General features: G+C 33.2%; 6 protein-coding genes across 9 annotated transcripts; 5 read left to right on the top strand and 1 right to left on the bottom strand.

The window, feature by feature from the left end:
* Window positions 1-12801: 12801 nt before the first annotated feature.
* Window positions 12802-15995, top strand: LOC110899203. Its single transcript, XM_022146074.2, has 3 exons — window positions 12802-12863; window positions 13842-14633; window positions 14729-15995. Exons 1-3 carry the CDS (start codon window positions 12848-12850, stop codon window positions 15820-15822), a joined length of 1902 nt encoding a protein of 633 aa, XP_022001766.1. The 5' UTR covers window positions 12802-12847; the 3' UTR covers window positions 15823-15995.
* Window positions 15996-25572: 9577 nt separating this feature from the next.
* Window positions 25573-28514, top strand: LOC118485842. The gene is made up of 9 exons (XM_035982332.1): window positions 25573-25960; window positions 26595-26651; window positions 26745-26801; window positions 26879-26935; window positions 27025-27072; window positions 27158-27214; window positions 27302-27343; window positions 27592-27648; window positions 27730-28514. The coding sequence occupies exons 2-9, from the start codon at window positions 26642-26644 to the stop codon at window positions 28512-28514; spliced, it is 1113 nt and encodes a 370-aa protein (XP_035838225.1). The 5' UTR covers window positions 25573-25960; window positions 26595-26641.
* Window positions 28515-28527: 13 nt separating this feature from the next.
* Window positions 28528-32581, top strand: LOC110901613. The gene is made up of 15 exons (XM_022148425.2): window positions 28528-28790; window positions 28877-29135; window positions 29232-29279; window positions 29699-29773; window positions 29848-29910; window positions 29990-30052; window positions 30132-30194; window positions 30312-30452; window positions 30571-30651; window positions 30743-30781; window positions 30880-31063; window positions 31227-31289; window positions 31385-31565; window positions 31729-31995; window positions 32088-32581. The coding sequence occupies exons 2-15, from the start codon at window positions 28913-28915 to the stop codon at window positions 32397-32399; spliced, it is 1803 nt and encodes a 600-aa protein (XP_022004117.2). The 5' UTR covers window positions 28528-28790; window positions 28877-28912; the 3' UTR covers window positions 32400-32581.
* A 4527-nt stretch (window positions 32582-37108) lies between these two features.
* LOC110899204 (protein FAR1-RELATED SEQUENCE 5-like) lies at window positions 37109-40709 on the bottom strand. The gene is made up of 6 exons (XM_022146075.2): window positions 40511-40709; window positions 40263-40343; window positions 38869-39670; window positions 38532-38790; window positions 37877-38446; window positions 37109-37777 (listed from the first exon to the last, which is right to left on the bottom strand). Exons 1-6 carry the CDS (start codon window positions 40707-40709, stop codon window positions 37109-37111), a joined length of 2580 nt encoding a protein of 859 aa, XP_022001767.2.
* A 4956-nt stretch (window positions 40710-45665) lies between these two features.
* LOC110899205 (mediator of RNA polymerase II transcription subunit 14) lies at window positions 45666-53061 on the top strand. Of its 4 annotated transcripts, none has more exons than XR_004875784.1 (4): window positions 45666-49556; window positions 50568-51072; window positions 51462-52387; window positions 52704-53061. XR_004875784.1 is itself a non-coding variant. In XM_022146076.2 (4 exons), the coding sequence occupies exon 3, from the start codon at window positions 51645-51647 to the stop codon at window positions 52308-52310; it is 666 nt and encodes a 221-aa protein (XP_022001768.1). In that variant the 5' UTR covers window positions 45670-45892; window positions 50568-51072; window positions 51462-51644; the 3' UTR covers window positions 52311-52387; window positions 52704-53061. The 4 variants fall into 4 exon arrangements, 3 of the variants coding, with proteins under 3 accessions (XP_022001768.1, XP_022001770.1, XP_035837327.1); XM_022146076.2 differs by having other exon boundaries at window positions 45670-45892; XM_022146078.2 differs by lacking the exon at window positions 50568-51072 and having other exon boundaries at window positions 45670-45892.
* Window positions 53062-55850: 2789 nt separating this feature from the next.
* On the top strand, window positions 55851-59342 carry LOC110899207. The gene is made up of 3 exons (XM_035982333.1): window positions 55851-55917; window positions 57206-57367; window positions 58118-59342. Exons 1-3 carry the CDS (start codon window positions 55851-55853, stop codon window positions 59251-59253), a joined length of 1365 nt encoding a protein of 454 aa, XP_035838226.1. The 3' UTR covers window positions 59254-59342.
* The last annotated feature ends 1122 nt before the right edge of the window (window positions 59343-60464 follow it).

Genomic DNA, 60464 nt, shown 5'->3' on the forward strand with positions numbered 1-60464 from the left:
AAGTGGCATGCTGCGAAAAAAGGAGGAGTGGGACGAGGCGTGAATGAGTGACATTATTAGACATGAAGCACACACTTTTTATTATTATTTTATATCTAAAAATTATATAAATCTATTAAATTTAATTAAACAAAAACATAAATACTGATTAAAGAAATTACATTAATAAAAAAATTACATAATATAAAAATAAAAATATTACATAAGTTAAAAAAAAACCACACGAAATAAACTAAAAAAACATTACACGTGCATGTAGTTGATGAGGGCGACTTGTATGATGTCGTCTTCCGTCATCATTTTGCACAACATTATGCACTCTCTCAAATTTTTGACAATCCAAACGAATAGTCCTAAACGCGAAGAAAGTGCATCCCCGGTTAGGGTGGTGTCGCCCTATGAATACAAAATTGTTGGAAAATAAGTCCTCAAAATGCACCCGAGGGATTAAGAAGCGTGTAGTGAGTAAGCGCTTCAACGCAAGATTCACACAATATGACGTCCTCTTCTTCAGTTCATAAAATAAGTGCCAATTTTTTTAATTTTTTTCTAAATCTTGCCACCACGCTGGTATTACCCTGGCTCCAACCCCACGCCGTTGGCGGCCTGGTGTACACGACATGTAGAGACCACCACACCATAATCCTACGCTCACTCTCTGTGGTTAAGGATGATATGTGAGAAATCCCTGTTTGTCTCAAATACAAAAACTATATTTTGTTAATAGTGTAAAATTGGGTAAATGTAAAAAAGGGATATTCACTAAAATACGATTTGTATTACTTATATATCATATGGATTGTTATTTCACACGTGTTCAAACTTTATTAAATACGTTTCTTATTTTGATAATAATTAAGATATAGTGAATCTTGGATATAGCTGCAAAATATAGTTATATGTGTTTTCATATTAGTCATTCTTAAATCAATACTAGCTTAAAACCCTGTGTTTTACACGTGTTGCATAAATTTAATTTTATATAATAAACAATACAATTATTTCTTTAAAACACCTCGTATATTGCACGATTTAAATAAATATAATATAATCGATTAACGCATACGATTGTGAAGACATGTATTTAAATGATAAATTTGATGCACTATTTACTTATTACAATTTTAATTTGTTATTTTTATTTAATATTAGGTTAGAAACATATGTATTACACGTGGTAGAACCAATGAAATATTAGATGATTATTAATAAGCAAAAAAATAAAGAAATAATAAATAAATAAGAGAGTTCTATAAAGTTTGTGATTTAATATAATTTTCTTATTTTTGTATCCCATTATATATTAAATAATAATAGTATTAAAAAATAGAATTCAACTAAATCTAATTTAATTGAGAATAAAAAATTATATGTTTATGTGGTTCTAAAAAGGAAAAAAAAAACCTCTTCTATCTCTTACGAAGAAGGAGAAAATACAAATTATATATTATTATTAATTCAAAGTTTGATAGAAAGTTTTTATTTTTGTCTAAATTATAATTAGTTAAACTAAATGTTTAATAGAAAAAAGAAATTGAAAAATAAGATAATGAGATTACTGATTCAAAATTTGATAAAAAGAAGTTATTATAGTTATCTAAATTATATTAAGTTAAAGTATTATTTAATAGGGAAAATAAACTGAAAAATAAGACAAGAAGCAATCAGATATTGACACGTATTAAAAAAAAGATTTTTATTTATTAGTATAGAAAGATTATAAAGAACATTCAAATTATCTAACAAGTAAAGAAAAAGCAAGAATAAGTAGACAAATAAGTAAAGAAAATAAAGAATAATTAGACACAAGGCAAGAAAATCAAGATTAGAAAAAATATCAAATTATCAAACAAGTAAAGAATAAGAATATTTATTAGGCAAACACGTAAATAAAAAAAAGAGAATAATTTGACAAAAAGCAAAAATTAGTATTAGAAGAATATAAAGTTATCAACCAAGTAAATAAAAGAAAAGTAGAATTAGGCAAAGAAGTAAAGAATAAAAAAAGAACAATTAGAAAAAGGCAAGAAAAAAAAAGTATAAGAAAGAATATCTAATTATCAAACAAGTAAAGAATAAAAAAAACAAGAATAATCAAAACACTCAGTACAGTACTAGAATGAATATCAAATTATCAAACACGAATAATGAGACAAAAGACACATTCAAACCTGAGTTGACATGTTTAACGGATTCTATCATTCTCCACTTTCCAAAGAGCAAATGTGTTTGAGCAAAAATTGCAAATGAGTAATACCAAATAGAAGTGAAGATGGGTCGTCACACCTATAGCGTTATAATATTCAACCGAACGGCTTGTATAGAGTTAATAAATGCACACATTTATGCAAACCAACAAGTTTTATACAAATACAAGTAGTGATCACCTAAGCTATAAAGTAATGAATTGTATAGACGGTTAGGAAAAATCTTAGTGCAACATATGTATCATCTCAAAAATAAAGGTAAAAGGACTATGTACCCATCTTAATTAGCACGTGATGTCGAAAGGAAACTCCAAACAATTAACCCTAAATATTTAAATAATGCTATTTTAATAATTATTGAATTTCAAGATCGAATGAGAGATTAGGTTTTCTTGTTCTAGTTTGGGAATATTAGAGTTCATAATTAGTTTCGATAATTTAAAGTCTTAATAGTTTCTATAATTTAAAGTCTAAATAATTATAAGACATATATATGATATGATTAGTGTTTATACGTGGGAAAACCAAACATGTTTGATTAATTTTGAATTGAATTATATTAATTTAATAATCATTGTATTTAATAATAATATAATATATGTTATCGATAATAAACGGATAGTTAAGATAAATATATGAATAAAATTACTCTGATTTTTATTTAATCTATATTTATATTTATGAGAAAGTGTAATGTACAAAACCTCTAATCATACTTGACGTACGCGACAAGGAGATTTAGACGTGTGGCTCAGATTAAGTTTTCTCATTAAGGGCAAATTAGACATTTATCATTAACATGCGTAATTTTTTATAACATGCGGGATTATTTTTTAACATGCGGGATTATTTTTAACATGCGGGATTTTCTTAACATGCGGGATTTTTCTTAAACATGCGGGATTTTTCCTTTAACATGCGGGATTACTTCCTGCATCCTCTATCATGTTCATGCATCTTTGTTCTATGGTCTGTCGTCATTTTGATGAAATTTTTCAAAATCAAAGATGAAGTGTGGGATTTTTCCTCTGTCAAAAAACGACGAACTGATTACCTCCAAATTCCGTAATCGTCATTTGCGTTTGGTGAGTCGACTATGAAACTGCTGCGAGATTTTGGGATAAATTGTGGGTTTTTTGATTTTTTGGAAAGAAGAATGAAGCAGGGAACTTGAGATTGTAATGGACGATTTTAACATTTGGCAGATAATAATTACGATCTTGCCACCGTGTCGCATCAATTTTAATAACGCACTAATCTGACGGCTTGGGTCAGTTGCGTACGTAATGTACGGTTAGTGTAATTGTATGTTAACCGCTCTCTATATTTATACTATATAATAAAGTAAACTAATGAGGGACACGTGACGCATCTAATTTTTAGTTTTCCCGCCTTTCAATCCTATTTAATATAGATAATTATTTTTTTAATTAATAAATCTTATACTTCATAAATCATTTATCTACATCTATATCTATATACTCGTATTTATCTTCTAATATATATATAATCTTTATCTTTATTTTAGCTTATTCTTATCTCTTATTTATTTAATATTTTTTTCTTAACTATATCTTTTATTTTTCGCTTATTAATCAAAACTATTTAATCTTTTATTGATCCGGCCACGTGTAACACACACGTTTCTAACCTTTTAATATATAAATAAATAATAAAGTAAAATGTTATTATATATAAATATTTTATCAAAGTTCAATTTTCACAAAAAAACATATCTTGACCAGTGTGTGTTAAATGAGTAATGAAGGACACTATCATTCATCGTAGCTATCTATTATAGATAATTATTTTTTAATTATTAAATCTAAAAATTCATAAATTATTTATCTATATCTATATCTATATCTATATTTGTATACTTATATTTATCTTTTAATATATATATATATATATATAATCTTTATTTTATCTTATTCTTATGTCTTATATATTTAATATTTTTTTCTTAACTATTTCTGTTATTTTTCTCTTATTAATAATAATTAATAATACTTTATTGATCCAACCACGTATAACATGCACGTTTCTGACCTTTCATAAATAAATGAAAAAAAAAGTAAAATGTATTCTATTTAAATAGTACATCAAAGGTCATGTTTCTCAAAAATGTATATTGACGACTCTGTGTGTTAACTAATTACATTATATTTATTCAAGCCGGGTAATACATGTGTTTATTCAACTCGTGCAATACACGGGTTTTTAAAGATGTAACTTTTTTATTACTTAGTATATAAAAGTATATACGCAGGGTTCTAACCTAGTAATAATAATTTAAAAAGAAAAACTAAACGGAACTTTGTAAAAATATTATAAGGTTCTATAGAAATTCTAATTATCAGTTTTGTAAATTTGTTACAGTTTAAGTATAATAGTTTTTATAACTTAATTGAGAGAATTAGTTAAGTATTTTAATCTACATAAATTGTTTTATTTGAAACCATCAAGATAGATAAGTTAAGTAAAAACGGTTACAACCTATAAAGTGAGTCGTATGACTTCCTTATAAAAATTGATTTAGATTTCTTTGTTTGATTTTTGTATATAAAAACAACTAGGTTAGAACCCATTTATTACACGGGTTGATTAAATATATTTTTATATATACTAAGTATAGAAAAGTTATATTTTAAAAACCAGTATTTTGGACGAGTTGAATAAATACATATATTACACGGCTTGAATAAATATAATGTAATTAGTAAACACACCCGGTCGTCAAGATGGAAAAAATGAATTTCAATGTACTATTTACATATTATAACATTTTACTTTGTTTTTTCTAACTTATAATTATGTTAATACTATTAGATTATAAACTTGTGTATTACATAAGTTATAACAATGTACATTGTGTTTTTATTTATTAAAAAGGCTAGAAACATGTGTGTTACTAGTGGTGGCAAAGTGGGCAAGTTGGAGGGGTTTGGGTAATGGGTCAAGATAGGTTTGGGTTAGAATGGGTATAGGTCAGGATGGGTATTTAAAAAAGGGGTTGGATGGGTAATGGATCAAGATGAGTTTGGGTTAGGATGGGTATAGGTCAGGATGGGTATTTTTAAAAAATGAGTTAAATGCCATTTTAGACCCTGTGGTTTGGGCTATTTTAACAGTTTAGTCCAAAGTTTTCATTATTCACATGTGGGTCCAAAAAGGTTTCATCGTTGCCATTTTAGTCCACTAGCTTAACTTCATTCATTTTTTTGTTAACGAGAAGGGCAATTCGGTCAGTTTATATGTAATTTTGTTAAATAGAATGGTAATTTTGCCATATAAAATGACCGAATTCCCCTTTTCGTTAACAGAAATAATGGATAAAATTAACCAAGTGGACTAAAATAGCAACGGTGAAACCTTTTTGGACCCACATGCAAAAAATAAAACCTTTTTACTAAACTGGCAAAATGACTCAAACAAAAGATACTAAAATGGCATTTAACTCTTAAAAAATTATAAAAAATTGTAAAAAAATCATAAAATTCTAAAAAATAAAAAAAAATCTAAAATATCTATAAAATGCTCAAAAATCAAAAAAATTTTGAAAAACGAAAAAAATTATAAAAAAAACTTCTAAAAAACCTAAAAAACAAAAAATTTATAAAAATAAAAAGTTTATAAAAAATCAAAAAAATTCTGAAATATCAAAAAAATTCTGAAAAATAAAAAATTCTAAAAAATAAAAAAAGCTATAAAAAATTTAAAAAGTTATAAAGAATCAAAAAAATTATAAAAAATAAAAAAAACTAAAAAGATCTAAAAATTCAAAAAAAAATTTCAAAAAAAATAAAGGAAATTAAAAAGAATCAAAAAAATTCTAAAAAATAAAAAAAATCATAAAAATCCTAAAAATTCCAAAAAAAAAATCAAAAAAATAATAAAAATAAAAAAAATCATAAGAATTCTAAAAAATCCAAAAAAACTCCAAATAATCAAAAAAGTCTAAAAAACAAAAAAAAATCTAAAAATTCCTAACAAAACTTTTAGACTTTTTTGGATGTTTAGTCTTTTTTGACTTTTTAGAATATTTTAGTTTTTTATTTTATTTTTTTGACTTTTTGAATTATTTTGATTTTTCTAGAATTTTTTTGGTGTTTTAGAATTTTTTTGATTTTTAAATTTTTTGGAATTTTTAGAATTTTTTGGATTTTTTTTGAATTATTTGGAATATTTAGAAATTTTTGGATTTTTTAGAAGTTTTTTTTATTTTTTTAGAATTATTTTGATTTTTTTAGAATTTTTTTGTTTTTTTAGAATTTTTTGGATTTTTTAGAATTTTTTGGATTTTTTGGATTTTTTTGATTTTTTTTTGATTTTTTAGAATTTTTTGGATTTTAAAAGTTTTTGATTTGTTAGATTTTTTTTGATTTGTTAGAATTTTTTTTGATTTTTTAGTATGTTTTTATTTTTTAGAATTTTTTGGAATTTATAGATTTATTTAATTTTTTTTGGAATTTTTTGGATTTTTTATTTTTTTTTATATTTTTTAGATTTATTGTGGTGCTCGTGATACCTAGACGTGTGCTTTTTAACTCAGCTTTTTTCTTCTTATAACACATGGCATAAAATGCAATGGTAAGAAGTTTAAATGGAAGACTTGTTTGTCAATCTTTTGCGATACTCTAACTGCAATTACCATTTTTTGCAGACATGTATGCATTCATTATTGGAAGTTATGTCATCTTGACTGTACTCACTTGGTGTAAGATATCCGGTTGGTCAAATTTAAACAATGAGAGCTACAGTCTTACTAGGTAAAATATTGAAATGGTGTTCCATTGTTGTGAAAAGTTCTGTATTGTTCTCTATTTGGGTAAGGCCACATTTCCAGTTAGAGATGGTTCAAGAGTTCCGTATGCAATATATTCCATATGTCGCGTTTCTGCAGCCTTTCATCATGACGCAAGTATGCTCCATATGCATTCATTTTTATGTTAAAATTTGGTGCTGCAAACGACCCGAGCTTAAACGCGCTCGAGTCTAAGACCGAGCTTTAAATGAGCTTGAGCCCAAGCCCAAGCTTCGTTTATCGAGCTCGATCCGGTTCGCGAACCTAAACAAGCCCATTCTTTATTTAACTTTTCTTTAATACGGGTGAGGTTCCTGTAAAAAGTACATTTTTCGTGAGAAGTGTGAGAAGGCATAGAAATCGACATATAGGCATCATGTTTTGGACTTAGGCATGATGTTTTAGTTGTTTTGGTAAGAAAAACACCAAACATAACAGTTTAAAACACAATGCAAGATATTATGGGCGTGAAATTTAAAACACAACTAAAACACACTACTTAATGTTCTTGGCATGGTGTTTTACGTTTTAAGCCTAGAATTCATTGCATTGTGTTATAAATTGTTATGTTTGTTGTTTTTCTTGTTAAAACAATCGAAAACATTATGCACAAGTCCAAAACATGATGCCTACATGTCAATTCTTATGCCTTCTCACACTTGTTACGAAAAATGTCCTTTTTACAGGATCCTTAAACTATTACATATATATTTAAATAATAATAGTTATTATTTATTATATTATATGAAATAACTAAATCTTGTATAAACTAATGATTTTAACTAATAAAAATTAATTAATAAATAAAAAACGAGTCGAGCCCGAGCCAAGCTCAAGATTCAAAAACTACCTACAAGCCCGGGCTCATGCTATAGATACAAAGCTTGAATCGAGCCGAGCTCGGGCTCAGGCTTGGCTCGTTTGCACTCGTAGTTAAAATGTTATTAGATCTTACTTGAAAATAACACTCAATATTGTTATCACATGGAAGGTTCAGAAGCTAGCATATCATCAATTTTGGAATTAATGGAATTTTGGCAAGGCGCATGGTTCTGAAGCTATTGTAATGGAGGAGTTCTTTTGGTATGTTAGTGTTGGTATTGCGCTATGGCTTCATGTCGATTGTCTGATAGCTTAAACTTTTTAGTCCATAAGCTTTTTATAACTTGATGCATAACATCGATTTTTTAACCCAGTAATGGTTTGAATCTTTGATCTCACACTCCCTTACAAATTTCAATCTAGCTATAGCTGTTTGAGACAAAACTAAAGTTACCATTACCAGCTTTGTCTATGAGTATCTAAGTATTAGTTGAAATAACTATTAGGGAAATACATCTCGTATCTACATTTGTAGTAGCCAACTCAATTATGGTTGTAATCGAGCCGCGTCGAGCTAAGCCAGGCTAGGCTCGAGCTTGAGCTCAAACTTAAACGAGCCAGCTCGTCTCGGCTCGATAATTTTTTCGAGCTAAAAAGTCGAGCTCGAGCTCGGCTCCTAAAAAAACTTTGAGCCAACTCGAGCCCATTCAAGCCGGCTCGTTAATTTTTTTTTAAAATAATTGTTTACAAATATTGATAACATAAAAAACAAAAAACTAACACACATTTCTATAAAAAAATATAAACTTATTGTATATACACACACATACATACAGGCCAAAAGAGTGAGCCACTAGCCGAGCCAGGGTGCTCAGCACCCTGGCTCGAGCTTGGCTCGATTACAAAACAATCTGGCTAGGCTCGAAAACAAAACAAGTATTTTTCGACGAGCCATCTTCGAGTTTTTTTTTTTTTCGAGCAAGGCTCGAGTCATGAGCTTTTTGAACACTCCTAACTCAATTCCTGGTTCTATTTGGTTAACATGCAAGCTCTTGGATTTATAGTGGTTCTTCCTTAAACAGGGTATATGTGGGTTAAATGTTAATGTGATGAAGATAATTAGAGTTTTTAAATCTCAATGCTTGTTTGATCATGTCGTTAGAAAGAATGCTTTTAGCATTTATTTATATAATATCATGTTTTAATTATTTTTGAACTTTTATTGTTGAAAGAAGGATAACACATCATGTTCATGTTAAGTGATTGTTTGCTCTAGTGAGTCTGAAAAACATCCATAATTAATGGCATGTATTCCTAGATGGGCTGTTGCGAATGGAGCTGGTATAATTTTAAGTGAATGTGATGAAGAAGTTGCTAACGACGCAGACCTGGAAAGCATCCACAATGTAGCAGGTGGGTTTGGTGTTGTTGCAAGCGTTGCTAGGAGTAATGAATGTTCTCTTGCAGTTGCTGCTGCTTCATTCGTAGATAATTTTTTTTATTAAAAGTTTATGTCTTTATTAATTATATATGGAATTTGGTTTATTATTGTTAATATTATATGTTTTTAAGTTTTCTTTTGCATGTTTGCTGTTTTTAATAACTTTTCAAAATAAATATATACGTGTGACCAAAGATTAAACAATAGCTACACTTAAAATTACAAAATTTCATGTGGTTATAGCTAACCATTAGCCACACCATAATCATTTTGTTTGTGTGACGTAATGATGTCAAATGTCATGTGACCCAAAGGTTAGACTATAGACACACTTAAAATTAAAAAAATTCATGTGGCTATTGATAACCATTAGCCACACCATAATCATTTTGTTTGTTGTTTGTGTGACACATTGATATCAAACGTCATAAGAAAAAAAAATTATGTATGACCAAAGGTTAGACAACAGTCACACGTAAAAGTACAAAACTTCATGTGACTATAGACAACATTAGCTACAACATAATATTTTAGTTTTTTTTGTTTGTGTGACGCAATGATATCAAACGTCATAGGAAAAACAATTATGTATGACCAAAAAGGTTAGACAATAGTCTCTCTTAAAATTACAAAATTTCATGTAGCTATAGATAACCATTAGCCACACAATTGTCACTTTGTTTTTTTGTTTGTGTGACCAAATAATAGCAATCGTCGTGGTGAGAAAAAAGTTATGTGTCACCAAAGATTAGACAATAGCCACACTTAAAATTAGAAAATTTCGCGTGGCTATAAATAACATTAATCACACCATAGTCACTTTGTTTTTTGTTTGTGTGACAGAATAATAGCAATTGTCATAGGAATAATGAATATGTATGACTAAAGGTTGGACATTAGCCACACTTAAAATTGCAAGGGTTTTTTGTATGTGCACTAAAAGTTTTTAGCCACACATAAATAAATTTATGTAACTATATATTAGAAATGGCCACACTTACAATAAATATATATGGCTTTTGCTACCTCTTTAGCCACACGTAATGTACACAATGTTTGATTAGAACAATCCTTTTCGTCACGTTTTTCTTTATTTGTGTGGCTAAAACAAACATTTTAGTAAATTCATGTGACTATATAATACGAAGGCATCATTGGTGCAACCATTCCCCTACGCTGGTTTGAAGAGATGGAGAGTACTTCCCTCAATTGCGAATGCCCTGACAATCACAAGGCCCGCTATGCAACGGGCAACTTGTTAGGAAATACACACACATGGTGGAATGCTGAAAAGAACATGCGCGGTGCTGAAGATGCAGTGGCCTTGACATGGGAACAGTTGAAGGAGTTGATGGCTGAACAATTATGTCCTTGACACGAAATTAAGAAACTGGAGGATGAATTTGGGATTTGGAACATGATAGCGGAGAGAATGTGGCATACAACAAGTGATTCTATAAGCTAAGAAAAATGGCCCCTTACTTATTCATGCCTGTCTATCGATTGATAGAGAAATACGCCAGGGAAAATTGTTGAGGTTTTGAGAATTCACCAAAGAAAGGGGATATTTTTTTTTATATTTTTGAATTTATTTTGTAAATTCCTAAACACAATCGAGGGTGATAAAGTTCATGATTTTCTAGTGATACCTAAGGATCTCCATAGAATGTTTTTCACATACATATACTTGAGGATTTTAATTAATTCTCCAGCCAGCATGAATAGTTTTGCACCGAAACATACAGGTATCTAAAGTCAACAGTTATTCTGTAGGACATAGTTCACTGAAGACCTGGGGAATCTTTATGAGAGTTGATAGTTTGAGGATGACGAATGTGGATTCCGACTCTATCATATGCTAGTTAGGTTTTGGATCGGGAGGATCAAAGCAACGCCACCCTGATGAGGGAGATTGTTGAAACTTAACGCAAATGCGGTTATAGTTGAAGGGGAATTTGCAGTATTCAGTTTTGGGTTTGATGTTTTTATTGGGATTTTATAGGGATGTGGGTGTAATTCAACTAGTTGAATTTGCAAATGATGTACTTGGTTAAGCTGACATCCTGAGTACTGATGTTGAAGATCCATACTGCATTACGTGGTTGACTTCACAAAGGTAAGACAATGAGATCTAGATGTAGTTCAGCTAAGCGTTTTGGTTGAGCATGCAAATGATATACTTGGTCTAGCTGACTTCTTGAGTATTGATGTTGATGATCAAAGTGCATTACTTGGTCACCTCCACAAAGATGGTTTACAAAAGATATTTCACCGGAAACTTTACCAATTCAGTATGCTTTGATATGGAACAGAGTTTTTGTGACAAAGCCTAGACTTGATGCAGATTGTTGAAGATGGAACCTTTATCAAGTGCCGATTAGAGTTTTGGAAGATCAATGAAAGACCAGTCAATAATGCCTTGTGAGGATATTGCACAACACTCAACACGGATATAAGTACTTTGAGGGGGAAATCTGATATGAGACGCATTAGGGGGATGGTTTTACTATGAAGACTGAAGTCAAGATTCTGCATACCTGGATTTTCGGTCAAGAGGGAATCTGTTAACACAACCAAGATCATGATTGCAGTTGCATATTCAGCTTTCGACAGCAACGAAAAATGGGAATTTGTTAGTGCATTTTTGTATCTGCTGCTGTGCGAATAGGCTAGATTACATATTAAGCTGATTATGTAATAGTTAGTAATGGTCAAACAAATGTGTTTTGTCCCATTCGTTTGAAGTGGTTAAACGAGAAAGGGTTTTTCTTTTGACTTTGTATGTTAGTAATTGAGATAAGTATGGTTAAACAACAAGGGGTTGTTGTCTAACTATTGGAGATATTGTTTTGAATTTCCAAAAGACATGGGATGTTGTTTGGAATTTCCAAGTCCTATATATGCGCTTGTTTTGGTGTCACTTGCAAAGAATGATTTTGAGATTTATGGGAGAGACCACCAATTGGTCTCTCCAAATTTTCATGACGTATAGTCTTTCGATATTGTTAGGATTGCTTATTATTATGTTTGTTTGTATCGTTATGTTGTCCGAATCAATACAAGAAAGTTATTTATCTATCTCAAACCTTCAATCTATGAACTTAATCTCTCATTAATAATGGTTATCGATTCTAGAATTTCAATAATAACAATAATAATCATACTACTACTACTATAAAATAAAATGAATTCTTAACTAAAATAATATCAATACTATCAATCACAAAGATATATAGTAGTAGTATATCATTATTATTATTATTATTAAAATTATTATTATTATTATCTTATTACTATTATAAAAATATGGAAACAATTATCTTTATTTTCATTTTTGTTTGTTTATCTATTAGTTTGCATGTAGTAAAAAGCCTATATATAAATGTTGTGAAGGAAGGAATCAATTTATGAGTATAAAAGTATGAAAGGAATGTTTGAGATATATTATTGAATGGGTAATTCCTTTCTTGTAACCAAAGATATTCCTTTTGGTTCCTTTATAATGGTGTGCATTAGTATGTCCATTGGTATTCAACTTGTTTATTGATATCTAACAATCCAAGCAATTTGATGGACAACACAATTGGTATGTCTCTGTTCTTTCATTTTATATATGCTTTTTATGCTTATTTGAGAAATTAGTAAATATATATATATTAAGAGAAATTATTCTTTATTCATGTTGTATTTAACAAAAAAAAAAAGTAATGATATATGTGCATATATCTCTCGTAAGTCAAGATTATTTTTACATGTACTCAAAATTGTGTATATATATATAGGGTAAAGTTCACATACAAAGTGACTATCGTATAAAACGTACGAAAGACATGAAAAAACCAAAAAAACGCGATGGCATTTCGTAATTATTTGCTGGTAGGGTAATTATCAAAATTACTCTAAAAGTATGTTAAAATTACTCTACAAGTGTATCAAAATTACTCTGCAAGTTTATCAAACAACATACAATTCAAAATTACTGTACAAAATCATTTGTAGAGTAATTATGATATTCTACAAAATTATCTTACAAGATCAAAATTAACATACAAGTGTAGAATAAATATGATACTCTACAAAATTACTCTGCAAGATCAAAGTTACGCTACAAGAATATTTTACAAAATTACTCTAAAAGATCATTTGTAGAGTACTTTTGATATTTACTCTATAAGTAAATAATTACGAAAATGAGACCGCGTTTTTTCAGCAAAACCTTCAGTTCGTACGTTTTATACGTTAAAGTTATTTGTATTTGATCTTTTGTCTATATACGTATGTATATTTGTACATTGTGTTGCGTATCTAATTACTTATATATTACTTGTTCTGTTGTTTCCCCATGGGCAATATGGAATATCTATTTATAAGTTCACGTAGTTGAAACTTTATCAAAACACGATTTCAAATACATCCCACATACATGTCTCTTTTGCTCTTCCAAAATGTTCGTTTTAGTTTATGGTCATATATGTATTTTTCTCTCATCCCTTTGTACTATAGCCACCCATTAAATTAAACTAACCCACAAAGTACTTTACCATAAAATATTTCATCGTTGTAGTTGCTAAGGACCAGCTTCATCACTTCAGTCACGATCATTCGCTCAGCCTTGTGCATCTGCAGCCGACTCACAAAAATGAGAATGCTGATGATGAAGATGAAGGTGAAGAGAAAGATGATTTTGTGGAGGAAGTTCGTCATGGCCGCGAATGCGGCATGTGTAAGGAACAAATCGGGTCATTTCATCTATGTTACTATTATTGCAAGGCTTGTGACTACTCATTGCACAAATTTTGTGCTGAATTACCCAGGACCCTACAAAATAACCCATTATATCCCTATCACAATCTTGAACGTACTCTTGACAAATATAGATTTGAGTGTTTTTTCTGTAATCTTTTGTGGAAGGATGCATATTTTTATTATTGCGGTTTCCGTTATTACAAGATGTGTTTTATTTGTGCAACCACGTTAGAGCAGAAGATAAACCACGCTAGTCACCCTCATCAGCTGGAGCGAATGTTTGAGCGCATAGTATCTCGTTGTGGAGCATGTGGTAATAAACATGATGGGTTCTTCTTTCAGTGTACCACCTGTCTGGTGTTTCGGATTAACCTGGACTGCGCTTTGCTACCTGCCAAGTTACTGATACAAATTAGTACTAATGGCACATTCAGTCATTCACACCCACTAACCCTTGCCTATTACTTTCCAGAATCTGAATATTATGCTAAGTTCCGTCCCAAATGTAGAGTTTGTAACGGCATGTTCCTTTTTCATTTATGGAATTATAAATGCGGTAAATGTCTATATTACGTGCATGTTGATTGTGCAACTTCAAAGACACCTGCAAGTGAGCAATTTCTTCTTCTTTTTATTTTCTTAGTTATGGTGTGAATATTATATATCTTAGTCTAATTTCAAGTTTATATACCATTAATTTACCAGGCCTGAGGAAAACTTATAAAAATTATAAAGAAGAAGAACATCGGAATCTGCTAAACTGTCCATTCCAGGATGAAGGTGACAACCTTTTGAAGCATCATATGTCTAACCAACATGAAGGTGATATTTTTAACCATTCTAGTCATCAACACCCACTCATCCTTTTCGACAAGCAAACATCAGTTGGTAAAAAACCAGTTTCTCTACACGACCCCATGAAAAGAGTTCAACTATTATGTGATGGATGTGTGAAACCAATCATGACAGTACCGTTTTACGTGTGTTGTCATTATGTTGATGAACAATGTTGTCTTGTTCTTCATGAATGGTGCGCCAAGCTACCCTCCCAAATACAAGACTATTTTGGCCATCCTGAGCATCCTCTTGTTCTCCTAACAAAAATCCCTGGTAAGTTCTTTGGTGTGTTCGAATGTGAAGTTTGCAAGTTAGATTCAAATGGTTTCGCGTATGGATGCACAACATGCAGATATTATGTTGATATCAATTGTGCGTTCATTCCGGAAGAAATCACACATGATTCTCATCCTGATCATCTCATATTGAGAGTAAAATCGTCAAGTATGGAATGGTGCAACGCATGTAGGAGAGGGGTGTATAAAAATTGGATATTTCGGTGTCCCTCTTGTGATATCTATATCGATGTGCAGTGTGCTTTGTTATTGCCTAGAGTGATTAAGCACAAGTTGGATAAACATACTTTGAGCCTAAGATACGAACCTGCAGAGAACCATATTGAGGAGTACTTTTGTGAAATATGTGAGGATGAATTTGACCCTTGGAGGTGGTTCTATCATTGCACCACATGTGCCCAGTCTATGCATACTAGATGTGTGCCATTTATACTTCAATGTGAGCAAGCTACAAATGGATATGGAGGCGTCTATAAGTTTCTCAACGTTAAATTTGGAGGAACGCTTGAGATCAAAGATCACCCACACCATTTGAGCTTTGTTCAAGGCGTTGTGAGCGATGGCAACTGCAGTAACTGTCTTAGAAGATTGAAGTATGAAATGATCTTCAAGTGCATGGAGTGTGAGTTTGCATTACATTATAAATGTGCTTCTTCGTTGGTGTAACCATTTTATGTGATTCCCCTGAATTCTTTTGACTAGTTTGGTTTCCATCTTTTACAATTTGTTGTCAACACACATATGAAGATGGAATAAAAATTTAAAGAAGTGTTTTAACAATCAGAGATGTAATCGAACAGAAAATTTCTAATGATTTTTAGGTATCTTGATTTTATAAATTGGTTGGTTTCCATTCATGGGTATCTGATTGTTCGTTTTACCTTTCTGAGTTTTTAATCTATTAAAATATTATGTTGAATTAATTGTTTGTGTTGTTTCCTATGACCAATGAAGTTTTAAAGTTCCAAGTATGTATTGCACTCCACGTGTTCGATTAAATGTCTCTTAGAGTGTTCATATGTGAACATACCTTGGTTCACATTTTCACTGGGTTTTTGTTATTAGATTAAGAATTAACGTGTACATTAAGCCCAATTTACGGATTTATAACTTGATGTAATGGCTGGGTATTATCTATATTTTGTTTAGTTTGAACAGTGAAGCATTCCATATTTTTTATTGAGAAATTTATAATATTTTGTGTTCAACTTAATGCAATATGTTACATAGCTAAAGTTAAACCTGGAAAAAACAAAAGCCAAGTATCAAATTTTGGGTCTTTATGGACATTTGTTATGATATACTGGGTTAGTTTGGTCAACAAGCAACCTTTTTATGGGCTGGAAAAAAAAAAGAAAGAGAATCAATATTTTGTAGCTTTTCCTCCACTTTATCTTGTGGTTCAAAGAGTGTGCTTGAATAATTAAATTGAGCACACTTCGCTCTGTTAATTCAGTGGAAATAGGTTCTTGTGACTCAGGTTTCAATGGCTACTAAATGAAAAAATCTTAATTTTTTCATTATGATTGAACAAGTGTACATGGTGCATCTCTGATTCATGAATATCCAAATTGAATAAATCTTAATTTTTCTATTATATTGTGATAAGTTTGATCATTATACCTTTTTCTAGAATGACCTGAACCTATTTTGGTCAGACCCTGTTCTTACTTGATCCAAATTGAACCTTTTTAAGCGACCCCACCCGAACCCATCTTGGCCCGTCACCACATCTGACCGCTCCACCCATTGGCCTGTAGTTTGTCTATCTGTTATAGTCTTCAAGTCTTTGGTCATTCCATCATCAGTAGTTCAATAACAGTTCTTGACTTCTGCGCTTCAATTTAATATTCGAAAACACAACTCAAGCAAATCGGTTAATCACATGCGCACCCAATGGCCAAATTGGTATAACCGATTACTAAGCTGGTTGATCAGTAGTTGACCGGTATATTCTGACCAAAACCACATGCATCCGGTTCCAAAAATTAAAGACGTTTTTTTTCCATTAATCGAATTGTAGATTATCAATTAATTCCATATTTCAAGCACACACATTCATACGTGTATCTAACCATGTTTTTTTTTGTGATGAACAGGTGTCTGCTTCTATTAATCAGTATCTTATTGCTAGTTTTACCTTTATGGATGATTTTAATCTATTAAAATATTTAGTTGAATTAATTGTTTGCATTTTGGTTCTTGTGACCAGCAAAGTTTTAAAGTTCCAAATATGTGTTGCACTCCACATGTTCCATTGAATGTCTCAAAGAGTTTTACATTTTCAGTAAGTTTTTGTTATACTGTCACTATTAGGCCGGAGGGTATGGAGGGCGCCACCCCTGCCACCTCACCCATCTATAGCGCCCCCGGGGCGCCATCACCCATACCGAGCAAATGAACAGGGGGCGCCATGGGTCTCTCGTCATTGTGTTAAAGGAAGAAAAAAGGGGGGTGCAGGTGGGGCCCACCTCTTTTCATCCAATGAAATCTTTTTTTTTTAATTTTGTTTAATAAGGGGCTTTATCACACACCCTACAAGTTAAGAGAAGGCGTGATAAAGCCCTCTGGCTGACGTGCATCTGACGTGGCGTGATAAAATTAAATCTCATTTAGTTACAGCCGTTTAGTTACATTAATCAACAATTCTGACCAAAATTCTATTTCAAACAATCTCTAATTATAGATTACTTGTTGGTTGGTTTGTTTCCCGTGGGTAACAAACAATCTCTAATTATAAATTCATGTAGTCCAAATTATCCACGTTATAGAAACACGGTCTAAAATACATCCCAAAAACGAACTAAAGCATGTAAACATGTATGATATCAGCCTCGGATAACCTAACGCCTATCACCTAGTAACCTACAAGCACCTGATCCCGCACAAATTATTATAATTAGTCTAGCGACCGTACCCAAATACATGTCTTTTTTTCTCTTTCAAATGTTTTGAGTTTTAGTTTTATCATAGAAAATGTATTTTTCTATCATCCCTTTGTACTATAACCAGCAATTAAATCAAACTAACCACCTAAAGTATAATCGATAGTATGTATGCATAAATGATCATTGGCTGCGTTTTTTTGTGAAAATCATGATGTGTTATGGCTTGGGTTTTGTGATTATTGGTATGGTTAGATGGTAAAGGATGATTAGCCTGTTGTTAGTTGTTATTAGGAAGAGTTGGGATTGTTGATCAGTTCTGTTTTAGACATAATAGAAAACATGAACAACATACCTGATTGCAGCAGTACAGGCCAGCAGAGAATCCAAATGGAGACGCAGCAATAGTGTTTGACATAATTGTCAGCTTGATCTGGTTCCTCCTTAGAGTGCAATCTAATGATGGTGATGATGAAAACCGATAAAGGGTAATCGGTTGAGGAGAGGAGATCGATTGATGTTATGAAAATAATTAGGTTATGTGTCTAACCCTAGAACCTCTACATAAGTCTCCCTATATATGCACCCAAGAGGAAACCCTAATTAGTTAATAATGGTAATAAGGCCCATCAACAATTACCAACTAATTATTTAATAGGTTGTTATATATTTTGATCTATATAATGTAAATGATTATAATGGCTACTAGATTAAATATAATATAAAATATATATTTAATCTTACATTCTCCCACTTAGCCGAGTAATCATTTACTATGAGTATTAGATAAGCCTGATCAGGAGTTAACACTCATTTTAGACTTAAACAAGAACTATAGCAGAGAAATACAGCCGTTGAATCATTATGCGACTCAAGACCCCCATTAGTCATACTATAGCCTTAATTTTAAACCTAATCGTTATGATCAAAATATGCATAAGCCCTTTGTTTGATTTGTAACTTTATTTGTCTATATGTCATTATGCGGCGTGACATTTTCTTATAGACATACAAAATCAAACTGATGAGGAAAATAAACTAATAGTTAGTCATTCATAGTACGATATGCAGTTGCGCACCGCCATTAATTAATACCCGTCTATGAACTCTCTTAATAAGACTTATGGGTAATAGCCCTTCAGTTATAGGATCCTTAAGCATATCATGAATGTATTCGATACAAAACTTAGTTTCCTCAACTCGTTCATAAACGAATAATTAATTGCGTATCGAAATTTAATGCAGCACCTCTTGAACTGTTACTGTTCAAGAAGTCAAGATAGCTGACTTTATCACACTAAGTCTTCAAAACATTAATTATATGGAGTTAATAAACTTATGAGTCCACTGATAAATTTCCAACAACATTTAGTGACTATATTATGTCGTTATAACTTAGGTTGTTATTATCAGTTTATTATGACTCCTCCATGAGATAGGTTTTGTCTGCTGACAAAATGATATACCCGAAATTACATTGTGTCATCTTTGAATAAAACAGTTTAAATAAAACAAATTATTTATCACGAAAACCAAACTTTGCATTAATATATTAAATATTTTTATTTTCACTATACAAAATTACATTTACTAACTTTTTTATTATTTGTTGTATAAAATTACATTTATTTAACTCGTGTAATAAATGAGGTTTTTTTAAAGATGTATTATTTTATTATTTGGTAAACAATATTATATTTATTCAACCCGTGTAATACATGTGGTTTTAAAGATATAATTTTTTTTATTTGGTATATAAAATTACATTAAATCAACCCATACTTTTTATTATTTAATATATAAAATTATATTTATTCAACCCCTGCAATAAAGAAAGTTTTTAAAGATATAATGTTTTCTTATTTAGTATCTAAATTTATTTACTCAACCCGTGTAATACACAGGGTTATAACCTAGTTAGATTATAAACTTGTGTATTACACAAGTTATAACAATGTACACTGTTTTTTTTATTTATTAAAAAGGCTAGAAACGTTTGTGTTACATGTAGTTGGATCAATAAAATAGTAAATAGTTATTCATAATAAGTGGAAAAAATTAAAAAAAACACAGTTAAAAATTATTAAATAAATAAGAGATAAACATGACAATAAATATAAAGATAAAGATTATATATCATATATAATATTAATTGGATATAATCTAATATATCATAATCTAATGTATTGATTATTTAAATTAATAATATTAATAATAAATTAAAGAAGAAAATAACACGTGATACTAATTTGAAACCTTTATTTAGAAGATAAATAAATATAAATATATAAATAAAGATAAAGATAAATGTCGACTTGAAATATGGGATGTTATAACTTGATAAATTGTTTTAAAACTTGTAAGTTTTAAGATAAGAATAAATAGAAACATAATTCTTATATATATTTTTTAAAGTTGTGAATTATTCGTGAATGTCGGGAGGTCTATCATACGTTGTCTTAACCGGGTCCGTGCTAGAGAGCCCATCGCACAATAGATCCCCAATTTAAATCACTCAATGAGAAACCCCTATCACCCAGACTCGAACTTGAGACCTAGAGGGGAAAACTCACCTTGACCCACCATAGGTGGAACTTAAATATTCGCTGCCACAACTAGAAACAATTCTTATATTAAATCACTAGGTTAGAAACCCGTGTATTACACGGGTTGAATAAATGTAATTTTATATATTAAATAATAAAAACTTATATTTTTATAAACCTTGTATATTATACGGGTTAAATAAATGTAATTTTATATATCAAATAATAAAAAAAGTTATATCTTTAAAAACCATGTGTATTACACAGATTAAATAAATGTAATTTTGTATACTAAATACTAAAAACGTCGTATATTTAAAAAAAATCCATGTATAATCGGGTTGAATAAATCTACCAAATAATTACATCCTTAAAAACCTCGTATATTACACGTGTTGAATAGATATAAAAATGAGTTATATCTTTTAAAACCATGTGTATTACACAGATTAAATAAATGTTTTTTCGTATATTAAATATTAAAAACGTCGCATCTTTAAAAAACTCGTGTATAGTCAGGTTGAAAAATCTACCAAATAATAAAAAAAAATTATATCTTAAATAAATGTAATTTTGTATATTAAATACTAAAAACGTCGTATCTTTAAAAACACTCGTGTATAGTTAGGTTGAAAAATCTACCAAATAATAAAAAAAATTATATCCTTAAAACCTCGCGTTTTACTGGAGTCGAATAAACATAATTTTGTATACCAAATAATAAAAAGTTATGTTTTTAAAATTAGGATAACATTTAGTATTATTTATTATTTATATATTTAATATAACATAAGTAGATAAGAGAGGTATTTGTTTTAAAAATATATTAAATTAACAATTTAGATTTGAGGATAATATTTTATTAAAGTATAATAAGATTTAATATTAATTTATTATTTGTTTATTTAGATAAATATAAATATGAGGATACCTTCAATAAATGATACGTGTCCAAAAGTTAGTTTCTTTTATTATAGTAGTTAAATTTCCTTAAACATGTAATTTACATTCAGTAATATATAAAATATGGGTAATTAGGCTAGAGGGTATGGTGCCCATCCTCCCTTAGAGGATGATCCGCCACGTAGGCGCCACATCATAGTCCTCCCAAGGATGTGGTCCATCCCACAAAACTAGAGGGTATGGGAGGATGGTCCTAGATGATCTTACCCCACCATTTTTTATTTTTTTATTTTTTAATCTTCCACATACATTAATCATCGTTCCCAATGTTGCAGAAATCGGCCTAGGCGGCCGATTAATCGACACCTAGGCGCTAGGCGGTGGGTTACTGCCTAAATTTAAGCTTGTCACACCCCGATTTCCACGTGTCTCACCGGTGGGCCCGGTGGGGGATTACCGTGACGTAGTTGGAAACAATATAATCAAACCACATAATTATATGAATGCACAGCGGAAGCATAAAGATAAATATATTTCAACATTTACTGTAATATCAAAGTATCACCGTTGCTGAAATAGAATCCATAGGGGATCAATAATAATAATAAAATATTGTTCAACAGACTTCAGGCATCTTAAGCTTGCGAGACTTCTAATGATGCTAAGGAGAAATCCCAGCCAATTACGCATAGTACCTGCAATTAGTCTTTTTGGGAAAATACGTCAGTTTACACTGGTAAATACATTCAACTGACACTTCTGTAAATGTTTAATAAAATTGGTTTAAATGCACAAGGCACAAACTCTTTATAACTTGGGATAATTTATAATTAAATCTTGTAAAGAATTACATGTTTGCTATGCGTTCGGTCGCCCGGGTCGTGTCGGGTTAAAGTTTAATAGACACGCCACATAGCATAAAACCGTGGTGGGAAAACCAACGGCTATACCTTTATAATTTATGGACATAATGCCAAGTGTACGCCTACACTCGGATGTCAGGGTCGTGGCCATTTCGTAAAATGTTGCCAAGGATATCCGAGACATGGTCATTAAGCCCCCAAAGACGTAAAGCCAACAAAACAAATTTTTAAACGGGTCACATTGATAATACCCAACTACTAATGAGTTGGGGTCAATTGCCCGACCAAGCGGTATTCTAAATATCGTAACCCAAGCCCGTATAACGGAAAATAAGTCAAAAGTATTTACCTTTGCAAGTATAATTCCTTAATCGAAATAAATTGCAGATAGCTTTTACTGGTCTCCTATTCTGGAACGGAGGTTTAAAATAACCTATTAGAATCCTAACAGGTCTTTAATTTAGCCGTAGCTTAGACCGGTCAGTTTCAACGGATAGTTACGGTTTAATCGCGTGAAAGGCGAAAACCGGGAATGGAATGTGATTTGGGCCCAACAAGTTTGAAGACTTGTTTTATATGGGTATAATGACCACACTCTGGATTTTGGGGTCAAAACAGTAAGGTTTGACCCATTTCGGCTAGTTTATGTAAACTAGTTACATAAGCCGAACCGTGCGCGCAAATGGCGTAACGGGTAACCGTAAGAGTCCTACACAGGTTTCCTAAGTCAATATGCTTTAAAGAGGTTGTGGTATCAGTAGGATACCTTCCGTAATGCCCGTAACGAGTTTAAATCCATTTTACGCCCCGTAGGGGTTTTCCGGTCATTTTAAAGACTTTTAAAGAGCTTTCTGAGTTCTACAGGAAAATCTGAGTTCCCCGAACAGTTTATAAAGTCCAAAATACTTTATTTATTATTTAAAATCAGTAGCAACTGGAATCGGGTCAAAAGACCTTGTAGAACTCAAGTTATGGCCGAAAAGGGTATGTTCGGTATTTACTGAACCGATGCCATAACCGCAGGTTATGAGCAGGTCAAAAATTATTAAAAATCTTTAAAAATCCCAAAATATTAGTTTATATCAGTGTGTAAAAGGTTTGGTGTCGAAATCTAGGTTTAGTTAGGCGTTACGCTAATTGCGCCGTTAATTACAAAAGTTTTCTTTAATTGCGCTATTTAGCATAACTTCTATTCTAGACCTCGGATTGACGTGAAACTTTAGGGACATGCTTAGAATTCAGTAACCAAGGTTATGGTCCTTTCACATGTCCGAAATTCTCGTTTTAATTTAGAAAAGGCGTTACAGTCAACTTTTAAGCGTTTAACGGAAAGGTGTAAAAGACTCGGACAAACAACGAACCGGTCACAGAGGGTTATACCATCATGTAACCTGGTCTCAAAAGAGTCCTAAGGCATATCTACATTACACTAAAACGGGTCAGAACTGAAGTCAAAGCAAAAGTCAAAGTTTTGCGACTTTCGGCTTCAAACCGGGTCAATATAGCAAATGGTCGGATCAAACAAGCTTAGACTTGTTAATATACTTATTATCATGTTTTATGAGTGTTTAAACAGGTTACACATCGTCTACATTACTGATTATGCATTAAATCGCAAAATAGCATTCTGTTGACTTTTTCTAAGCAAGTTTGACTCGTCATTTGAACTAGTTAGAGTAGGAATCAGAGGGTGCCCTTTCAAGGGTTAAATGCCCACATGAATACCATCATATAACTACCTTTGATTCGGTTAATCACTGGACCATTTGTGATTAACCGTTAAGTCAACCGTTAGTTACGACGGATTGACTTTTAAGCTATAACTAAGCAAAAACTAAGCCACAAAGGGTTGAACAAACTTACAGAAGCTTAGTGAACGTCCAGGGATATTAGAAGAATGCTCTTGAGCTCCAGAAGTGTTCAAGAAGGCAGGTTTGAGGTGTGGTTCAAATGTGTGCACAACCTTGCCTTTTATAGTGAAAATGGGAGCTCAAGATCATTACAACAAAGGCTACAAGTGTTCTTGGATGATCACCAAGTGTCCCTGGGTCCTAAAAGATGATTAGGGGTCGCCCATATCTCTGGAAGATCTTTACATTTATGATTTACCGTTTTAAACAGCCAACAGCCAACCTTTTATCGCTGGGCGTCGCTTACGGACCGTATGGCATGGGCCTTGCGGTCCGCAAGCCTGTGGCGGAAAAAGTTTTACCCTTTCACCCCCTTACGGTCCGTAAGGCATGACCCTTACGGTTCGTAAACGCTCAACAGTGGCAAAAAAAAAAAATTAACCTTTCAATGTTTGAACGGTTAACTTGCATCACTTGATTTTTGGGTATGGGAAATGTCAGTATGAGGCCCTTTTTAACCCATACTTGGTCTGATATCACAAGGCATTATGGGTTTGCACAAGGATGGGCTTCATAATTAATCATTTGAATGGTATTATTTCTTTAAGATTCAACATTAGTAAACTTGGACACTTTTGATTATTGGTAATGCCTGGTTTAAGATATATTAGGTGCTTATTAATTTGCTTGGGGTCTCGGGATTTATAATAACGAAGTCGCCCAGAGGTATAAAATTAACATGTCGACATATTCGAAAATCCTACCGCATATCTTAATTAATCCGGGTTTATATTATTTTTGTCGTATTCGACACGTGTCATTTATTTATTGGACACGAAATTTCGAGGTGTTACAAAGCTAGTCGGTCAAAAAAATCGGTTATGGTTAAAATCGGTCAAAGTCGGTAAAAGTCGGACAAAATCTGTAAAAATCGGTCAAAATCGGTCAAATCGGACTAATCGAGCCCATGTTTTTGACCCAAAAACCCAATTTTTGAAACCTGGCCCATGGTTTAAAGCCCAAATTTTAGTTATAAACCTATTTTAACATATAAGTTTAGATATTTTAACATTTAACCCCCTCTATCTAGTTTACATATGGTTTCTAAACTTTTAAATTTATTAATAAAAAGTATAAAGTTATCTCTTAAACTTGTAAATTTATTAATAAAAAGTATAAAGTTATATATATATATATATATATATATATATATATATATATATATAGGGCAAGGATAAATTGAAAACCCAGTTGAGTTGACTAAACCCTGAAAACCCATTTATAGCCATTGATTAACCTTCATGGATGGCTGAGATTTAATCTTTTAATTGTTGGATTTTAAATGCCTTTTATACATTTTTTTAATATGTTGATGGTACTTGAAGGGCAATTTGGGAAAGACGAAATTGATATAATCTCTTATAACAAGATAAAGACTGCATGGTGTAAGAAGTTTACATCAAACTTACATCAAGTACATGATTACCCCCTAACCTACAAAACCTATCTCAGTCTAGCAAAAATTCAAAATACACAAAACTCACCGGAGACTCACAAACCGTCAAATTCTTCAAAAATTCCTAAAACTCTCTCTCTCTCGTAGTTCAACAAACCTCTGAAATTAACCCCAAAATCACCTGAGATTCACGCTCCGGCATTCATCTTCATCACTGAGTCTCTTGAATATTCATCAATCGACGCAGATTTTCCAACAATCACCGAAGAAAAGAACGTTCGCCGGAATAATTAGGGTTCCGGTACGTCGTTTCAGGTTTTTTACTTACTCTTTGATTATGTAAGTGTCAAATAGATTCACAATTTGCCATGGTTTTTTTAGTCTTGTGCGTCATAACAATGAAGCATGTTAAAAAGAATGGACTTTATGGGGATTATGTTCTGCAAATAACATTTGGGTTTTCTTAAAAAGACATGGTTCTTCCCAAAAAAATTTCTTCCATTTGCATAGCCTGGTGCCGACTAAACTGGTTTGTTTTGGGGGGGGGGGGGGAGGGGTACAAAATGAAGGTTTTTTTTATATATTTTGTAAGCCTTTGTTTATGTAGAATCCGGACTTTTATATATACAGGTTTGGGTGTGTTTCGTAGATTTGTTGTTTCTGGTTTTTTTTTAAAGGCTTATGATTTGTTGTTAATGTTGTTTCTTTAATTTTTATAAGGGTTAGAGTTTGTGTGTGGTTCTAAATCAATTGACTTTTGGGGGGGCTATGTTTGGATGTATTGAACATCACAATTTTTTTGTAGTATATGTTTCTTGCTTCTATTTGATTGAGAAAACAAATTACACTAATAATCTGTAATTAGAAAAAACGGCTCTTTATCTACTGGTGGTATGTGGTCCATATATTGACTGCCTCTTTATCTACTTTTGCAGGATCCGTTGTGACAGCTAAAAATAGCAAAACAAATCCGACAATAAAAATGACCACAGGTGCTTATAAATTAGATAAACTATGATCAATTATGCTTACATATTAAAAACCATTTTGTATTTATTGATGTTGACTACAAATAAAAAATGCAGCTAAAAAGGTTCGTCATACCCCGATGGTTGAGAAGCGCAAAAACAGGCAACAAATATGTACGTAACTACTTTTAATTCATTACATGTTTGTTTGTCATGTTATGTCTAATTTCCATAAGCTTTCTAAAAAACAGTGACACCGGATACTAATACATGCGGACCAGCAATGCGGACAAGGGGGGGTAGAAAAGGTTTAAAATTACTCTTTTTTTTTTTAATATATATTCTGATAAAGGTTGTTACTAGTTCGTGATCTATATAAAACTTGTACAAAATGTAGTTAAGGATGCACATTGTGAGGAGAAGGTACGCAGGAGAAAGCTAATAAGTACGTAAAAAAGCATTTTTTTTCTTCTTTCGATTGTCTAATAGTAATGCTTTATATAAATAATAAAACAAATATGGTGCCACAGTTTTACCAGATAGTGACTTGGACACTCCGATGGAAAACATTGAGAAAAGAAAAAAAGGTACATTTTTTAATGTATGGAAGCTTTGGTTACATTCATCTTGAATCTAATATTTATGTGTACATGACTTTGTAAAACATTTGTAAGGCGAGGGCGATCAGGACGGGCCGGCGACACGCACAAGAGGAGGTACAAAACTGTGCTAGACATGATTTTTGAGAGTCTAAAATAAAATGAATATATGTTTCAATACTTGTCTTATGTACTTTAATTCTAATTATTTACAAAAAAATGTATATTGGCAACACGTACAAGAGGAGGTACAAAACTGTGCTATACATGATCTTTGAGAGTCTAAAATAAAATGAATATATGTTTCAATACTTGTCTTATGTACTTTAATGCTAATTATTTACAAAAAAAATGTATATTTACAGCTCAGCGATGGCGTGAAGATAGCAAACCAAAGAAAAATGTCAAAAGGAAACTAATAAGTACGTAAACACACCCCACTATTACTTTCCTTCTTTATCAAATATGTAAATCTTAACCAAAAGTTGTTATCTTATTTTCAGCAGATGGTGACTCACAGATGAGTGCAGATACAGCTCTACCAAAACAGGATGCAATTGCTGTTAAAAAAACAAAAAAAGTAAAACATGATCGGGTGGAAACCCGAAGTGGCAAACACGCAAAAACGACGCATAAGTGGCCTAAACTAAAAACACGTTCGTCACCTATGCAGTTGTTCAAATGCATCAAGTCTCTAACGAGGAACCAACAAGAAGACGTTAATAGGATGGGTTTTGGAAAAATGTTGTCATTCAACATCAGTGGGATACCTCTAAAAATTGCCCACTATGTTGTGGACCACTTTAACCCACAAGAAATGGCTATTGAATTGCCATGTGGGTCAATAGATGTTGATGTTCAGTCTGTCCATGACCTTCTAGGGATTCCTAAGAAGGGCATAGACATGCAAAATGTACGAACAAATTCAAAGCTTGATGTTGCTGTTGAAGCATGGAGAAAACGATATCGTAAACGATTTGTGGCACCAACAAACCTGGCACGATCTATACTCACAAGTGATGAAGCCAACAGTTTTCATTTCCGACTGGACTTCCTGATGTTATTCTTAACCGTCATGGTTGAGTGTAACAAAAATGGGCGAATGAAAGAGTGGATTTTGAAAACTTTTACAGGAGACACGGATTTTAGTAAAATCAATTGGTGTGCCTATCTGATCCAACAAATCAAATCATGTAAAGATGGCTGGAAGAGTTCTGATCCTGAATCTCCATTTTCTGGACCACTCACACTTTTGGCTGTAAGTGGCCTGTTTAACAAAACTTACTAACAATATAGGCATACAACATTTGTTTTGTTATCTTACCGCTTGTTTTTTTTTTTCGCCGTTACACAGTTACTATATGTCGACAGAGTTAAATGCACAGGATTTCCAGTTGACCGGACAATATACCCAATCGTATTCTGGAGCAAATACGAACTGAAAAAAAGAGAACGGTTTGAGATAAAAAGAGGTGGCTTTGGTGGAGAGGATTTGCATGAAGTTGGTGTGGTTAGACGGGATCCAAGGAAAACAGAGTTACATGCTAATGATGAAGTTCTGAGTGTAAGATTAATAATTACAACCAATTACAAAGTAATTATGTTCTTTCGAAAATTGGTTAAAAATGTATTTTATAACTTTGTTTGTAGAATGAGATTGCATTGATAGAAAAACATTTGGACGTGATGGAGGCGAAAAGAGTTACGGTGCAAAAAAAATTGGAAGTAGTGTTCAATGCTCATCCAGACAACGAGCAAGTTAAAAAATTGATACAACGCTTTGAGAAAATTGTACACTCAAAAAAAACAAGGGTATCGCTGTGGCCTGATTCCCCAAGGGAAAAAATTGCTGGGGTGCTCATGTCTCTTAACAAGACAGTCCAAAACCCAGATAATGATTACACGGAAGGTACAACGGGAAAACGGATATGTATCACTTCATTGAATATGTACTCAGTTTTTCCTACAAGCTGTTACTAATTTGAATAATTTTTTTTAAATGCAGACCCTGTAGATGATGTGCCAAACGCGGCTGCAGTGGGAAAGATCAATGGTATGACCTTTTTTACAAAAAATATTTATCTTTTTTTTATTTTGCAAATAATCGTTTACACAAAAAAAGTATTCATATGTATTTGTAGCTAAAAAAAATAGAGTTCGAGATAACTTTTTTGGAAAGACTTACTGGAAGAAGAATATACTTATCGTAATTCGTTAAGATTCGTTGAGCCATAAAAGTGCTTTTTTACGTTCTTCGTACAATCAATTTACTCCTACACGTTAAAAATTTATTTGAAATATGGATTAACAAGCTCCATTTTGATTACATTTTCGCAGAAAAAAATAACAGTGCAATTAGAAATGCCTATGTATAGTAGTTCAAAAACTTAGGGTACATTTAATGTATCGTGGGTCATGTACTGACTCTTTAAAACCATTCATTTCTAACACAAATATAATGAGATTTGACAGATTCGAATAAACCGAATCATGTGGATGTGCGAAATAAAAAACGCAGTGCAGCGAGTGATGATTTACTGAAAAAAGGTAAGGTGCAAAAAAAAGTATAATACACGCACGTGTGATAATAAACTGATACAATTTTTTTTAAACATATATAGCATCTGGCAATGATCGGGGGAATGGCAATGGTAAGCGAATGAAGAATGATTTGTCGGCAAAAGGTAACTTTAGTGATGACAATCCTAACAAAAACGTCTTGTGTGATAAATAAACTGATACTATTTTTTTTAATGTATATAGCATCTGGCAATGATCGGGGGGATGGCGATGGTAAGCGAATGAAGAATGATGTGTCGGCAAAAGGTAACTTTATTGATGACAATCCTAACAAAAACGTCTTGGGTGATAATAAACTGATACTATTTTTTTTAAACGTATATAGCATCTGGCAATGATCAGGGGAATGGCGATGGTAAGCAAATGAAGAATGATGTGTCGGCAAAAGGTAACTTTAGTGATGACAATCCTAACAAAAACGTTAAGTAGTAAACCACCAAATGTATGTCCTAAAAATGCAAACTAAGCGTAACATGTGTGTATGTGGCCACATTAAAATAAATAGATCGGGGTAGGGCTGACAAAACACCAGAGATGATAGATGGAGAAAGATGCGGAGATGCCACTACAAAAAAAAATGCTACATGTGGAGACATAGGCAACAAAGAAAATGAGGCAAAAGATCAAGAGACGATAACTACAACAAGTAAGTTTTACATCTTACATATAACCCGTCACAAGTGTAGAAAAGTCAATAAAACCAACTCACACACAAAACAAACTAACACGTATGTGTCTGTGTACATGTGAATGAATATAAAAAGACAAGAACAACGAAACACAAAACATGCAAGGATTGTTTGATGCGCCTACCTTTCACCTGCTCACACAAGACACCGAATTAGGTGACTCATAATTCCTCAAAAAAAAATTAACATGTGTTATTTCTGTACACAACGGATAACCCGACTTATCAATATGAAAAAAAAATTGCAGGTGATGATGTCGATGATACGCATGACAAAAATCAAGAAGGTGAGTTCTACATGTTTTTTTTTTACTTCTTTCGAATATTATAATAAACTTGGCATTTTTTTATTAAAAACTAACAAACAATAACTAAAATTGATCAGGGAAGGGAACGGCTGAAAAGGATATCACACGTAATGCTTGGATAAAGGAAATCGAATCAAGACGAAGAAAACCAGTTGGTAGGTTCGCCAGCTCACGTGATGACCATGAAGACGAAATGGGAATAGACATTACAACGGAAGAACAGCGTATTTGGGATTTTCTATTCGATGTGAAGTACTCAGTGTAAGTTTCAAATTAGAAATATTAAAAATATTACTTGTTACATTATGCAAAACTTTGGTCCTCTGATAGATTATGGAATGTTTTTGCTCCAAATAGTATGTTTTTTTTTAAATAGTCTATTATGTTTTAAGTGTATAACTGCATATGATTTTTCGCAAAACAGGACACGTGGAATGGTCATCTCCTTGTCTAGCGGGGTAACAAAAAAATTTGGTCAATCTGCTGGGTAAGTTCACCTATAAAATATATACATAAAACATAATAGGCCTAGTTTCTTGATATCCAGAATCTAATCTACATATCTAACATTGTCTTGCGCAGAGATGTTATCTTCGAGAGTATATACGGCTTAGAACTCACAAAAACGCTGATGCGCACTTTGAGGGGGGAAGTGAAGGTCTGCTCTGATGTAGTTGATGCTTGGGTAGATGTGATGAATTTTGAAGAACTTGACAGAAGCGACGGCTGCCCAACGCGGGTTTATTTTAACACAACTGTGATAGTAAGTATTCATACTGTATTACTTGATCTTTGACTGTGATTTTGGATTTATTAAGTCTTTGGGAACGTTGTAAGTATGTCTATCTAAATGCATCTTTTGAATTATGGGTGATTCGCGGCTTGCACCACCTTATTGACACAAACTTATTTTGGAAAAAAAACAGGACAGCTGGCTTTTGACGGATTCTACTTGTGATGATCATGAACGTATGCAAACGTTCGGCGAAAGGATGGTCATAGGCGGCGCATATGATTTCATTGGGATCAAAATGGGTTTCTTTCCAATCCTCGAGAATGATGAATATTACATGCTTGTTTTCGATCTGGAAAACGGTGAAATAACCGTCATAGACCACAAGCCTGATCGCACACCCTTAGCTGGCATTAGGGATCATCAAGACTACTACAAAAAAGATACACCATACAAAGTGGTTAGTCATTTTCTTTTCCCATAAAAACATTAGGATGAAAAACAAGAACTCATACAAAAACTGATTAGTTTATCGTTTTTTTTTTTTAACAGAAGCATATGCTGGACAATTATTTGGAGCATTGCAAACATCCGTTAAAGGATAAAATTGCACCAGCCAAGATTAAAAGGTGTGATATCCATTGGGCGACAAGTGCACATCCAATGGATAGTGCAGTGTTCCTTATGCACCACATGCAAAATTTTAACGGCGTTGGTAAACACTTTGAATGTGGTTTTAGTAGCAACTGGAAACAAAAGCAAAAACAGATTCTTACCCTCCGAAAAAAATTCGCTACACGCATACTACTCTGTGATGTGAATGTGGTGAAGGCAAAGGTTCGTGATGCTGCATTATCAGTGTAAGTTGCTGATCCGTATGGTAATGTTATGTTTTTTTGTGGATGGGACTATGGTGTACAACTTAAACAATTTAAACTCGTACTTTGTTAGTTGCCTATATGTATCTAACTATTAATGTCTGTCGTTGATCCGGACATCTTAAACATTTTGGTGAAGCATAAGTAAACTACTGGAAAGTTTGACAAGCGACCATAACTATCAATATGTGTGTTCTTTGCTATAATAATTAGCGTTAGTCAAACGGCCATAACTATCATTACAGAATTGCTTTGTTACAAAAAAAATACCTTTCTTGGTACAAACAAACAGTACCAAAAAAAAATGTAACAATATATATTAAATTGAGGGGCGAGTTACCTACTATGCAAAACCTAACTACTCATTATAATATATTTTCATAAATGCCAGCTTTGAATTGTCAAATCTGCAAAAAAAAAAAAAGTACACGCATGTACCCCAAACCATATCCAAGAAATATTTATAATAATATATATAAAGTAGTTGTTATGGGGAATCTAAGATGGACAAAAAGCCATCATAGTTCTCAGATTGTACTTGTGGGAAACGTTGATATTATATGTTAACTCAATTGATATACTATTATAGTATTTTTATAAATAAAAAAAGGTGAAGTCTTACAAAGTAGTTGTGCCAACTTGGAAGTGACTGCATAAGTACATACATATCGAACACTATATCCAAGAAATATATAAAAGTACAGTCTCATTAATTGCCCCAATATGGGGAATCTAAATTGGACAAAAAGGAAACTTGTCACTTATTAATGTTTAGACCAATAAAAAGGCATAAATAATAAAAAGGAAAAAATATGTGTACTCTATCTCTAAGTATATTCATTGTTAATGTATCTCTGTCATGATTTCGTAACTACAGTACACACATCTGATAAATTCCAAATTGACTCTTTGCATGTAGTAATAAAAATATAAAATATATATATATACACCTGTCGCAAAAATCAAAAGTCCAAAACTTTAAAGAAAACGGAACCTTTAAAGAAAATTGAAACTCATTAAATCAAAAAAATAATTATCTCCTATGTTGCTCAGAGTAGTACATTTAATGTTGATGTAAATTGATGTAGGCTCAACTGATGTAAACAATATAATTAATTTTTCCACCTAACATCATTTGATTGTCTATAAAAATAAGGTGAAATGTAAAATTTAGATTCATCACTTGTGCACCATAAAAAAGAACTAAAAAAAACACCTTAGTATGTCTAGTCCATCATCACCGGCGAACTCAAAACGGGTTACCAAACGATTACGGAGAACTCTTTCATTCGAACTCCAAACTCCAAAATCGGATTGCAACCCAGAGTGTTCTCAAATCACAAAAACCCCTTGCATTCCGTCAATGCCGCCCACTGTTGAAGAAAATCTGGATATCGATGCTAAGCTTATAAGTGATCTCCTTACTAACACTAAAGCTGAAGCAACAACACATGATGAGATGTCGCTAGATGATGAACTTTTGGATGTTGACTGGGGATCATTTTACTTCACCACACAAGTTACCCCCGTCAAAAAAACTTCATCTGTAGTGCTCGAAGACCAAGCAAAACCAGTCACCGGCACCCAGGAGACCTCCCCGGCAGTTGATCAAAAAACTATCCATGATCCTGAAGATGATCCTATAGATGATGATTACTCCTGTTACTCTGAAAACACCCTTATCTCGTGGGCCAACCACAACCCCTGGGAGAGTGAGCTTAGCCCAGAACCACTTAGCACTGAAATTGAGTATGGCACACCAAGATCGTTTCTTGACTAAATAGTGGTGTTTACATCATGTTGCTATTATCGGTGTGAAAAAAAATGTGCCCCAATTTTCCCTCTCTCATGCAATATAGGGGCTACTTTACTTATCCTATGTTGTTTACCATATCTAGTGTTGAAGTTATTATGTACTCAACTATTGAGATAAATCTATGTTTTTCCCAGTGTATCTTATTCAATAATTCGTGTCATTATTATATGATTTTAAAAAAAAATTGATATCTTAAAAAAAAGGACATACATAGGTTACACACCTTAGGGAAAAAAATAAAAAAAAATAAAAAAGAGTCACGTGATCAAATCTAAAAAAACATACAATTTTTTTGGGGAAAAAAAATACTCAAGGAAGGTTCAAAGGCACATGATCAAACACAAATATAAAAAAAATGTACAAAAAAAACTCGCTGAAAAAAATGTATCTCGGATACACCAAAAATTTACAAAAATCATGGGCAAAAGAAAAATGTAACATGGTAAAGACAAGAACCAAAAAAACATAACATAAAAATTCAGATTCAAAACATCAAAACTCTACATAAAATCTTAGTGGGAAAAAATGTAATATGGAAAAAACAAAACCCAAAACCCCATAACATAGAAAAATCTCAGATTCAACCAAACATCACCAAGTACATACTAGAAAAAGTCATTAAACATACTAATAAGCATAATCTAACTAAGTACTATCTAATTCTTAATCATAACAAACAATCCTAACAAGTAAGGTGCCAAACACTAACGCTAATATCAGTAACCATATAACCCTATTCTTCTTCCGAATTTCTTGTTCGCGGGTAAACAGTTCAGCTTGCAGGTTGTTGATGTTCCTCAAAAGACCTGGTATGATCCTAGTTGACCGTAAGCACATCGGTGGGTCGACCCAACCAATGAAAGGGCAGTTGCTAGGCTACATTAAAAAAAAGGCAAAAAACATGATTAGAAAACACGTTTACTTAATAAAACCAGGGTTTGAATCTTTTACCTTAAATGGACATGAATAGAACCTTCTTCCTGGGTTATCGTCGGTCCATGATGTCCGAATAACAGCAATCCTCCCACATGAACACCTTTTCATCTTTTTTGAGAGATAGATGAATATAGTTTGGGTAGTTGGAGATGGAGATAGTTGGAAGCTTGTAGTTGAAATGATGGATCTAATATAAAGATATGAACCAACCATTTGTGGGTCCCATGGTAAATATATCCTTTTGTCATTACCCACGTCCACCTACTTCCTACTTTTTTAACTTTTCATTACTTTTTTTAAAATAAACCAAAAACATAATACATCCAAAGAAATAAAGTAACAACACACAAAGTAGATAGTTTTTTTTTCCATTACATATTACACCACAAAAAAGATTAGAAAAACATTAGACACATAAATTACTCCTTACATAATGTTGATAACCTGATACTATACCTAATTTCTAATTAACCTAAAAACATACATACATCTTAAAAAACGACATAATTAAAAAAACACACCAACAACACCTAATTTCTACTTGAGCTTGTTCATGTGAACCATTTTTTGCACTTGCAAGGGTTTGCTGGCACAGGGGAAACTGATATGTTTATTGGGAAATATGAATCCCACTCAATTTCACTCATCCATGAGACATCATCAACCCAATCGCTGGTTGTGGGATCTTCAACATCTCTTTTTTTTGGGTATGTTGTAGGCTCACCCTTGGGCACTACTCTTGGCTCCATCTTGACTGTAGCGTTAACAGTAGGCTCGTTCTTCGGTATTGCTCGCGCCGTAGGCTTCACATCGGGTTCAACCTTGGGGGTCGGAAAACTAGTTCTCTTCCCGCGGGGGTGCCCATCACTGGTAAAAATCTCCCTAAGCTTGCGTATGGGCATAGCGGGTAGAGGGGTTGTTTCAGGAATATCGCCAACGCCGACTGGAGTCGATGCAAACTTTCGAAGTCTCTTGCCAACATTAACGAACTCGTTTTTTTCAGGCTTGAGATCGATCGCCTCAACATCCAGAACTTTGGAAAACAAACATGGCCTCTTGTGCATTGTTATGCTTTGTGTGTGATAAGTAGGTAACAATGCTTTGGGGATATACACATTGGGGGGTGCTGAAACTTATTTATAATGAAAAAGGATGGGGGTGATTAGATATGAGAGTAAATGACAAATTAAATGCATCACCAGGAAAATAAGGGGAAAAGTAACAAAAAGATACATCTTGTTCTATGTATTATGGAAAAATGTATCTACGGCTAGTGTTTTGTACAAAAAATACAAACAGAAAAAAAAACACTACTATATGTGCTAATAAATTTTTTTTTTTTTTGTTAACGGCTTTTGTAACGAAAAGGGACCTTTTCTAGCTAATTATATACATAAAATGGATGTAACGACAAAAATATGTAACATGGTATAAAAAAAACAAAAAATCCATAAGATTGAAAAATCTCAGATTCAAACACAGCAAAGAATCTACAAAAATACTAATGGTGAAAAAAATGTAACACATTAAAAAAAAAAACCTAAAAAATACATAGCATTAACAGGTACATACTAACGAAAATATCATTAGCATACTAACAAAAGATAAATCCAGCTAAGTACCACCCATTTCTTAATCTCAACAAACAATGCAACGTTTACTTCTAACACAAAACATTAGGGATATCATTTCATAATGCAACTGATCAGTTAAAACATATTCATTAAACTTAAAACATACGACATACCAAAACCACATACATCCTAACATGCAAACATATGCATGTGCATCGACTTTCATATAATCTACACATGCAAACATGTGCATGTCCAAAAGGGTTGATCAAAGTTTACTTGCGCTCCACTAAAATGGAGACCAAAAAGCTGGCGTCATAAAAGTTTTCAAAACACGCACATCACACACATCAACATAAAAATACCAAATCAAGTGGACTCCTGGCTCGCAGAGCTTGAGTCTTCGTCCTCGTCCTCGTTACCCGATTTATTCTTCTTCTTCTTTTTCTTGCAATTTCTTGAATCATGCCCAGTCACGTACTTCATACAGGTTCGGCAAAGCCTGGGTGTTTTGGGAGGTTTGACAGCAGAGTTGCTCGTTCCATCCTGAGGTGCTCTAGACAATCGCCGGCGTTTGCCGCGTCCTTTGTTCCTGATCCCGTCTGGGTTGTCGAGAGTTACGTCCCCATCTAAAGAAACACCAAGCAATTCTTCAACAGCAGCATAGTTATCATTGTTGGCTCCGTCATCGACTGGTCCTCCATTTAGTAACTTGCATTTCAGTTCCTTTATCTGCTCAGCGAACGAGGAAAGTCCTCCAACATCGCTTCTTAATGCGTCCACACATTCAGTTACGATCTCAAGGATCTGACTTCTAGCAGCAGCTTGTGGACGAGTGTCAACGCCATATCGACTCTCAATAGAAAATAAACTTTTAGGAAGCACGTCCCTAGACCAACGCTTAACAACATACTGGGCCGGGATTCTTTCAATATTGTTTACCCGGTAAACACAAAAAATGTGCCTACACAAATATCCAATACGGATGAAGTTGTTGCATGAACAGGAAACCGACTGGTTACTCAACTCAAGTATAACCTATAAACACACCAAAACACATAATTAAGCTTCTATGAAAAAAAGCATAATGAAAAACTTAAAACAAAAAATGCAACTATAAAGATACATCAAAATTACCGTAAATGTGTTGGTTGCATTGTTACGTTTGTCCAATTGATTCACATAGTAAACACAACCTTCCTCACAATCCTCCGTGTTTACAATGTAACAAAACAGCTTCCCCTTGTATATCTCTTTTCTTACTTCCGTAGAAATTGCATGTGTATACAACTCAAAGGCATGCTTCTCAATAGCTAGGTCAGTACTGTCCATGAATACACTAGATGAAGTTTTAAACTCTGCAACGCGTTGCCTGTAACGCTGATTGTCTATCCTAGTCTCGTAACATAGCATGAACTGAACTAGTGTGTTAGCACTAGAAGAGTTGACCTTGAAGCTTGAGTTAGAGCTTTCACATCTTGATGTAGTCTTCATCAAACAACACATTGGGATGTCACGGAAGTAGGCAGGTACCCATTGGTCCCTAATTGAGTACATGTCCTTCAACCAGTCGTGATCTTGTAACCCATATTCCTCCATCAAAAGTTGCCACCGCGTCTCAAATGTAGATGGCTTCATGTGAATACTCCACACCAAACGATGCATCAATGCTCTTAGCTCAGAGTTTTGTAACAAGTCTCCAGCAATCTATACAAATGAAAACACAAAAACTGTTAAAATAATTGAAACAAAAACAAACTTCTCAAAAATAGATTCATAAATTAATAAAAACCTTGGTGGGAAGTTTCTTCATAATATGCCACATGCAAAGGCGGTGCCGAGAGTCTGTGAAAACCTCTGAAATGGCAGCTTTCATTGAAGGATCCTGGTCCGTCAGAACTAGCTTTGGTTGCTTCTTGTGTGCCTTGAGAAATGATTCAAGTAACCACTTGTAAGACTCAGTGGTTTCGTTGAATAACAAGCCAGCACCGAATGTCACACATTGTTTATGATTATCAACGCCTGTGAAGGGAACAAAAATCATGTTGTACCTGTGCGACAAAGAAAACAAAAACAAAAGTTAAATAGTATGTTAAAGGGAAAAAAAGTGCAACTATCAAAAACCTTACTTGTTAGTGTGATAAGTCGCATCAAAAGCTAACACATCCCCAAACACCTCGTAGTTTATCTTGGAAATTTCGTCTGCCCAAAAAATCGATCTCAATTGCCCTTTCTCAACAACAAACTCATAGTAAAAGTCTGGTAAGCTCTCGGATCTTTCTTTGAGACGATCTATAACAAGTTGCGCATCACGATCGCCAATATAAAGCCTAACCGACTGGCTCCAGTTCTTAAAATCAGTTGGCGTGCCACGTACATTGTGATGTCCACCCATCAGGGACACTAAAACTCTGTGAGAAACAATCGGACCAATTCTGTTCAAACTCATGTTATGGATAAACTGTTTGGATGCAAATGGTAGTTTCCTTGAAGTCCTACTTAGGTCACGATTGAAACGCTCAACAAACGGATGATTATGGTGCTCATTGAACCCTACCACTGTGCACATAGAACTGCCCTCACAAAACTTAACCAGTATACTAGCCTTGCAATCTGTCACTGTGAAATTACTTTGCCTAATAGTCAAGCTTGAATGCTCCAAAGTATCAGTTTTACGCTTAATCTGTGGTTTTGAATATTTAGTACACCTTATGTACTGGTGAGTGACAACCCCCTTCCATCTCTTGGTTTGCCCCTTACGAATAGAAAACCCAGAATACACAGCATAATCCTTGTACATACTGAACACATCCTTCCACGTTTCATAAACAGAACCAACAACAGGCTTTAAAACAATAGGAACATTAGGACACCACATTCTAGTCCCATTGGGTGTGTGGTGAACATAAAATTCCTCGTCCGCATGAACACCTAGAAAAAGTGTATTGATTAAATAAATCATAGCACGTATAGGTTAAAACACAAATTTACTTGTAACATGAAAACATAACAAACTGATACTATAGTTTCCAAAAATACAACATTAACACATTTTCCAAAAAAAAATTCAAATAAAACGTGGAAGTACATTTTATTGATGACGCCAAAAAGTGTAGATGCTATTGCATTTTTTTAATGGTGACCATATGTCATACTTTGTTAACGTATACTTGCTAAATTATTATTATGGTATGCCATAGTGTCACCTTTTCAATACATACTATCATATATAACCTAATCATAGTACCAAGTTCAATACCTTGGTTTCCAAAAACATATAAAAACTTAATACAAGTCTAACGACATGTTTTCTAAAAGCTTGTTTCTTAAAAAAATGGTTACACTTGTTTTTTGCCTTGGAAAAAAAAATACCACATTTTCAACCAAACTACCCAAAACATCATCTGCTTAATAATAATAATAATAATAATAACAATAATAACAATAATAATAATAATAATAATAATAATAATAATAATAATAAACTACAAACAACAATTAAACTATAGATAAAAACAATGACCTGTTGATAACAACTGAGTAAAAGTACAATCTTGAACACCATCTTCATCATCATCTAGTCCATTTTGATTCAGATTTGAGGCTACACATAAAAAAAAAGTTAAGCAACAAGAATCCAATGTACAACTAAACAAAATAAATCCTTATTTTACACAACAGAAAAAAAAAGGAACCAACATGAATCGAACGAATATCTACACAAGCATTTAAAGCTGTACATCTAATGAAACAGAAAAAAAAATCACTCACGTGTAATCGCTGAAGAAATAGGTTCAGGATCTGGAGAAACTCTACCCTCAACCAAAGCATCTTCATCTTCATTAAATGCAAAATGAAGTGAAAGATTATGTGGGACAACATTTAATGGTGAACCGGGATCATCATTGAGGTTGGCTACCTCCGTACCGCCGGCAACAGTTAGATGTTGTTGGTTGTTCAAATCAGCCATGTTAAATGCAAGTTCTCATCAATGATGAGTAAATGGTGAGTAAATGAAGAGAAAGAAACTGATGAGAAGAAAAGAGAGATGAAGAAAGTTGTGATATTAAGAAAATAGAGAAGAAGAAAGTCTCCTCCAAGTACATGCATTTATTAAAAGCATGACAAGATGAAAAGGTGGGTATGATACAAATGAAAGAAGTCTGCGTGTGGCAGACATCACCATCGCCATCTATACATTTCAAAAGTGAGACATGCAAAATTACTATCATGCCCCTCATTCATCAAATAATAGTTTAAACGTGGATCAATCCTGGCCACATATTAGAGTTTTCAGGGTTTAGTCAACTGGACTGAGTTTTCTCATTATAATTAGCCTATATATATATATATATATATATATATATATATATATATATATATATAAGTTTGTAAAATTATACTTAAAAAGTCCAATCCGATTAATCCCTGTTAATCCCGATTAATCCCTAGGCGGTACCTCACCGCCCGACTAGCGCCTAGCGCCTTCTACAACACTGATCGTTCCTCACACATTTTTGTCCTTTAGTGACCGCCTCAAACGTCTTGATGTCGACGGAGACGATGGGGACGGAGGGGGGCGGGATGGTGTACACGCGGCGCCGGTCCTCGACGGGTATGGGGACGTACCCCATACCGCACAGCCTTATTATTGCTATTATGACGTATAAAAGGACTTTCATCATTATGTTTGGTAAAGTAAACATTTTAATTGGTTGTATGATTTTGAATAGACACCGATCCACATTTTTTGTAAATGAAAATTACCTAAATTAACCACCTTTTTAAGGATGAGATAACTTAGTTTATACAAAATCGTTAAGTAGAGGGGAATTTTGACCCAAGAAGTAAGAACTCATCATATTAATGTCCATATTCACTTTGTGATTGTAAACTATAGTTTATAGTTTGCATTTAGGCAGCTACAATGTTTAGTTATTTATTTTATTTTATGATGTAAAAACATGTCAAACGACTCAAATAGTTCAAAAGCGGAAGTAACAAAAAACTGACAATATAAGATTTTAAAACCCTTAAAACCTTTAGAAGTTTGAAAATTACCTACTTTTGTTATTGATAAATTTTAGATGAGTCTTGAAAATTTCCAAAATTAGGGTTGCAGTTATGAAAATTGGATTAGTATATGTTTTTGATACTCGATTTCATTGTTTCCTCAGGTACTTACAAAATTTTGTATTAATTTGCTTTATCATTCGGGCTTCTAATTTGTGATGCTGTCTAAATTATGATGTTGTGGATGGCGTTGGGTAATTTGTCTTAGAAGATAAATAAATATAAGAGTAAACTTCTGTTTTGCTCCCTGCAGTTTGCTCGTTTTAATGGTTTTGCTCAAATCCTTTAAAAATTGCCATTTTACTCCCTGATGTTTCTGTTTTGTCACCAGTTTGCTCCCCGGCTCTTAACTCAGTTAAATCATTCAATAAAGAGAAAGTTGTGCGACGGGGAGCAAACTGGTGACAAAACCAAATCATTAGGGAGTAAAATGGCTATTTTTAAAGGATTGGGGTAAAACCATTAAAACGACCAAACTACAGGGTGGAAAACGGAAGTTTACTCTATAAATTTATAGATATAGATAAATGTTGATTTGAAATATGGGATATATAAAACGACTCTCATTATTATTTTTATAAATTAAAATATTAAAAACTGATATAAGACCGTTGGGTATGGTGGGGCTTGGGTTGGGCTTGGGTTGGGGCATGAGTTGACACGTGACTTGGGTGACCCACATTCAACACGGTATGGTGGGGCGAGGGTTTGGGGCGCGGGTTTGGTGGGCTTCGCTGGGCTGACCCGTTGGGCTATTTGTTTTAAAACAACAAATTTATTTTTTTTAATATTTTTAAATAAAGAAAATTACATAAAAAAAATTCCTAACGTTTATATTTGTTTTTTATCTCTTCTCTCATCTACAAGACTGGTTGCAACTCGTCACCATGTAGGTGATCAATCGGCTGGGATAGAATTTTCAAATCATCCCGTCTTTGTTTCAGGGCATCTCTAGCGGCATCTCTAGCTTCTTTGCTCTTTCGTTGTTCGCTCCACTTCGAGGATAAGCTATCGTTTTCACGATAAGTCTCCCTTCCCATTTCTTCATGGAATGCTCTACTAACCGCTTCCCACAAATGGGTTCGATGTTGAGAATATCCTATTTTAATAAAAACAAAATTTAATATATTACAAATATATAAAAAATAACCATTAACAAAAAACAAAGTTTAAGAATATCTAAAGTTGGATGTTGAGATTGTTGACACCAAGCCCTCGCCAATGCAAGTTCTTCAACAACGACCCATTTTTGTTATTTTCGTTTGACGGTTTCAAGTGCTTTCTCCGCCTCGGTTTTTTTCTTATGACTTCTCTTTTTGATGGGTTTCGATGCGGAAGGAACGTCGTTGGGTGGTTGAGTTTCGGGGACGGTTTCGGTTTGTGAAAGGTCGATGGAGGTTGATGAAAGGTTGATGGGCGTTTGTGTAAATGAGGTAGGTATCGAATCATCGGTGTGTGGGAAGTTAGTATACAAACGATTCCCAATATACGATGCATAACTCGCTTCAACGGGCATAGAAGAGTGTATGAAAAATGAACGAGGCATTGGACAATTGGGTGGTGGGCTAGGATTATTTTCTTGGAATGCATACGGGTTGTTCGGGTCATAAGCACGGTTATGAGGATGCATTTTTTCGTTTTGTAGAAAGAGAATTGAAGATGATTATAGAAGATGTGGTTGAATGTGGTAAAAAAATGGAAGAAAAATGTGAGTTTTATAGTAGAAAAATATTTTTTTTAACATAGCCGTTGGCCAACGGCTAGTTTGGTTTGGCCATTCACAGCCCCCCATGTCAGCTTGTCAAGACCGCCTCACTCCCGGTTTGAAACCCAAGCCCCAAGGGCCACGCCCCAACCCAAGCTCACCCGGGGTGGTGGCTTGGGCGTTTTTCCCCAACCCACGCCCCAAGGGCCACGCCCCATACCCCATAGTCTAAGGGTGATTTATGAAGTTTTAGATTATTTAGTTATAAAAATAGTTATCTATAATTAAGTAAGAAATAAATGTGGGAAAACTAAAAGTAAATGATTTCAATGAATGAATGACATGTGTCCCTTTTTAGGTTTTTATAATTATATACTACAGATAGATTGTGTCGGACTCAGGTCGAATCAGTTATCTCCAACGGTTGGGAAGTCTTATACTTAGGGCTGTAAACGAACCGAACGAACACGAACGAGGCCTTGTTCGTGTTCGTTCGTTAAGGAAATAAATGTGTTCACGAACGGTTCATGAACACTTACCGAACGAGATTTTATGTTCGTGTTCGTTCATTAAGGAAATGAGCGTGTTCACGAACGGTTCACGAACATAAGCGAACACAAATAAATTTGGCGAACGCGTTGAAGGATAAAGGTGGATGACCCAGAGAGTAGCACTAGAACTTGAATCCCTTATTGTGGAACGGAGGTAGATCATATTCGTCAATGTAAATAATGAGAAAAGAAAGGGAAATGGTGCATAAACTAGGTGAAAGAGGGTTTTATAGTTTAATTGTTAGGGTAATGATATAAATAAAAGTTTAATAGTAGAAAAAATATAGATAAAATATATGAAAGTATAAAAATCTTTAATTAAAACACGAACATACGAATATAAACGAACGCAAATAAACGAATGTTCACGAACACCTTACCGAACGTTCACGAACACAATTGAACGAACGAGACCTTTGTTCATGTTCGTTCATTTAACTAATCGAACGGAATTTCCTGTTCATGTTCGTTCGTTTATTAAACGAACGAACATAAACGAACTTCCCGCCGAACGGGTCACGAACTGTTCGCTGAACGTTCGGTTCGTTTACAGCCCTACTTATACTGCACAAAATAACCAACAGGACTACAACTCTTTTGTGAATTAAAAAATTCAGATTATGAATATATTTAACACATCGAGGAGAGAAACATCAATCTACACGAACCCTAATCCTTAAATCATCAAATTCGAACGGATTTATTACAGATAATGCATATGGTATGCGGGCTTTGAATCAGAATAACAATGGGATTAGAATGCAGTTAATAATTGTACCGGTTCGCGTTGAAAAGAACAAAACCAAGTTGGCCGGAGCTTCCTTTTTTTATGGTGAAACTCCGAAGGTTGCCGAAAACTAGCAGAGGATGTTTGGGTGCGAAAGGTTCTAGTGAATGTTTTGCGATGTCCTTTTATATAGATTTCCAACTAAAAAAAGTTTCGGAATTGATTAGTCATGAATACTTGCTTTATAACCAATTGATTATTTGTGTTCAACGCTTTGATTGACTGGCACAATAACGGGTGGGTTACAATTTGAAATGAGTCAACTGAAGTTAATTGCGCTAGTGTAAAACGGGTTAAATTGAACTGAATCAGCTGCCAGAATTAATTAATGGGTGTCGACTGAAGAAACAGATCGGGGATGCGTTATTATGTTTCAAAATGTTTGTCAAAATTGCAATTTATTCCTTTTAGTCATGTGATGTTTGTGAAAATGACTCCCAACTTTAGAAAGTCTTATATTTCTTTTATAAACTTACTAAATTGGTCCTTCAGTATAATGAGTTTATAAAATTCTAATAAAACGTATAAACTTAAATAAAACCTCATTTCGTATGGATTTATTGAAACTTCTATAATATCCTATTTTTTCTAAAGAATATTTTGTGTAATTGGTTGGTGATTTAGAGTTGGATACGTGGCAAAATATATATCATGAGAGCTTGAAACGTACTAACAAAGTTAAAAAAAAAAAATTCTAGGTGTTTTATTAAAAAAAAGGTAAGAATTAACTTTATTTCCTTTCAATTCAATCTCTGCATTTACTTTAATAAAAGCCTATATAATAGTGTTGTGGAAGGAAGGAATCAAAGGGTTGAGATTTCTTATGAAAGGGTAAATTCCTTACTTGTAACTAAACATATTCCTATCCATTCCCTTTATATTGCTTCACTAGTGTGTCTTCTTTCATTTTGTATATGCCTTTTGGTGCTTATTTGAGAAATTAGTAAATAGATCTATCAAGAGGAAGAAATTGTCTTTCTGGTTTTCAACTTGTTTATCAATCTGATATTCAAATAATTTGATGGATAGCTTAACTGGTAAGTCTCTATTTCTTTCATTTTGTATATGCTTTTTGGTGCTTATTTGAGAAATTAGTAACTAGATCTATCAAGAGGAAGAAATTTGTGTTTATATATAGTTCACGAGCTACATGTGCGTTGGTCGTCGATCTACACATATATTTTTATGTTCTTTTTAATTTACAAGAATAATAGTATCATCTAAAAAGAATGAAAAAATAGGAATCTTGTTTAAAAATAGTTTTCTTGAATTTTCTAGTATGGTTTGAATTTTATAGATTTTATATACATATACATATATACATATATATATATATAAACATATATACATATATATACATATACATATATAGGGGATGGATCATGAGAAAACTAGTTTAAATGAGAAAACCAAAAAACTAACTAAAAAAAGCCTAAAAACCATTTAGATGTAGTTAGTTTTCTAGTTTTCCCATGTAAATGTAGTTAGTTTTCTAGTTTTCTCATAAAGAATTGATAAAACAAAAAAAAAAATGGTATGTTTTTGGCTTTTTTTTAGGTTTTTTTAGTTAGTTTTATAGTTTTCTCATTTAGATGTAGTTTTCTCATGATCCTCTCCCTACATATATGTATGTATATATAGAAAAAGTATATCATACAATATGCCTTAACGTACGCGATGGCAAAATTGCACGTTATGTTACCAAAAATGAAAATCGCATGTTGTGAAAAACCAAATATCGCATATTATAAAAAAAAAATTAAATTTGCATGTTGAAAAAAAACCGCATGTTAAAAAAAAACCAAAATCGCATGTTCAAAAAAAATTGGATCCTGATACTGCATCGCGTACGTTAAGGCGATTTGTACAATAATCGGCCTCTCTATATATATTTATAAAAGTGTATGGTACAATATGCCTTAACGTACGAAGCGTACATAATGTCAAATTCGCACGTTATAACAAAAAGTCGCATGTTGTAAAAATAGAAGATTGCATGTACAAAAAAAATGAAAATCACATGTCTATAAAAACCATATTTCGCATCTTATTAGAAAAACAAATTCGCATGATATTAAAGAATACCAAAATCGCATGCATGTAAACCAATTTTCGCATGCTGATAATATTTCGCATCTCATTCCTGAATACCAGAAACTACCCAAGGGTGGTGGATGGAATGAATTTGATGGAATAAAATGCCTTATGTAATGGGTGATTCCGTTACCTTGACCAACCAAACACGTATTTTTTTCATTACCTTGTAATAGTGCATTCCACTCCGCTTATCATTCTTGCACACAAGATACTAACTTAAACTTACATCAGTACCTATCAATCATAATAATAAAAAGATAAATTATTATTATTATTATTATTATTATTATTATTATTATTATTATTATTATTATTATTTAAGAAAAAAAAGGCAAGAATTAACTTTATTTTACTTTCCTTTCAATATGTGCGTTAAGCATAATAAAAGTCTATAAATGAGTGATGTGGAATGAAGGAATCAAAGGATGAGTTTGAAAGGAATATTGAGATCACTTATGAGAAGGTTAATTCCTTTCTTGTAACCAAACATATTCCTCTTTATTCTTTTTAAGTTGGGGAACTACACCATTAGTGTGTCTATCTACTACTCCATTAGTGTGTCTCTAGTTTTCAGCTTGTTGATCGCTGATAATCAAATAATTGGATGGATAGTTTAGTGCTTATTGAGAAATTCGTAAATAGATCTACCAAGAGGAACAATTCTATAATATATATATAATATGCATATTGGAATGGCAGCACAACACTTGGAAACTTTATGTACAATAATTTAAAATATGCACACACGCACACGCATATATATGTATATGTACTTCACGGGCTACATATTCGGTTTTCACTAATAATAGTTACATATAAAAATAAAAAAAAAATCTTGTATAAAGAAGGTTTTCTTGAAGTTTTCTAGTAGAGTTTAAGTTTTCTAAATTCTCCCTCTATATATATATATAGAGAGAGAGAGAGAGAGAGAAAGTATAATGTACAAGACGCCTTAACCTACATTAACGTACGCGACATAAAACATAACGTGCGTGATTATTTTTTTTTACCATCATAACGTGCGTGATTATACTTTCCATGCGTGATTATCACCAAAAAATGGATCCCATGTGTTATTTTGTGTCTTATGCGTGATTAGTGCCCTGATCCGACGGTTACTGGTGTCGCGTACGTGAAGTACGATAAGGCTTAATGTATGTTAACCGCACTCTATATATATATATATATATATATATATATAGTGGAAGGTTCAAATGAGAAGATATTTTTTGTAAGAAGAAAAAAGAATAAGTTTCAACCAATAAGAATGTTTCATTTTACTTCATTTACTATTTGCATTTAATTTTAATGTAAGAGTATATTTGTAAAGTTACATAGATCATTAATATCTAGTCTTCCTTTTTAATAGCTAACTACATTAAATTTGTAACTTATTTTCAAAAAATATATATTTTTTCAAAAATTAGAAAAAATTAATTTAGAGTGTAGGATAAATTACCAGGTGTGCAGGATAAATTACGAGTTGTGTAAGATAAATTTAAGCATGTGTATGATAGTTTTCGAAATGTGTAGGATAACTTTTTATATGTGTAGGCAATGAAAATTAGTGTAGAGAATAATAGTCTTTATGAGTAATTAATTACTTAAAGATTGTAATAAATGAAATTAAAGAATAACTAGTTAATATTTTACAATTTTATCCTATGTTCTTTTTCTTCTCAACTAAATTTTGTTCTCAAATGAACCTCCCCCTATATATACATATATATATATATAGGGTAGGGTTCTAGAGTGAACAACCTCCCAAGAGTGAACTGTGTGAACTGATCATAGCCCTTGATTATCTTTTTTGTTGAGAAGGACATGATTGTAATTGTACATTAAGTTATTATTAGTTATTTATTTTAATTAATCTATGGAAGTTACACTTTCCTATTTTTTGTGATTACTAAAAATATCTTTTTAAATCTAAACAAGATCTATAACATAATCACCATTCAAAACAATCCAGATTTTTTTTTTCAATCGAGCAATTCTTCATCAAGTATTTTTTCTTCGTCGATTAAAAATACCCAGATTTCGATTACGTACACACATGAATGAATCCCGAAGTACACATGTGTATTTAAATTTAATACACCTATGTACATACATATACACATGTGTACACCCAATTTATATAGGTGTATACACAGTTTATACCTACGATCAATTTGCATACACATGTGTACAACAAATGTAAAAACACCGTATACACAGGTGTGCACCCAATTTACATAAACAACAGGCACATACACACTCAACATCAACAAGATCGAAACAAAATTCTTGCAAAAATTAAACACTAAACAACTTAATCGGAATGTCATACACCAGCAGATCAAAAAAAACATAAAAAAAGGATATTGAATAGATGTATGGGGTAATGTAATACATCAGCAGATCATCGTCTTCTTCAAGCCATGGAAGTGTCCTGGATCACACAACAGGATCTGGTTCTTAATCCGCAATCGAGATTCATACGAGATTTAACTGGAAGAATATCTATTAAGATATTATATTTCTGTTGACTTCAATAAAAATCGGTTGCAGATCCCATTTGCGTGGATCAGGGCAAAGAAGGTGCAATACGTTGTGGGAATGGTAAATTCATTTACTATTTTGGAGACATATTTTTAATCCATGATTTATATTAGAGCAAATATTTTAATGTAATAACGTAGGTGATTCAAATGGATCAAGCACTAACAATTATAATAAAATAAGTGTGAACGAAGGAGATAAATCGAGAAGTGGATAAACAAAAAAATGGGTTTGAATTTGATGAGATTTTAATAAAATGGAAACAATTTAGGTTTCCTGATTGAATTCTTTTGATTGTGTAATTACACATATACCCTTTTGTATTTAATTAAATAGAAAAAATTAACCAAATAATTACTATCATGCCACTCATTTAAATCTCAAGATCATATAAATCAAGGGCCTAGATCAGTTCACACACAAACAAGGATGTTGTTCACTCATGATCCCTATCCTATATATATATATATATATATATATATATAGGGTTGGGTTCATTTCAGAACTCTAAATAATTGCAGAACTTTCAGAACTCCTAATAAACAATCATTTTGTATATATATTTTTTTGTATTTAGGATCTTTTTACCATCTGTTATATGTATTTCTTTGATTACATACATGTTAAAGTAGCTTACATATGTTTAATTGCCAAAATTATATATATGTGTCATAACTAATTACATATATGTAAAAAAACTAGTTTACATATGTGTAATTATAAAATTATATATAAAAAATGATAAAATTACTCTTAACATGTATGTAATCGTAAAAATACATATAATAAATGATAAAATTATCCTAAACATAAAAATATATAAATAAAAAGATTATTTATTAGGAGTTCTGCGAGTTCTATAAATATTTATGGTTCTGAAATGATCCTGGCCCTATATATATATATATATATATATATATAGGATAAAGATCCGTTAGGAACCACCCTTTATTGCGAGAACCGCGAGAACCAATGTGAACACATGGCAAATTTGTAATTAAGTGACATCTAATAAAAAACACGCACTCCTCTTATTTCATCCCCTGTTCACTATCGTCATTTACATTCTAGGGTTTCGCTGGAGATTTTTCATAATCAGCGACGGAGATCTTCGGCGGTGACTAATCTCTCTAGATTCACGGCGGCGATAGGCGGCGATATACACATCTTACAGGGGATTCAATTGGGATACTGATTTCGGCGTTTGTATACTGATTTCGGCTACACATGGCTTTGTCTGACTCATCTCGTGTTGGATTTGAACCTACGGCATCTGATGATCATCATACAACATTGTCTGCATACAATCCACATCCCGATTCTGGTTTTTTTGGCCCATCTGATGTCAATTTCAATCCTATTTCTGCCGTGGGTCCATCTGATGTTGATGTCAATACCTTACCTGCAGTTAATCCAAATGAAAGTTGCAATCCTGTGTTTACAACAGTTGCAAATCGACACACCTTTCATGGGTTTGAAATACAGACGTTTGATTCCATGTTTACACCAGGCAACGTAGGCTCTGAGACTGCTAATTTACCTGATCAATCATTATCAGTTGACACTGCATCTACTGGTAACACCACATCTACTGGTTGCAATTCATTCAATTTGTGACTAAATGTATTATGTTGACTGATGTATATACTTTGTAAATGATATTGTATTAACTGTTATGCACATGTGCATTATACTTACTGTAATGATGTTGTATTAAATTATATGCACATGTGCATTATGTTGATTGTAAATGATATGGTATTAAATCATATGCACATGTGCATTATGTTGCAAATTAGATTAAAAGTCTACTTTCTGTTAAATTTTAATAAGTGTAAGCCTCTAATCATGCAAAAGAATGTTTCGGTACTAATCTGCGAAAACTCAGATAGTTTTATCCTTCTATCAGGTATTAAACTTTTGATTGATTGATTGATTGCTTAAAGTTCTGTTTTTTTTTTTCAGTTTCTCGAGGATTTTATCAATGGGACGGAAGTTTCATCTCTTTTGGACTGCATTCGTCTGACAGCAGGACCTTTGCATGCTCTTGATGCTGCAACACGTCCTGCATGGGCTGCTCCGGTTTCTGCAGTTTCTGGTGCGGCTTCATCTATCCCGACACTATCAAGAGCAAATGTTAATGGGCAAATGCCAAATGGTACAAACCCAAATGTTGGTCATGTCTATGGTCCCGGTACGGGTCCTGGTGGAAACCCTGGTGCATCTGCCATGTTAACTGCTTCTACTGTGGCTAGCGGAGGTGGCATGGGAATCGTTCCTAGTACTCTGTTACCGATTGATGTGTCGTTTGTTCTTCGTGGCCCGTATTGGATTCGGATAATATACCGGAAATATTTTGCGGTTAACATGAGGTGCTTTGCGGGTGATCAAGTTTGGTTGCAACCTGCAACGCCACCGAAAGGAGGTCCTACAGTTGGAGGTTCTTTACCCTGTCCACAGTTTCGGCCCTTCATCATGGAACATGTTGCTCAGGAGTTGAACGGTTTAGACCCGAATTTCGATGGTGGTCAACCATCAGCCGGACCAACTAATTCCAACAATTCGGCTGCGTCTCCTGGTCCGCAACTATCAGCCCCAAATGTCACCCGAGCAGACCCTACGGTAATGTCTCTCCCAGGAAACCAACCCGTGGGATTTAACCGTTCTACAAATGCCATGTCAGCATCACCAAATTCACTCTTAGTGCGCAGAGCTACTGTGACAGTTCCTGCTCATGTTAGAGGAGAGCTGAATACCGCCATTATCGGGCTTGGGGACAATGGTGGTTACGGTGGTGGTTGGTCCATCTGCTGATAATACACTTGACAGTCACAATACACCTACAAATACAGAACATCAAGAGTTGCAATTCATTCGATTTGTGACTAAAGGTATTATGTTGATAACACCCATACTCGTCACTGATCATGCACATGTGCATTATGTTGATAACACCCATACTCGTCATCCGTAAACTGTTAACCATCATTATCATGAACATGCACATGTGCCAACAATCCATAATCATCACATATAAACTGTTAACCATCAGTACATAATTATGCACATGTGCATCACATTACCAACACCCCATACTCATCACCAAAAAAAATGTTAAACATTTATACATCGTGCGTATACACACCATCTACCATATACCATATTAATCATAATCTTATATGCTTTTCTCTTTTTTTCTTTATACAGGAACAATTACGACTTCTACACCTAATAGCACACCATATTGGATACCCGATGTTGATGCTGCATACATCCCTATCATAAACAGTACGTTTAACAGTTGGGAGTACGTTGAATCCAATGATACTGATGAAGATGTTGATGATGATGCTAAAGACCCTGCATATATATATGAACCTGAGTAACCTCGTAGACATTCATCCAGGCGTCATAAAACATTCAACGATTCTTGATTATCCTATATATAATGACAAATAGTTTCTAATCATTATTCTTTTTGTTTACAAACATTTTGCACTGTCTGTATACGTATTCATATGTTATGATTGTGATCATGATACTTTGATATCAATTAAATTACTTATTATACATAAGCGTATGTAATTTCATTATTGACCACCTAACAAATATTACCAACATGGTTACTGTTTTGAAAAATGCACATGTGCATACATATTTACTGTTTCTCCTCACATGGTAATTGTTTCAAACAATAAACATGTGCATACATGTTTAATGTTTCACTACATATTGTTATTGTTTCGACCAATGCACATGTGCATACATGAATATATTAACTACATGTAATTCGTTTTCCTTTACATATACATAAGCATATGCAATGTGGTACCCCATACGTAATAGGGTACCACATCCGTAATATGATATGCTATATCAAACTTTGCACATGTACAATACCAACATTTTCTATACCAAACAACATAATACATCGAATATTAACAAACATACCAATATACCTGAACAATCAAATAAAGTTTTAACCCATCAACCACCATATAAGACATCGTATACGTCAAACTTCTTATATCAACCATTATCGTAAAAAACTACCCACATATTACAATCAAAAGACATCAAGAAAACAAAAAAAAATGTCTTTATAAATTGCATATCCACAAACTACCTACATAACATTCGCATTAGTTCACAACCTCACACCTTCTGATCTTCTTTCCATTTCATAACTATCTTCCAACACTCCTCCTGTTTCAGCGCCTCTTCGTCCATCATTTTCCCTGGTATTTTTCATCCGTTAACCTATTAATCAAATACGCCTTTGTTGTCAATCCATGAGCAGTTTCGAATATTTTTTTCCTGCATACATTACATATTTTACATTAATTATTTCATGTATGCACATGTGAAATAAACATATTACATACAATATGTACAATGTTTATGTTTTAAGGTAATAATGCACGTGTGCATATGCCTTAATACATTCATATTAACTTAATCTGACAAAATATGCATATGTGCATAACTATGCACATGTGCATTAACATGACTGACCTTATCAACAGGTTTATTTCAATAACAAAACTTAACCCTTACCAATCAAATTTCGTAATACCACCAATCATATTTAACATTAACTAGCAACAAAACCATTATGACAAACTATGCACATGTGCATAAGTTTTTTTTTTTAAATGTAAATGTTATTCACAGAAGCCAACATCCAAAACAGAGGCGGTCGAACAAACCACTACATCAAAACGTAAAACAACTCAACACAAGAACCTAAAGACCGGAGACTAGCAGCTACCTTATATCGAAACTACACCACTTTTCCAACTTACGGACCTATTTTTTGGACCGATTCTTATACCATAAAAACCGATGGGCTTAATATTACGGATAATCTCTCCGGGTTTAACTTGAGTTTCCAAGAACCTTTTATTGTTCCTGGCTAACCATATACACCATCTTGTCACGAACATAATGCCATGTAAAGCAACTTTCACTTCTCTATCCAGATTGCAAAACTCAGAGTCAATTATGATATCTTTAACCAAAAACAGGATAAAAGGACTCACCTTGCACCACTGACTGATGTGATGCCAGACCCTGCACGAACAAAGAAGGTGTTCAGCTGTTTCATCGTCATCTTCACACAGACAACATTTCACGTATCCGCCCCAACAGTTTCGATCCTTGAATCACCCACATCTAACATCCATAACATCATATTGCCTGTTCCTTTTCCAGTTGTTGAGCACACCCCAGCATTCCTATTGCTTCAACGCCTCTTCGTCTAACATATGCTTAACTCTATCATCTGTTAATCCGTGTATTTTTTTGCCATAGATGATCTACAATGAGCATGTGTATCAACATTAATTTATGATCAACATATAAGATATGCACACGTGCATCATTATATACATGTGCATAAACATTAAATACCTTAAGAACCTATGTTGATAAATTATGCACATGTGCATATTAACATATTCTGACAATCTATGCACATGTGCATAACTATATATCACACAATTATACCTTATTAACATATTCCAAGATGAAATACATGTTAGCATAACTGTGCATAACCATATAGATCAAAGTCATATGCATCAACATTATCTACCTTGTTAGACTATTATTGCAAACTATGCACAGGTGCATATTAACCTATTATAACAATTTATGCACATGTGCATAACTATATAGATCACAAATTTAGTTTATCATCCTGTTATGTGTAATCATATTCTGTCAAGATATGCATATGTGCATAACTATATATCACACAATTATACCTAATCGACATGTTCTGTGTAAGCCTGTTCGGTTAGAAAATATGCACATGTGCATATCTATATAGATCACAACATTACCTAATTATCTTGTTCTGTTTCTGTTAGAAAATATGCACATGTGCATATCTATATAGATCACAACATTACCTTATTATCCTGTTCCGTGTAAGCATATCTTGTCAAAATATGCACATGTGCATAACTATAGCTATGCACATGTGCATCGACATGACATAACTTATCAACAGTTATAGTTCAGTAAAAAAAAACCCTAACGCTTACCAAATCAAGTTGTGTGTTGCCCATCATATCTAGCATTATTCACGTAACATTATTCATCAAGAAAAACTACATGAACAAACACATAACTACCCCAATACATATAGTTCTATCACAACATTCGCCCCTGTTCACTCAAAAAATCATATATATAACACAATTTTCAATATTGCAGATATGAAACAGGTATGAAACGACTGTTTAAGTGTCATAATCACATAATAACATATCTGAATCGATGATTAAGAGTTGTATTGTCACATACGACTACAAAACAAAGTGTATGAACTTACAAATTCACAGAACGATGCAACAACGAATCGTGATTCCGTTAGACGTGATTCCGTTAGACGCGATTCCATTAAACGACATATGTTCTTCAAATTATCCCTATCTGTACAACAAATCTTGATGATTATGGTCGTTTTGCCCTAATTTCGAATCGAAGAGGAATGTGAAATCGATGATTATGTTCTTTTTGCACTAATATCGAACATACGATGAAGTTTGATGATGAACTACTGATATTGTGGAGCGTCGAACTTGATTTTTTGTAAATCGCTGTGATGAATCGCAGATTGATGATGCTTGTGGGATTGTCGGACGTGATTTCTTGATAGATTGTGATTTAGTTTTTGTTTGAAGTCCAGTAGTACAGATGCAGGGAGAGGAGGAGCGACTAATTTACAAGTTTTATGTATTTACAAAATTGCCCCCTGTTCACATTGGTTCTCGCGGTTCTCGCAATAAGGGTGGTTCTCGCATGAACCTTACCCTATATATATATATATATATATATATATATATATATATATATATATTAAGAAAAAAATTCAACATGATTCTTATAAGAACTCAAACTTGTATGAGTTGGATATTTCTTGTCATATGATTGAATGATAAAGACGAACATGAGTCACCGCATACATCATACATGTTGCTTTGCGAGTTTGTGTATATATATTATATTTTGGGTTGGCGTGTTTTCCCATGGGTAACATTGAATCTCTATTAATAAATTTATGTAGTTAAAATTAAATACTTTTATCATCTTGATCTGAAATTCATCTCAAAAACCAGCTAAAAGGTGTAAACATTATGATATCGACTTCTAATAATCTAATGGCTATCACCAATTAACCTACAAGCATGTGAACACGCACATAATATTATAATTTGTCTTGCAATCATTTCCGTACACAAATACATGTCTCTTTTGCTTTCCAAAATGCTTTTGAGTTTTAGTTTTATCAACGAATATGGAATTTTGTATGATCCTTTTCACTATAACCACCTGTTAATTATCAAAAGAACCACTGAAAATAATTAACCATAAAATACAACTATATACACCATATCTTTAAGCATACCCTAATTAAAAAATTTTAAAAAAAATACAATACAGTGTTTTTTTTTTTTTTTTTTTTTTTCAGACACAGCCTTAGTTGATTGTCTGTTCCTGGTTAAATTCATTTATATGTTACCAGGACTCACACACGTACATTCATTTCTCACTTTTTCCAAAGACAGTAAAATTCACTCCTAAATATGTTTGGTATCGACGACAAACCTAATATGATCTGGGGATTTTTTTTTTTTTAATCTTTGGATGTTAAAATTGGAACACTGACTTATTGTAACATAAATACTTCATCAATGTAGTTGCTAAGGACCAGATTCATCACTTTAGTCACGATCATTCGCTCAGCCTTGTGCATCTACAGCAGGCGAATCACAAAAATGAGAATGATGACCATGAAGATGCAGAGGAAGAGAATGACGAGTCTGTGGAGGAAGTTCGTCATGGTGGCGAATGCGGCATGTGTAAGGAACGAATCTGGTCATTTCATCTATGTTACTATTATTGCAAGTCTTGTGACTACTCCTTGCACAAATTTTGTGCTGAACTACCAGATACCCTACAAAATAACCCATTACATCCCGACCACAATCTTAAACTTCTTCCCCCTCGTACATTTAAGTGTCATGTCTGCAATCTTAAGTGGAAGGATGTATATTGTTATTATTGCGGTGTCTGCCGGTACAGGATGTGCATTATTTGTGCAACCACGTTAGAGCAGAAGATAAACCACGCTAGTCACCCTCATCAACTGGAAAGATTGTTCGGACGCATAGTATCTCCTTGTGTAGCATGTGGTAATAATCATGAAGGGATCTTCTTTCAGTGTACCACTTGTCATATGTTTCGCATTAACTTGGACTGTGCTTTGATGCCTGCCAAGTTACTGATACAAAATAGTACTAATGGGACTTTCAGTCATTCACATCCACTTACCCTTGCCTATTCCTTTCCACGATCTGAATATGAAGCTAAGTTCGAACCCCGTTGTAGAGTTTGTAATGGAGAGTTCCTTTCTCACTTATGGAATTATAAATGCGACAAATGTCGATATTATGTGCATGTTAATTATGCAGCTTTAAAAACAGAGCCATTTATGTCCATCTTCCTACCTCCAAGTGAGCAATCTCTTCTTCTTTTTTATTTTGTTAGTTTCTATGTGAATATTCTATATCTTAGTCTAATTCCAAGTTTATATACCATTAATTCACCAGGCCTCGTTAAAAACTATAGAGAAGATGAACATCCAAATCTGCTAAATTGTCCATTCCAGGATGAAGGTGACAACCTTTTGAAGCATCATATGTGTAACCAAAAGGAGTTGATTAGAAAACAACATGAAGGTGATATGTTTAACCATTCTAGTCATCAACACCCACTCATCCTTCTCGACAAACAAACATCAGTTGGTAAAAAAACGGTTTCTCTACACGACCCCATGAAAAAAGTTCAACTCTTATGTGTTGGATGTGTGAAACCAATCATGACAGTACCATTTTACGTGTGTTGCCATTATGTTGATGAACAATGTTGTCTTGTTCTTCATGAATGGTGCGCCAAGCTACCCTCCCAAATACAAGACTATTTTGGCCATCCTGAGCATCCTCTTGTTCTCCTGCCAAAAATCCCTAGTGAGTTCTTTGGTGTGTTCGAATGTGAAGTTTGCGGGTTACGATCCAATGGTTTTGCGTATGGATGCACAGCATGTGAATATTATGTTGATATCAATTGTGCATTCATACCCGAAGAAATCACACATGACGCTCATCCTGATCACCTCCTATTGAGAGTAAAAGCTTCAGCTTCAAGTGAGGAACTTTGCAAAGCATGTGACAGTTATGTGGATGAATATTGGATATTTCAGTGTGCCTCTTCTGATTTCTACATTCATGTGAAGTGTGCTTTGTTGTTGCCTAAAATGATTAAGCACAAGTGCGACAAACATTATTTGAGCCTAAGATATGAACCGGTGGAGAACCACATTGAAGAGTACTTTTGTGAAATATGTGAGGATGAATTTAACCCTTGGAGGTGGTTCTATCATTGCACCACATGTTCCCAGTCTATGCACACTACTTGTGTGCCATTAATACTTCAATACGAGCAAGCTACGAAAGAATATAATTACGAAGGCGTCTATGAGTTTCTCAACATCAAATTTGGAGGAACTCTTGAGGTCAAAGATCACCCACACCGTTTGAGCTTTGTTCAAGGGGTTGAGAGTGATGGCAATTGCAGTAACTGCCGTTCGTATTATAAAGGATTGAAGTATAAAATGATCTTCAAGTGCATGGAGTGTGAGTTTGCATTACATTATGAGTGTGCTTCTTCATTTGTCAGTATCGAATGATCATCATTAGTCATTTGGCTTGTATACCATTGTAACCTGTTGTTCATGTGTCAAGTCAATTTCTTTTTCCTAGTTTTGTTTCGGTCTTTTTTAAAAACACCATGGCATCACCCCTGTAAATGGGGTAATCAAAATCCGGGGGGGGGGGGGTGTGGTTAGGAGAGCGGTAACCACAGACATGAAGATGGAATAAAAATTAGTTGGATTAATTGTTTGCGTTTGCTTGCTATGACCAATCAAAATCTACAATTCGAAATATGTGTTGCACTCCAGGTGTTCGATTAAATGTCTCAAAGAGTGTTTCAGATGTGGACAAACATTGGTTCACATTTTCATTGGGTTTTTATTAATAAGTTTATACTAGTATTTTGTATATTTTATTGAGAATTCCATATCTTTTATTGGGAAATTTTATACTATTTTGTATTCAGTCTAATGGAATACGTTATATAGCTCAAATTACACCTCTAAATGTAAACTGAGGTATCAAACTTTGGGTCTTTATGGACATTTGTTGTGATCAACAAGCAACAACCGCCTTTTATAAAAGCATGTATCAGGTTTGTGAATGCTTAAATTAAAATCCAAATTGCATTAATACTTTTTTGATAGTACAAGTCTTGTCATTTGGGTTCTGATAGCAACTTTTATGATCACACTGTGATAAGTACGGTCATTTATACATTTTTTTCAAGAATGAACCTATTCTAACCCAAACCCATCTTAGCCTGTTCCCCCGCCCAATCCGACCCACCCATTTTGATAGGCTGGGCTAAAACTTGAATTTGTGGCTTAGATATACATTTCGTCATTGCCTATAATTTGTTTGTTTGATTACTTTTGGTTGTTATGACTTTTGGATTTATGTTACTGACAATGATTATCATGAGAGAACTTGAGTTGTGTTTAAGTGATAACGTGTCGAATGTCAGCATGTATACATGTTCTTCTAATCCTAAATCATGTTATTGAATAGAAGAATAAAAGATGTATAATTGCCACCTCTAGTATTAGTGTTTATTTGAATGAGTTATTATACTCTACTAGAACAGTTTGTCAATAAATACCATGTTGGCTGGGTAAACTTCTGCTTATCAGTAGGAATATACTAAACTTATGCCGCAAAAAGCTCGTGATACCTTTTTTCTTTTCTTTTTTTTTTTTTTTTTTTTGCAACAGCAGCTCCCGTTAAACTGACCCATTTACTGCAA

Source organism: Helianthus annuus, chromosome 13, assembly GCF_002127325.2.
Source record: "Helianthus annuus cultivar XRQ/B chromosome 13, HanXRQr2.0-SUNRISE, whole genome shotgun sequence".
In the NCBI taxonomy this organism is placed as follows: Eukaryota; Viridiplantae; Streptophyta; class Magnoliopsida; order Asterales; family Asteraceae; genus Helianthus; species Helianthus annuus.

What these genes read in the sequence shown, in the direction of transcription:
- LOC110899205 (XM_022146076.2), top strand. Translation starts at nt 51,645, where the DNA reads ATGCCAAATGGTACAAACCCAAATGTTGGTCATGTCTATGGTCCCGGT.
- LOC110901613 (XM_022148425.2), top strand. Translation starts at nt 28,913, where the DNA reads ATGGAGGCGAAAAGAGTTACGGTGCAAAAAAAATTGGAAGTAGTGTTC. An exon ending in GCATGACAAAAATCAAGAAG is followed by an intron (nt 30,782 to 30,879) that starts GTGAGTTCTACA and finishes AAAATTGATCAG; the next exon opens with GGAAGGGAACGGCTGAAAAG. An exon ending in ATTTTAACACAACTGTGATA is followed by an intron (nt 31,566 to 31,728) that starts GTAAGTATTCAT and finishes GAAAAAAAACAG; the next exon opens with GACAGCTGGCTTTTGACGGA.
- LOC110899203 (XM_022146074.2), top strand. An exon ending in AACTTCAAAGACACCTGCAA is followed by an intron (nt 14,634 to 14,728) that starts GTGAGCAATTTC and finishes TTAATTTACCAG; the next exon opens with GCCTGAGGAAAACTTATAAA.
- LOC118485842 (XM_035982332.1), top strand. An exon ending in ACGCAGGAGAAAGCTAATAA is followed by an intron (nt 27,073 to 27,157) that starts GTACGTAAAAAA and finishes ATGGTGCCACAG; the next exon opens with TTTTACCAGATAGTGACTTG. An exon ending in TGTCAAAAGGAAACTAATAA is followed by an intron (nt 27,649 to 27,729) that starts GTACGTAAACAC and finishes TCTTATTTTCAG; the next exon opens with CAGATGGTGACTCACAGATG.
- LOC110899204 (XM_022146075.2), bottom strand. Translation starts at nt 40,709, where the DNA reads ATGGCTGATTTGAACAACCAACAACATCTAACTGTTGCCGGCGGTACG. An exon ending in TACTCAGTTGTTATCAACAG is followed by an intron (nt 39,671 to 40,262) that starts GTCATTGTTTTT and finishes CACTTTTTCTAG; the next exon opens with GTGTTCATGCGGACGAGGAA. An exon ending in GCGACTTATCACACTAACAA is followed by an intron (nt 38,791 to 38,868) that starts GTAAGGTTTTTG and finishes TTTGTCGCACAG; the next exon opens with GTACAACATGATTTTTGTTC.
- LOC110899207 (XM_035982333.1), top strand. Translation starts at nt 55,851, where the DNA reads ATGCAACAACGAATCGTGATTCCGTTAGACGTGATTCCGTTAGACGCG. An exon ending in GATTCCATTAAACGACATAT is followed by an intron (nt 55,918 to 57,205) that starts GTTCTTCAAATT and finishes TCATCAATGTAG; the next exon opens with TTGCTAAGGACCAGATTCAT. An exon ending in TGGTGGCGAATGCGGCATGT is followed by an intron (nt 57,368 to 58,117) that starts GTAAGGAACGAA and finishes TTAATTCACCAG; the next exon opens with GCCTCGTTAAAAACTATAGA.